Here is a 66,663-nt window from a genome sequence, read left to right as displayed (position 1 = left end):
GTAATAAAGAGCAGAGGACTCAAGACACCTACTGTGATTTCGAATTCTTCGGTGACTCCAGCTGCACATCTTACTTTAGTAACTGCTCCATCATACATGTCCATAATTATCCGCACATAGGTTTCCGGAACTCCTTGTTGTCTGAGGGCCACCCATATCAGATCTCGTGGTTGTCGATCGAATGCTTTTTCAAAATCAACCAATACCACATGCAAATCCTCCAAGGAATCTCGATGTTTTTCCATAATGATTCTGATACTCTGGATTGCATCTGTGGTTGATTTACCCGCAACAAACCCGCACTGGTCATCAGATAGCCTTATTATTTTTCGCAGTCGGCTACCCAAGACTCGCTCAACGATCTTCATGGTGTGTGACATCAGCTTAATCGAACGGTAATTATCACAGCTTCGAGTATCACCCTTCCCTTTGTATATTGGAAGAAGGTAACTTTCCCTCCATTGATTAGGCATTCGATCACCTCGTATAAGCTTGGAAACAAGAACCATGAGCCATCTAGACCCGATGTCTCCCATCTTTTTCCAAAACTCTGAGGGTATTTCGTCTGGCCCAACAGCTTTTCCCTTTTTGGAGTATTTTACAGCCTCACTAACTTCTTCGACTGTGACATCGGATACTTCGCTTAAGTTAGGTGAAGCCATTGGAAAGTGTAGCCTTGGAAATTGTTCATTTAGAAGTTCGTCACAATACTGTCGCCACCTGTGGAGGATTTCGTCGTTTTCCACAAGTAGTTGGCCCTGAGCATTGTTAATAAACTTTGGCGAACAGATCTCCTGAGCATTTCTTCTTCTTTGAGCGGCTATTTTGAAGATGGTTGCGCCCTTATTCACGTTTTGTCGTAGCTTTTGAATAGCACCAGCAGTCGGGGTAGAAATTACATCTAGCTCCCGACACAGGTCTTCCGTATTCTTAGCTTGAATTTGGGCACATATCTTCTTCGCTTCTTTCTTGCAGTTTCTGTATTCCACTTCGAGGCGCGACTTTTGCTCTGTATTATTAGAGGGGCACTTCGACCAAGCTTTGAAAGCCATTTTCTTTTCACTTACAACTGCTTTAGCTTCATCATTCCACCACCATGTTTCTTTGCCTTGTTGGTTGTGTCCTGTGGAGCAAAGATATTAGCTTAAAAGTAAAATATCCCAAAAATTGCATTTTTGTGAATAACTCCGCTAAAAAGAATGATCAGGTGGTGAGAAATTGGGGTTAGGCCTTTCAAATGTATCCCTATCGATCCATGAAATAAAAACTGACAGTGCCTCTGTGCGCAAGGTTAGGCCCTTCTTTCCGACGCTTTGACTGGAGTAAGCTTATTTTTTTTTAATAAAGGGGTGCGCGCAACCCCTAAACATCATCGAAAAATTCTGAAAAAATTAGGGTAGCATTATTTTGTGTCGAGAAAACAAGTTATCGGTAAAGCAAATCAAAATAATGAAAAATAATTTTTTGGTCCACCCTAATGTATATTGAGTGGCCGAGCTTTATTATAGATTTTTATTCGAGTAGTAGGTACAAGGTACATATTCAGCACTCTAATATCAAACGATTTTACAAAAAAACCTTATTAGTACAGGTAAAATAGTACATAAAATCAATAAACAAAAAAAAAATTGTTACACTCATGAAACTTGGCAAAAAGTTTGCTTTTGGGATAAGAACCAAGTACAAAAAAAGTCTATAAAAAAAAGTTGGGTGGAAGGGTGTTTTTTCGCGGACAAGAGGGAGGGGTGGAAGGTCAAAAATATACTCAAAAAAATTGTTTGTCGAATATCATCATATGACACATGTTTTCAATATTCATATTGATGCTGAATCTAATGACATAAAAATAAAGTCAGTACGATTGCTCTAAAAGAAGTTATAGCCGATTGAAAACAAGGGTGCTTTTTTTTTGACTTCAACAGGTAAAATATAACCGAAACCCATGTGAAAAACATGCTACACTGATAAAATTCGGGATGAAGGTTTTAGATAAAACAGGGACAAAGGATTCATAAAGCTCTTAAAATTATTTTTGGTGAAAGGTTGTGTTTTTTTGATGGGTTAAGTTGAGTGTGAGAAAGGTATCATAACAGCTGACTTAAATTTTATTAATTTTTAAAACTTGGTGAAAAAGTTTTGGTTGGTATAAGAATTAAGAATCTATAAAATTTACAAAAATTTTTTGAGTTATACCAATGAAAATTGGTGAAATTTGGTGAAAACGTTGAATTTGGGATAGAAAGGAAGAATAAAGAGTTTTTATAAAACAAAAATTAGGTGAAAGGGTGTTTTTTTTTCGAAGAGACAGTAAAATCTGTAATTGGTCCCAATAAGCCAATGATTCATTTTATTTTTGGTTGTGATGACAAATTAAACGTTTATACTTAAGTTCCTAGACGTTTTAAACGAATAATTGGCTTTTTGGGACCAATTAAAGATTTTAATGTCTCTTCGAAGAAAACACCCTTTCACATAAATTTTTTTTATGAAAACTCTTTATTCTTGCTTTCTATCCCAAATTCAATGTTTTCACCAAATTTCATAAAGGTGTCCCATCATTTTTGTTTCCATTCAAAAAAACATGATATTTTTATAGACGATTTTTTCACATTATTTATCATCTTCCTCATATCATGCTTGATTTGTATCTTAAGAATTTTTACGAATTCTAAACTTGACCTATAAAAACCTTTATCGCAAATAATATCAAATTAAGGTGTTTTAAGCCGGCACTTGATTGATGTATGAAGTATGATGTTATTGCCTAAATGCTGAGTTGAAAGCGATGAAAACTTCAACTGTAATGTAAAATTTATAAAAAGTGAACCTTAATTAACCGTTTAAGGTTTATATTTGAACTCTCCATTAAATTGAATAACGTTTTTTTTTTGAATAATATATATTTAAAGATAACATGGCCAAAATTTTTTTACAGGGCCTCATTAAAGTTTGGTGTAGAAAAAACGGTCTTTCGCTTAATTCAGTTAAATAACAGAAAAAGGCAACTTTAACGTCTCTATTAATTAATTAAATGAGTCCAAATTCAGTTGAATGCTTCGATACCTGCTCGCTATAGAATTCATTTACTGTAGAAAAAAGTTATTACCTTGTGTCAATAAATTAATTTGATAGTCACCAAATAACAGTCCCTCTGTTGTGTAAAGTGTAAGTACAAAAACAAAATAATAGTAGCAGTGAAACTTCACACTTCTTAATGAATTAAACAAAAAATCTGAATAACCTCAGGTTATTAATCCGACGGATGCCTGCATTTACTTTTTTTTTTCAAATAAAACAAAACCAGCATGATGTTCAATAAGATTAGGCACATTTGTTATTCCATCCTAGTTTCCGATTTGATAACATCTTCTCACTTAAAATACAAATCGATATAAAAAATAAAAACAATTGAAATAGTCATGTAAAGTCGGCATAATAAAGTTAACGCCTCTTTTGTCATCGCGTTTAATAGCGCCAGTAAAAATCAGTAGGTATAAATTATCAATTAACGACACCGTTAGGCAAAATAATAAACCAAAAACTAAACGGAAACGTGGGTGGAATGCACACATTTGATCATATCCAGATAGGTAAGGTATCCTTTGCCTGCGCCTACTGCATAATTGCATGCCTCCAATAAAGTACTAAAGCCTACACGCATCTGTTTAGTCATTAGTGTCATGTTCCTCCATAAAAAAAAAACAAAAATAAAATAAAACAACGACCTACTGGAAAAAGGCTTAAAGGTAATTAAAATCAATGAAACATTGAATCGATAGGTCCGTATAAGTATTAAAATGCTGTGGGAAAATCAACCATAAATATAAATTTATGTAAGCCGATAGAATCAGCGAAGCGTTCTCCCATAATCCTATTAGTCACAGGCTACATTCGCCTTAAATCCTCTTTATATCAGAATTCATCAAAATCTCCTCAGCAAGTCGGTCTGTATGCAAGTTTTACTCAGTCAAACTGCAACAAATTACCATTATCCTTGCTATAAATCGCCTCCCATATAAAAAAAGATATCGGAAAAAAAATGCAACACAACAAATCTAGCACCGTAAATCTTTTTTGAAATTTGTTTCATTAAAATTGCTTGCAGAGTTCCCCTTCCTAGTCATAAAAGGTCCAACTTAAAGGGCCTATCGAAAGACCTCACATATAGGACATAAAAGGTGTGAATGATATAGGTAGAGATAGAGGGATAAATTTAACACTAAACTAAGTACCCGTGCGCCGCACCCATAAGACACATGCATACACCCTATGACAGAAGATTCAGTGAATTATGGTCGTAATGTGAAATTCACATAAATTTCTGTACACAGGGCTAGGGGGCGTGCATTGCGTCCTTGTAAATTGCGAACTTATTTTTTTTTTTCTTCATAAAGACTTTGGTAGTTTTTGGTGACCATTTGGTGTTATTTTTTAAGGTATTAAAAATTGCTAAAAAAAACCGATGTTTTATAGATGCTCGGATCGATCTTAATGTCTCTGAAGGAGCATTTTACAAACAACGAAATTCTCAAATTGTGGGGCGTTCGCCACAGCTCTGTAAACTTGAATGAGTACCGAATAATCAATATAAAGCCGAATAATCAATATCGAAAGTTTTCAACCATTTTCAATATCAGAGCGGTTTTGATATGTTGATAAACTCATCTCTTACTTTTTGGGGGTATTTTTGGGTGGGTTTTTATTTTTATCAATTTTTTTGCAGCGTTAAAAAAATCTCAAACTTATAGAACAAAAAATTGGTACTTTAAAATGATTTTTGATCGAATAACGGGAAAAACAAGTTTTTTGTTCCAAGGTTTTTGACCGTTTTTAACCGTTTTTTTATTTTTATCTTTTTTTCTTCAACAGATAAATGAATGAAGTTTACAGACATGGGCCATTTAAATATGAGCTGAAATAATAGGCTTCCAGATGGAATATTTGGGTTGGGGTCAAAATTCTTTTGTCAAAATTCTGCTTTTTAAAATTCTGTTTCTCAAAATTCTGCTTTTCAAAATTCTGCTTTTCAAAATTCTGCTTTTCATAATGCTGTTTTACAAAATTCTGTCAAAAATTAAAAAAGGGTTGGAAGAAATAGACCAGTGCCAATCCGGTTTTCAGAGGGCAAAAGTTGAAAAAATTATTAGCAGCATAAGGATGGTGGAAAAATTTAGGATAAATGGTATATGAAAGGGGAAAAATAAATTGCCCACAAAAAAATTGGGGGAAAGGGGGTGGGTGGGCGAAAAAGTGGGGTGGGTGTCAAAAATCATGGTTTTTTGCGATTTCTGTCAAAACTAGACGTCCTATCGAAAAAAGTCAAATACAAAAGTTGTAGGTTGTATAAATGTCTACAACTTTTACTCAAACAATTTTTTCTATAATTTCAAAAATATTGGAAAAAATGCAAAAATACGATTTTTTGATTTTTTATTTTTATCTTTTACAAAAATGGTTGGATTTTAACAAAACTTGATTAAAAACTACTTTGTTATGTTTTCTATCTATTAAAAATGTTTTTTGAGCAAAAAGTGAATTTTTGGATTTTTGACGAATTTAATTTGAAAAAATAGCCTATTTTTCAATCAAAAAAGTTACCGAAAAAATTTTTGATTTTCGAAAATTTTGGAATGCAATTATTTAGCTTAAAACCGTTTTTTAAAGGTTGTGTGGCAAAACTATACTTTTGTTTTAGAAAATATTGAGAAAAATTGAAAAAGACAAAAAAAACGATTTTTAAGATTGATTTTTCCGTAAATGACAGTAATATTGGCGAGAAATAATTTTCCATAGAAACCAAATTATACTTTTCTAATATATAGATTTAAAAATATTGAGAAAAGGCAACATCATTTCTATAATTAGTTTTCAACGGTATTCTCGAATAGATGTGAGTTATAAGAAAAATGAGGTGTATTTTGGTATACTAAACGCATATTCTATGAAAAGCAGAATTAGCAGAATAAAATAAAGGCTGGCAGAATTTTGAAAAGCAGAATTTTGAAAGACAGAATAGAAAAAAAGCAGAAATTTGACCCGCTCCCGGTATATTTATTACAGGTTGTAATATAAAAAAAATCGATTTTTGGGTGATAGAAGAAATGATTGTTTTTAATTAATTATTTTAATAATTTTTACGCATTGTAAAAATTTAAAAATGGTTTTATTTTTAGAAGAAATATTTGGCTTTTTAATTTTAATGGTACCTATAATTTTTTTTTGTAAGCTTTTCAAATAAAATAAATAATAAAATGAGAAAAGAAAAAAGGTAATTTTGTTCAGCTTTTTTTTGTTAATTATGTTTGTTTGAAATAAATAAACGCTTCAATTGACTCATTTTAAACAAAAGCACACAACCTGTTTTCTTTTTCGACGTTATCACGTAAAATTATCGTTCATACACGGCTTTACAGACAACCACTTTTTTCGAAAAAAAAAGGAGAAATGGTCACCATAATAATGTCATGGCGAGTATCTCAACTATGAAGTTCATTAATCTTAGCATAATGTCCTTTCTCGGATGATGGATGTTCATGTGTAACTGAATCTGTTTGAGCAAATAATTTAATTGTTTTAATTGCAGTAACGAAATCCAGGGGAAGCAAAGTATAAATTAAAGTTGATAGTATGTGTTTCGATTATTACACTGGTTAACAAGGGTTCTGTTGCCGGAACAAAAATATACTTTTCTGAAGGTTTTTGGTGTGCTGAACTCGAATCCGAAGTCAAAAAAATTCTAGCAGCTCCCGTTTTTGAGATATTACCGTTAGAAAATGCAAAAAAACGTTTTTTTGAGTTTTTCGGACCTTATTCTATTGTATAAGGAAAATTGTTTGAGCATATTTAGTAACGGTTTCTATAAGAACTATTTCCCATCTTTCGATACCTGTTTAAATCTTTTCAATATCTTATGTATTGCCCGAGATATCTTAAACTGAAGTCAGTGGGTTTGGCTTCATATATCATAAAGAAGATAATGACATTATAAAATTTTTAAAAATATCAAACAACTGAGGATATCTCGGGAAGTAAAAAAGATATCGGAGAGATTTAAACAGATTTAAAAAGGTGGTAAATAGTTCTTATAAAAACCGTTACTAAATATGCTCAAACAATTTTCCTTATATAAAAGAATAAGGTCCGAAGTGCTGCACTTTCTAACGGTAATATCTCAAAAACGGGAGCTGCTAGAATTTTTTTGACTTCCGATTCAAGTTCAGCACACCGAAAACCTTCAGAAAAGTATATTTTTGTTCACGCAACAAAAAAAAAGTTTAATTTTGTAAACCAGTGTTATTAATGAGTCTATTACTTAAATACTTACCTAAATACTTGAAAGCATAAATTTAAATGAAAAAGAAAAATTTTAAATAAATGAAGTTCTTCGAAGCGTTTACTTAACCACACAAAGTCTAAACTTAAAAGAATTTTCTGCATCGTTTCATTCATAGAGTTTTCAACATACAAAGATAAGATAGAACTTCAAATATTTGCTTTTGCACTTTGGCAAAAAATTCTAAACATATTCCTGCTTGCTGATTCCAAAACATAAAATTTATAGGCATGCGCTAATGATATGTTTCTGAAATCACCAGAAATACTTTGCTAATAGCATTCGTAAGTACAACAAACAAAAAACCGGCTTCACTTGCTAGTACAAAAGTGGAATCGCATAATTGCATCTAAATTCCTGGCCACTTTAGAAAATTATCTGGGAAACTAGAACTTGCCACCAATTAATTAATGAGTCTTCTCGTCTTCGCTGCAAATGCACCAGACAAATTCAATTAACTAAATTACTTCACAATCAAGTCTTGAGATTTAAAACTCACTGGCAACAGCGTTTGAATATTAACCTCCGGGCTAAGCTAAGCTGTTGTTGATTGTCCCGGTCCGGCACAGAGTATCAGTGGGCGGATAAGGAATTGAAATGGAATTTTGGAATGACTAAGAATTATACGAAAAAAAACTCCATGAAAAGTGTCTCTGCGATGTTGTGTGACTCTAATTATCATTGCAAAGTCAGTATAATATTCTATAGTCTTGATGTTGATGCACTCTCAAAGAAGCGTGCCAGTGATCCATCTATAAATTGCTGTTTAAGATTGAAATCTTTTTTATTGGATTAAAAGAAAAGAAAAATGCATAAAACATAAGAAAAAAATAAAATAATAATAATAATTGACCATTGCATCCTACAGTTGAATTCATAATGCCAATAATTCCTTATCAGGATGGAAGCATCAATTTTCATAATTGGCATTGCTGCATGAGCCCTCTCTCTGCGTACATACAGTAGCTTCAATACTAGGTTTAGTTTAGTCATCTTGAGCGCAGCATTCTCATGTATACTTTCATACTCTGGATTGACGAGCGATTGCGATGCACCGCGCAATTTCAAGTGAATTTTAATTGCGACCACATGCGTTTCCGTCCAGATTCGCATACAAAAATCCCTGGCATATGGACCATCATTTCCTTTGTTTCGTCAGCCATCATGAAGATTCGATAAAAAAACTTCCTGCATTCGAAGAAAACAAAGCGAAGATTCAACTGAGATTTATCATGCGTTGTGCTATGTCCGCAGAGGTTGCGAGGTAGGTAAGGTACTTTAGTTGTAAATGAACGAAAAAAAACAAACACATAGTTTGACGGACTAGTAGAGGGCAATGTACACTTAAACAAATATTTTTTCTTTAATTCTAATAGTTTATTTTAAAAACGCCCGGTTTTGAATATAAAACAAAAGTCTTTGCCAAATGCCAACCCGTGAAAAAAGATTCGCTTACAACGACAAAACGTTATTCGATATGGATAAGCTTAAACCGACCAATTTCGGCTTTACTGGCCAATCCAAACTTACCATTTGTAACAGAAATGTAGAAAAACAAACAATAATCAAAAATGGATTAAGTCTTATAGCGCCTTTTTATAAATATAAGAATGAAAATATATCCCTGAACGATTTGGGCTTTGAAACGTTCCAAACTGCTAAGAAGCAGCTGAGCAACACTGCTATAGGACTTACTTTCAAGTTCAAACTTGGCTTGGAGAAAACTTTCAGCTACGCATTGGGGATGGAAGAAACATTTCAATGGTATAATGCCCAACGGCGTATACAAGGGGGGGGGGGGGTCAAGAACTCAGAACTTAAAAAAGAGTTTGTTATGTGATACTGAAATCTCTTGAGTAAGATTATTTTCAAAATGTTGAAGTTTTAGAACATGAACGAAAATTAAAAGTAAAAAAAATTTTGGTATTCAAACAAACTATTTTACCATATTATTTTGGGGATGTGGTCATATTTTTAGCGAACGCTATGCTGGATAAGGATTATTTTGATTCGTTCGATAATATTAGTTGAGCTGTGCTGTAGAGTTTTGTATGGAAACAAAATCCAGATACGTACCTATTATATTCAAAGCTTTTTAAAAGAAATTGAATCTGGTAGGTACACAAAAATAATATCTTAAGGGCAAGACACTGCTTACCAGCAAATAAAAGAAGCAGCCATTTCTTCTATTTTTTTTATATGATGAAGTGAATAAAATATGTTTTAAATAGGGAAGCTTTCTGTGGCCTTGCTGTGTGGAGGTCAATTCTGTTGATAAAATTCGTCATCGGCAAAATGTTAAAGAAGGATATCATTTCTCAAATCTTTTTAGTTTTTTGCAATGTTCCAGTTCAATACATTCGTCTGATAAAATTTGGTGAATTTTGTTTGCTTACAGAATAAAACAGTATTTTGTACATACTAAATTTGCTAGATCTGTTGCATTTTTTGAAACAACTATGGATTTGTTAATCATCAATGGCCAGCCAATTATAGAAGCAATGTAAGCAACCTTATCTAAGGCAATTTAAATATTATTATTAAATATCACTTAGGGCTAATTTTTTGAATAGTTAGATAAACCTAAGTTAGAGCTTATTCCTAGGAATAAAAGTTTTTTTTTTATAGTGACATTTATTCTTCTGATAGTCTATCTGACGATTGAAAAAGCAGGGCTTAATCTAATAAATACAACTGAATGTTTTTACTTGCGATATAGGTACTATATATCAAGTTATGCATTCGTACAAAAAAAAAAGTTGAGATAACATTTTTCCATGACATTACGATGGTAGACAATGCCAAAAAAGTGGGTCCCGGAAGTCCGTCTGTCTGTCTGTCTGTATAAGGAGCTACAGCCTAAACGGATGGACCGATTAATGCCAAACTTGGTATGTAGCGTTATTTAGCGACTCTCCAGAGGGGTTTTTGGAATTAATTTTTTTGGACCAAAAATAACGGTACTTGTCATATACCGATTTAAGTAAAATTGAAATATCTCAAAAACGGCTCTAACGATTTTGTTTAAAAAATTCAAATGTTAGTTTTGAGCTAAGGTCTATCTTCTAATGAAAAAAATTTTTTTTGAAAATCATTATTAACGGTACCTGCCATAGAACCGTTTTTTTTCAAATCCGATTATCTCCGAAACTGCTTATTCGATTTCAACCAAACTTTTTGTGAAGAAGCATTTATATAATTTAAATATAAGCCAAAAATAAGATTTTGAAAAAAATATTTTTGGATTTTTAAAAAAATTTTGAAAATTTTTTTTTTTTAAATCAAATTTTCGAAAACGGGACATTGAATTTTTTTGAAATTTTGTTTTTAGATGTTGATTAGTGATTTCTAAAGAATGGCATACCAATTTTATTTTAAAACTTTTTTTCCAAAAAATTATTTATGAAAAATTAGTTTTTTAAAAAACGGCTCTAACGATTTTTAAAATTTTTTTTCTAAAAATGCATCTTAATATATCAATCAAAACTGCATACTTGTTTTGGAGGGCAACTTAATTTCAGATTTTATTTTTTTTTTTTAAACGAATTTTATTTTTTTTTTTCCAAATTTCTATATAAAAAGTCTTAAAAATTTAAGCAGCTTTAACTCTAAGAGCAAGTTCGTGCGACCCAGTCGTGCATTTTATTAATATTGTAAAATATTGTAAAGACGAATCCCAAAATATCGCCAAAATGATTCTTTTTGTCTTTACTATTTTAATAGAGGTATTTTAAATTCCCAATCAATTTTAAAACAAAATTTAAAAAAAAAATATATTTTCAAATGCAATTTTTTTTACAAAACTTTGCGATGCGTTTGCTGGAGGTTACGAAGACTTTTAATTCAAAAGTTAAAAACTGTTATTAAGTAAAAACGATTTTTATTTTAACTTTCTGGGCTAGCGGAAAACAATGAACAGTTGTTTTAAGGCAAATTATTCAATCGAAGTACTCGTACAGTACATTTTATTTTTAGGAAAGGATAGCCTCAATTGGTCAAAATTAAAGCCTAGTACGCTGCTGATAAGAAACGAAAAATCCCATACAAAAATGAAACAACGAAATGGTAACCCGAAAATTTCGTTCAACTTTTCGTTCTGTAGTACGCTGTTCGGCACAACGAAATTGAAAGTCTAAACTTCTTTTTCGCACACAAACAATTGCCGGGGACATTCATTGTGTGTGGAAAAATGACATTTTGAGTTTTTTTGTTTGTTTTTGTTGTTCATTTTGTCATTGCATGTCTTTCTGCGATGCGTGTTTGCTTTTTTTTCATTTATGTTTTGCAATGTTTGAGTATTTTTCGGTCCAGTTTTCGCAAGCATTTCGTTGTCCTCGTGGAGACCGACGAAAAATTTCGTTTCACATCAGCAGCGTTCTAGGCTTTAAGGCTTAACGCTAAACTTAAACGAATCTCATAACGTTTTTGTTTGGTTACTTTTAGAACTACATTCGGAACTTTTCGATTCGAAATGCAAGACGCACAAATTTTAATGTTTAATAATTCAAAAAGCCCATTTTCAGGTTTATGCCTGCTATCAAAACTTTTGAAAAAAAAAAAAAAAAAAAAAATTGGCATGACCCCCCCCAAGAAGCAAACCTGTATACGCCCCTGATAATGCCTTTACTAACAGAAAAAGAATTGTTTCCAGAAAGTTTGTTGAAATCTATCTACCGCAGCTGTGAAACTGTTTATGAAAGTAAAATATGTGGATGTGGATCATTTATTAATTAATTATGTGTTAATTCTACTTTAACATTTTCAGAACTTAGTTTTTTATGTTTTTAAATCAAGTTTGTTTTTGAGATTATATCAAATATTGTTTTTTTTTAAATAATTTTCATTTCTATTAAATTCGTTTATATTGTTCAATTCATTTCTCAATGAATATTTTCATTCTGAATAAAATAAGATTTATTTAATATTCAATCGATTAAAAACAATAACTCGGAATTACAATTTTTGCAAGAAGCAAGCGATTCGGATGAGGAAAGAAGCGACAACAAATAATGAAAATGAAGGTAAAAATAGGCAAACAAATTAAAACAAAAAAAAAATTTAAAACAAAATTAAATTAAAAAAATAGAAATCAAAAACAAAAAAATATATTGGGATAAGTTTGAGGAAATACTTAAAAAAAACATAATCGTAAGCACAGTTTTTAACTAGAGATTCTAGAATGTGTTTTTCTATTACAGATTTAAGACGAAATGTAAATTTAACAAACATATTCAACGTCTATCTGGATTCTGGAACGTGTATGATGCTAATGCTGCAGCGCGAAAACCAAGAGGAATTTAAAGTTATACCTAGAGCAATATTTGAAGTTCAAAGGTTCTTAAAAGAACTTCCATTACTGAGAACTGATCACCCTCTTAGATGGTCCTAGAATAGACAAAATTACTCGTTCTTAAGCCAGCTGGTGAGCTAGCAAGAAAATATCTATGTTCTATAGCGTCCTCCGTTCCATGTGAAGGATTATTTTCGAAGGCTGGAGTCGTATTGAACGAAAGGATGATAAGACTTAAAACGACTAGAGTGGAACAAATTTTGTTCTTGAACCACATTACAAAAATTTGTAAGGAAACAACATGAATAGAATAGGCAAGATTAGATAATATAAGACATGAGAATAGATAAGATTTTTTCTAAAAGCTTGCCAAATATAGGTAAGTACTTTTAAAAAGTAAAAAGATTTGATTTAATGATTTCTAAATTCAATTTAGCTCAAAAAACGACCGCATTTTTTTCTTAAAGCTTTGCCAAATATCTTAAAAAGATAAGTAATTTTAAAAAGTAAAAAACATTCGATATAATTTTTTCTTACTTCAATTTAGCTAAAAAAAAAAAACCAACAAGTAGATGATTTTACTAGAAACATATCAACATCCTGTGAAGGTTTTGTGTGCATCTCATTTGTTCAGTTGCAGTCCTGAAAAGAAAATTAAACAAAAATAAAAGCATAAAAATAAAACGGAGTTCTCCAGAAACAACATCTTTTCAAAAAAAGCGACCTGTCTGGTTTCGTGCAGACTCCGTTGCTGGATGGACTATCCATTATTTTTAGCACTTCGACAAATTTGTTTGTAAAAGACCTCCATTTTGTTAAGCAAACGTCATCTGAAATTATTAGGTATTTAAAATAAAATAAAATACTAGTTCTTCGCCATCAAATTAATTTATTTTTTTTAGGAAGAAAAATGATAATGATTATATTTGACTCAGTCTCAGCACAAACTTTATTAAATTGCCTTCAACTGATGGTTATTTCATAAAGTTCTTCAATGTTCGATTCCAAGTTCCCATTTCCATATTGTAACTTCATTTGGGTCTTTTAAACAATTTTGAGTCTTAGGCCTATTTGCTCATACGGATCATAAATATGAATCATAGCTAGGTTGGACATAGTTTTTATGTCTTACTTAGTTTATTCCATGTTGCTACAAATTATTATAGTTGCAATGATTTACTTTCATGATAGAAATTGCTGAGAACTTTAAATTTAAAAATCAAATCAATAGAAACTTTTATTCACTTGTATTGTTTTTGGGCAAATTAGGCAGTTAAAAATCAAGAAATTTGTTAAATTTTAAAGTTTGTGTCTAATATTGCTCAAGAAAAGTGTATTTGAGCCAAAAATATGTTTAATTTGTAAAACAAATTTATTCGTGTGTGTGTGTAAATGTGCTTGTGTGTCAAAGTGTAATAAGTGTATAAGGAATATGACAGCAAAATTGTGAAAACTCACACAAAAAACTGTGCATAGTAAACTGTACCATCTATGGATGGTAGGGTAACGTACCCAGTGACCGACACCCTTAAGGGATAATTTGTGTTTGAAAATTCATAACTTTCCGTACACTGCTTCAATTTTAGTTATTTAAATGGTTAATTTAACTATAAGAAATGGTTTTTAAGTATAATGAAAGCATAAATAATTTAGTAATTCCTTAAAAATATCAAAATTAAAAATGTAATACCTTACCGGTTTTTTAGTTACCGACACCATTTTTTCAGTAGTGGACACCCGATTTTTTTAGTAATATACACCCATATCTAAGCTGCATTTACACTCTTGGTTTTATCGCCGGTGTGTAAGATGTCCGTTTTTGAATTAGAACCAAACAACAAGACGGTTTTACTACTGACATTCTCTCGTTGTACGGTGTTAGTTCAAGAAGGAACATCGTACACCGGCGATAAAACTGAGAGTGTAAATGCAGCTAAGCATTCAACTACATTTAATGCACTTTGCAGATCGTCGTCTTTGTTTTGCTTCTGTTTTGGACTTTTTAAATAATAGCCTGAAATTTCGACGCCGAAAAACACTCAAGTACTTGAAAATACTGTTTAAACCAAGCTTACAGTTCAACGCATAACAAAACTTAATTTTCAATACCTGGGGTCGAATCACGGTAGAAGAAAAAGGTAGGAACAGATAGCGTTCATACGTTAACAACCGTGTGCCTTGATTCGACTCCTGTTCTCTGTTCTACTTTAGGTGGGCTATTCTGGTTCTGTAAAAAGTTTGATGAAAATAGTTTTCATCCATTCTGATTCAGTGGAAACATGGAAATTAAAGTCAAAATTCTATCACATGAAAATAATTTTCTCATCGAAATATTTTCTGTGAAAAGAACAATACGTACCTGCCATGATAACAAAAAAAAAAAAAATAGGAGCTCGAGCCCACATAAAAAGATTAGCAGTCGAGCAATACAAACAACCGTTGAACTGCGTACCTATATCAAGACACAAATTTTGATGGAAAAAGGAAATATGTACATCCTTAGCGTAACAAGAAGATTAAAAGTTGCCATAGAATACGTCAAAAATTATATTTTTACGATCATACGTTAACGTTTGACTATTGCCGTATCTATTTAATCAGTATAAAAATGTAGGGACAGGTAGCTTAAAAGCAAAAATGGAATGATAAAATGAAAGTCGAATGAAAACTCCGATGGTGAAAATTTAATCATTTAATTTTTTCACAGAACCAGAATAAGGACCCAGACAAAACGTAACATGCCTTAAAATTAAAAAAAAAATTTAGGAACACAAAGAAGATTTGACCTCAAACTTGAAGGTGGAAGTTTTCTTTGTAAATTAAAAGCTAGTGTGTGTGAACTTAAGGGAAATAAAAATAGGCAAAAAAGTGCTAAGTTTTTAGCGTGTGCATGAAAATGATTGTCAAACAATACACACACCTTGCATAAATCGAATGAATCGTTTTCAGATTCCTTTAACACTTTTTTAAAGTAATTTTACACAGTCGAAAGGAAACCCACTTTATAAACTTATTTAAAAGCGCTACGCGATGCTTTGAATCTTTTGTTTTTTTACACGGTGAACTGTAAACTAGGCCTTAGGAGCAAACAAAAAGTGGTTTGAAAATAATTGGGCCTATTCGGCGAGATCTTTTATACTGCTATTCTGCAGAAAAAGAACGGTGTCCATAAATAATATCATCAAACGTGTCTAATTGCGCCAGTTATGGACACCAGTGTCGGTCACTGAGTTTCGTTGAACATTGGGCACGTTCAAACAGTTAACATAAAGCTATCGGACAGCTTTTTGTTGTTGTAAACAGTGTTAAAAATTAGCAAAGAAACGAACCATTTTCTGTCAAAAAATAATCTGAAGGTATCCGAGAATTTTTGGTATACCTCAGGTATTCGAGTCGTCAGCTGATAAATATTTGGCAATTTTTAATTTTGATTTCTATTCGCGCGATTATTCAGCTTGAATATAAAATAAATTTGCAAGAATTAAAGTTAAATCGATTGTGCAAGTACTATGCAACAATAAAAAAACGCGAATTTGCTCAAAAGAAACAATTTCCTCTTTGCAATACTTTCATATTTTTTTTGGCAAGCTATCTGGATAGCTTTTCGTTCAAAGAGATATTCCAGATACGGGTATCCCAGATGGCCTATCCGATAGCTGTTTGAACGTGCCCATTATATTCTAGTTATGAACACCCCACGTAAAATTAAATTATGTTATTATTTTTGTAAAAACTTAAATTGAAATAGATCTACAAAGCAATTCTCTAACAAAATATTCAATTTTAATTTTTGTACCATATACAGATATATTGTTTAAACAATGATTTGTACTTACGTCTTTCTTAAGAATTTCTCAAGTTTCATGCACTTCACAGAGGTTCGAAATTTGCCCCTTTTATTACAACAAAACCAATCACTACCAACTATGAAGTGTAAAAATTTTTTTTAAGGAGAATGTTTCTTTTTTTGACAAAATAAAAGGGCTAAGTAGAAAATAACAACTTATGTTCTACTATTTCTTCCCCCTAATTTATGTTGAACTTTGGGATTTAGGATGAAGTTTGAATTCGTGCAAAGCAATATGTGGAACATAGGGATTTATGTTATACTTAAATTCTTAAGTATCGTATTAGCAAATGGGCCTTAAATATGTCTCTCAGCATATTCTTCAAAACTATATTAAAATGAGACACTCCTTCCTAAAAATTTTCATCCAAAAGTAATTTTACCAGCTTTTATAAAAGTGACATAATAAATTACATAATAAATTGCTCAGGAAGCTAGTCTCCGACCAAATCTTTTCCTTCCCAAACCTATTGAAAAATATCCTGCATGTTTTTTGTCTCATAACATCGGGTGATTCCGGAATGCGCCGAACGGTATTGTCCTTTCAACTTCCATCAAATAGTTCAGCCTTAAATTTTTATAAAACTCATGTGCTAGTATTTAATTTATAATAAAAATTTGTATTAGCTCGCCACACAGTGTCACCTGTCACATGAAAAAAGCTCGAGGATTACCTCATGTGCTTACCTCATTGTTTATGCCTACCACATTTACACCACTGTCGTATCCTTCGGCTCGATAGTTGTGTATACTCAGAAAATTTTTTCCAGCTCTTTTAATATTGCTACTGCTAGATATTCGCCTCAGTCTAAGACAAAGTTAAAAATATTATGAAATGTTCTTGTATTTTTCCGGTTGATGCATTCCAAAATATTAATTCGATAGACATTATTTGTTCAACTCGAATAGCATCTCTTATACAATCAAGTATAAGACCCTATAGATTCTATAACATTTTTGGACATCAAATTATCCAACTAATTTTGAATATCTTAACTATGATAATGTTTTCTTTTTGTTATCGTTGATGCGTTACATGTGGCTACGTAACGTTAGATTTTATCTAGACAACAATTAAAATACGAATACATAGATCTGAGAAGTTATCAAAATTTCCATCAAGGTATATCTTGAGGGATTCTCTGTGATCTCTTAATGCCAGATTGTGAGAGGTTAAGACATTAATATTATCAACTTATCTTTCAAACAAATTAGGCCACTGATTTGAATTCACAAAATAGCTTTTCCTTCCCCTGTACTATTGTTTCTGCAGAATGATTTTTTTGAGGAACTTCAATACAACAGATTACTATGGAGGTAAATTTAAAATTTAGGCCCCCTTAATTCTTGTGTTTATATTATTTAGACCAGGCTTTACGTATTAATAAAGTTAGCTTTAAATATAAACTACTTTAGCATGTTCATACCGCATTAATTTGTCTTCGACGGTGAATACTTTCGAAAGCTACATATATCGGCTTCTAAAAGCTTCAAATTTCTCGTCGATTGTATCGAATGCAAAGTAACTGAAATATTTTTTAAAATTTGACACAGCTTCTTCATAAATCGAAAAATTTTCGGCAATGAACCATCAGTAGGGAAAAGATTTTTAGCATTAAGTCGACCATTTTTCCTCGATTCAGCAGACAATAGAAGACGAAGTAGTGTTAAAATTTTATTTATGTTAGTTATATCCAGGACCAGGCCTTCCCGCCAATTTATAATAAGAAAAAAAAAATAAAAAATCGTGAACTATGAACAATATTTAATTGTAATTCAATAATGAGAACATTATAGAGAAAACAGTTTCTTTTCTGTCTTTAATAAATTAAGTTGAGTACTCAAGTATTTATAAAGTTTATATATCTAGAATCTAGATACATTGTAGTATATTAACTTTGGTCCCTGCAGAAATTATTTTTAATTTTTGGCTATCTGGCTATTAATTTTTTTTTTTTTCAGTGTAAAATAACATCATATTTGGCATACGATCTTGATTGTTTCTTGACAAAGATTTAAAAAGCTGATTTAAGGCTTCCAATCTAAATCTACGATGAAAAAAAACACATTTTTTAAATCCTTGTAAATATTGACAATGATGAGTATACTCCATATATGTACGCATAAACGCATGTACGACAATGTCTGTGATCAGTTTTATTTATAGATATACATTTATTTATGGTCTGATCAATAAATTACAAAAGACGTTTTATTTTGTTATAGGTAAATCCTTTTCTATTTTTATAGGTGGTCCGGCATCGCGCTATTATGTTTTTTGCCCTTGAGATCTTTTGATAAATCTGTGTTTTTTTTCACTCTTCCATACGTAGTTATTTATGTTTTGCACACTTTTTTTTATTGTAAAAGGCTGAAACGGAAACCTAACTACACGGCTCACCATTGAAGTGCAAGTGTAAGGTGTAACACTAATTACATTTTATAATATTAGTAAAATCTTTCTGAAGAAAATGGGTGTTTATCACGTCTCACCTCACACATTTAACGCAATCCAATTGATTATAACGTTGATAACCCACGGTAAATCTTCGTGGATGTTGATTCCACTGTTGCACATGTAAGTTATTTATTATTCGCACAATCTGTACTCCAGTCAAAGCGTCGGAAAAAAGGGCCTAACCTTGTGCACAGAGGCACTGTCAGTTTTTATTTCATGGATCGATAGGGGTATATTTAAAAGGCTTAACCCCAATTTCTCACCACCTGATCATTTTTTTAGCGGAGTTATTCACAAAAATGCATTTTTTGGGATTTTACTTCCAAGCTAATATCTTTGCTTCAGTATGTCGTAGACCAAAAAATGAACATACATTCTCTTCCTTATAATATTTTCTATCGTTGTATGTAATTTCATTGTATTAAAGTGAGTTACAACAAAATGGCAGCCAGTTTACAGAAAAAATCAACTCTTTATCACCAAAGATGACCGAGCAATTAATAAATGAACGCACGAAAAACCGGTGCAAAAACACCCAAAAATATCGTTTTTTGGAAATAACTCGGCTTCAGAATGCCCTACGACAAAAAATAAAGCTATTAATTGTTCGTTACAACATTTTCTATCGATTTAGTGTACATTATTTTTATTGAAACAAATAAAAAATAAGTAATATTAAGTCAAAGACGTTTTTTTCTTTATCAGAGTAGGACTTTCAGTTCTTCGGATGGTATTTGAAGATGATGCTGGTGTTTGCATTTCAACAGCTGTTTCTATTTCTAGATTCAAAACTGTCCCGCTGTGGTGAAAATTGAGTCTAATAAAAGAAAAAAAAAAAACAATTATGTCAACGACAACGACAAAAATAATCAATAAAACTTACAGCTTCTTCAACATTTCCAGCTTCAATACTAATTGTATATTTGTGTTGCTTAAGATAGGTTTGCTCCAAAATCCCAAAGAGGTCATCTTCTATCTTTTCTATGTACAAAAGGAGCAACACAACGAGCTGCGCATGCCGCGCCAGTTTTGCTGTTGTTCTTGTTGCCGATTGCTGCTTTGTAAGCACGAATGGCTACTTTTGTCGTGATTGCGTCCTTGAAAACAAAATATTTTTATTTTCTGATGTGCTAGACTTGGTTTGACCTGGCACCTGGCAGCAAAAAATAGCTTCATTCGTCCAAATAAAGTTGAAAATAAAATCTGGGTTTCGTTATTCATCCGCAGAATCCATATACAAAACTGCAGACACAGTTCTTGGTCACCAGAATCAGGAGTAGGTGTTGTACCTTCATGTAATGATACGGATAAAAAGTGTTGCGGTTCAACGTCCGGCCAGTGAGCTTTTCCTTATCGCTAGAGTACAAGCTGCTCGAGCCAAGATCATCATGAAAGAATCGGAAAGCCCTTTCCTCCATCCGAATGTTCGCTGGCAGCATATAGCATGTTTTGTCCTCTATCTTGTTGATATGGTTGGAGCGCTCTTTCTGTGTCGACACGTTTTAAAGGCTGTAAAACTCGTGCCAGTAATGGGTAAAGTGAAATAGTGCCCTACAAAATAAAAATAAGGCCGCAATGCGTCAGGCAACTAAGCTCTCACGACTCTTGTGACCTTATTCATTATTACTCAGCGATGTGTTCTAAGTTAAAATTAGGTACATACATATAAACTATCCAAGATACCATCAACTCTAATCCGAAATTGATTGAAAATCAATTGAAAGATTGAACTTTTGGGTTAACAATGAAACCATTCCCTTCCAGCTTCTCCAATTCTTTTGCTGTACCAGTCTAAATGAAGCGTCAGACTCACGTTTTACCAATTTTCCATTAACGCCTCTAACCTATTCCCATCCATTAACTTGTTAACAATCTTTGCTACTGCTGTTTCACAGTGATTCAAAACAAAAAATTTACCACTTCCATTCCAGTAGCTGTCTAAGCAATCATTTTTATACCTCACAACAACATGACTATCCATATCTTTTGTCCAAGTTATTCCATACACTATCTGCGTCTGTGATCAGTAGTTAATTTTACTTTCAGCGCAACCATGTGGTGCATAAACAAAAAGTCTTAACCATCAAGTTGTTTCCAAAGGCTTAAACTTCCTGCAGAGTTATGCTTGATGTATCACTAAGACGATGTATATCTAAGACAAATCTTGTAACCTCAGAGTCACAGGCAGGATACAGAGACGAGAAAAAGAATACAATCAGCTTATGATTGCAATGAAAAAGCATAAAAGTGCATACTGCATGGTACCGATATCGGTTGAAGAATTGATCGCTATCTCTTATTTGAAGAAATAAAAGTTTAGAAGCGCCTGTGAAAATCATGTTGGAAGAAGAATATGTAGGTATGTTTTATTATGCCGAAATTCATATTGATTTATTTTAACACATTGTAGTTTTTACAATATTCACAAATTGCTTAGATAATATTTTTATAATCTCTCCTTCTAACTTAAAATTCTTATCTAAATGAAAATACTTCGTATATCTTTATTTAAAGTTAAAAGATAAAAACAGCCATCATTATATTGGTAACCAGCACCTTTTATACGAATGCTCATAAATATTCTTATGACCTAGGTTTGAAAGCCATAAAAACATTATTACACTACGCTCGTCAAAAATGACTTGATTGAGGCGTTTTTATTCGAAAATAAATAATAGCATAATTTTGTAAGAGATTCCGTGTTGGTGGTCTGTGATAAAACAGTTTGACACAATCTAATGAATTGACTTTAAATGCGATATAAGATACATACTTAGTAAAAGTAATATGTAGGCATCAATAAAAGAATTCCAAGTGGGAAGCTGTTATTTGGTGAACATTCAAAGAAACCTTTAGTTCGTGTGCAGATTGGTTCAAACATTTTATAGTGCAGTAAAAAAAAATGTAGTTAAATTTGATATCAATTAATGGTATTCTAATATGGTAATATGATAAAAGGTATATAAAGTAGAAAGTTCATTCAAACTTAAATAAAAAAAAGCTTAGGTTATCCAAACCAGACAAAAGATTCAACATGGTTGGGCAAGTCTGACTGCAAAGCTTTCATTAATGAAAAATGACAAATGTCAGGTTTTTCATTAATGTAAAACGCAAATATTTGCAGCTCAAATGTAAAGATAAAAAGCCCAAGGCGAGAACATGAAAAAGAATTTGCCGAAGGAAAAAAAAGTGTTGTATGGAACTTTGTTTTACGGAGCATCAGACAATTGATGAACATTTTGTTTTAATTTCCTTTAGCCCGGAGGACATAAAAACAAAATTTTAACACCTTCTAACAACAATTATATGTTTTTAAACTGGGCTTTAGGTCAATGAAAACAAATATATTTTTGTCACGACATTTCGTTTTCGTTCATGTCTATGAACTAGGCCAGTCATTATGTCGGAAAAAACGGCTTAGAAATGCAAAATGACCGAGAAAACTAAATTTTAGATATGTTGTAGAGGATGCTTAAAAAAGCTTAACTTGAAGTTTTCGACCAAGATTTCCTATGAGCTTTTTCCGCCATTTTGAAAAAAGGATAAAATTGGTTTTTTGACAATAACTCGGCTATCTGAGGAGATGCGAAAATTTTACAAGGAGCTTTTTTGTAGCTTTTAACGAGTTCTACAATTCATGCATACACATTTTTTATGTATCACGAATCGTTTTCGAGATATCGATTAAAAAAGTCAAAAATTTAGGACATGCCATTTGTTTTTTGACATAATCTATTTTTGGGTGATGAATATCGAAAAAATTATTAACATAAAATTTGTAGACCACATTCAGACATACAATTTCGTATTTTATATTTTTTTTTTTGGACAAAAATTACGACTTCCAGCCGGCCGCAAAGTCGTTTAGTCCGCTCCCACCGCCAAGCAAGCCGCCCGTTCGGTTGTAAAAAAAACAATCATTCATGTTTTTTTTAATGTTTATATCATTATATCAGTAACACATACATACAAATGTATGTATTTATTTAACAAATAATGAGAAGAAGATGGTTATGGTTTTTTGTTACCCCAATTTTATTAACCCAAATTTTGTAAATACAGTATACCGGCTTTTTGTGTTGATTGTGCGTTTTGTAATTTGCTTCAATCTCTATATTATTTAGTTCATCAAAATTGCAATTAGATCAGTGCCAATAATTTTTTAAAATAAAAAAATTAGGGTGGTTGGAAAATTTAGGATAAATGGTATATGAAAGCGGAAAAATAAATTGCAGACATTCCTTAAAACTTTATGATGAAATAATTTTTGCAAGTTTTATCGGCTGATTTAAATGAAGATCATCCAAGAAACAATGATATTGACGAAAAAGAAATACCATCTGGGTCACAATCTAGGTGCAATGTGAAATTACTTGAATTTATTATGGATCAAAATAAAGAAGATGAGAAGTATTAGAAAGGCAAAATCTTGAGATTGAAGAAAGAAAGTTGGAACGCCTTAAGGACATTGATGATTTGCTTCATGTCTTGCTTCATGTCATGTCTAAACAAAAATGCTCAGAAGGACATATTAAACTGTGAAGAATTCAAAACACTGAAAAGAAAACTAAACACACTTATGTGTGTGGTGGAGCCAATACACTTAAGTGTGTGGTGGACCCAATACCAAAAATATATTAGTTTTAATATCCAAAAATCCTTTTCGCGCCCCAACTTCTCGGAATATCTATATCTCGGAATTTAAAAAAAAAAAATGAAAAAACTTTTTTTTGATGCCAAAAGCGGGGACTCTAACCTACATTTGGGCACAACTCCTATCCCTGTAGGTCCACGCGTTCTCAAACCGGAAGAACTTAAAAGTAAAAAAAAAAATAGGCACGATTCTGAAAAAATAGGCATGATGTGGTGGTTTAACATGGAAGGCGATTTTTTAAAAATCTGACAATGTGCAAAGCGGTTTAGCTTCCAGGAGCGTTCAAAGATTCGGGGATTTTTCGAAAAAAAAATTTACCCCAACTTTCAAACACGATTTTCTCGGAATTTTGAAAAAAATCCAAAAACCAGATTATACCACTATCGGTTAGCTGAGAATATAAGCTTTCATATGGAACCACTCCAATGTCTCTAGGTCAAAGCGTTCAGCTCCCAGAAGCTTTTTCGCGCCCCCAACTTCCAACGCCTATATCTCGGAATTTTTTTTATGATAAAAAAAAGAAATATTTTACTAAAAAAATAGAAATATATTTACTATTAAAAAAACCAAGAAAAAAGATGACGAAGAATTATCTGTTTTATTTATAAAAATATCCATGTCTTAAAATAATTTCAAATTTCATTATACTTTCCAAATAAAAATCAATGTAACCTCTCACCCATCACAGCTCAGCTCACTTTACCTTAGCTCACCCAACAGCTCAGCTCAGATCACCTACAGCTCAGCTCACCCAACAGCTCAGCTCACCGACAGCTCAGCTCAATCATCAGCTCAGCTCACTTTCAGCTCAGCTCACTTTCAGCTCAGCTCAAATGAACTTAACACCATATGGATGAATACAGCCCTATATACTTATCTTGTGGTTTCAAAGGAAACAATGTACTTGATAAATGGTAAACTGATAAACTGTTTTATTAATAACAATGGTACGAAGATGGTAAATATTGCACTTCCTCGTCACCTGTGACTTTACTCTCTCATAGTTCTTACATATGTGGTGCAAAACCATCCGAAATGAATAAAGCCAGTATTGTTTCGAAAAAGTCTGAGAATCCTTTTTCAAATCCTTTGGGTCAAGTCCTCTCCATTCTTGGATTCGTTTCATGGAATGTATCCTTCTATATTGTATTGATGTTAAGGTTTGGCAAGTCAAAGAAAAAGAAAGCTTAGACAAATTCAAAATCAGGAAAAAACTTATACAAGATAGATTAAAAAAGGAAACTGGCTTACTCACTCGCAACTCAATAATCTGCAAATACAAACGATGGCAAAACATCAAGGCGATTTTACCGAAACGAAATCAAAACAGCTGAGATAACAGACATTGATATAGAGCTTATACAAAAATTCCACATTATTTTGGAAGCTTTAGTGTCTGGCTGTCCTATTATTTTTGTATGCGTTTGACAAATGTCCAACCGGAACTAGGATTTTGTAACATATGAGAAGTGTGGATGGTATTACATGCCAGTGAAATTTCACAAAGTTTTTTGTCTTTGCAAGAAGGTGGCTGCTTCTTCCATTCTTCCAATTGGACACGATCATAGATCGTATTTATTTAAGTACATTTGTTGCATCAATTTATTTTGCATCATTCACAAAATTTTAACCTCCAACCTTAAACAGTTATTAGCTAAGTAATCCAACGATCGCCACTCCAAACTCCAACTACTACACTAAATTAAAATTCCATTTATCATTTCAAATATCATCAGATCTATCCCCCAAAAAAGTTCAAACCGAAAGACCAAGTGCATAAATACAATTTTTCTCAAAAAGGCCAAAGTTAAAAAGCAATTTGCCATAGAGCTTCCGAATAAACCACCAAACCCCAGACACAAATATAGCCATCTAACTGTCAGTATGTTTTATGTAATTGCTAATTAGCAACACGCTTCCTTCGTTAGCTGCAAGTTCGAAGTCTTCACAAAGTTGCTTGTGGCCAAGACAATCACGTTCTTTGAATCAAGTTTCGCTTAAGATTGAAATCCTAGAGTCGAGAGAGCCTCTAAGCTAAGTGAATGAGTGGGACTACGTCAGGAAGAGGAGACATATTTTAAAGCGTGAATTATTCACTGAGTTAGCGAAACATTACAACTTGGCATTGGCTGTAAATCATAACGTGGGTTAGTTATGGTCGAAAGCTACATTGGAGAATATATGTACTAGTTGGTAATCGCCTTTGCATGTTTGCTGCACACAAACTGAATCTCTGAGTCGTGCTTGTACTATGGCTAAGTGAAGAACGAACATCAATTTTAAGTGGCAAGGAGGAATAGCTCTTTGGGAGACTTGGACATGAAAATTTACATGTTGTGAAAATATGAAGTGCCTGGATTTTTAGATTGTGGATGTGGATCTTCTTTGGCTTAGCATTTTATTCAAATCAAGTTTTTTTTCATAATATAATGTAGGTACACTGTAGTGTTTATTCAAAAAGGAACAACTCGTTCTTGGGTTTCATAAATTGTCAAAAAAAATGTAGGTACCTACATCTTATTTTCAAATTTTATCGTTACTCTTACAGGTAACAGTCTTATTTAATAGAATTCATTAAACACATGAATATTTATGCAGTGCGTGGAGGGTTTTAAGGCTCAAAGTAAATTGGTGAAAATTTACCTTTATAAAATAATTTCTTATAAATTATAGCTATGCAATGCTTATGTCAAAAAAGTACCAAAATGGGGAAATCTATTCAACTTAGCCGTCATCAATTTTATAAGTTCAAATGATAAATCTGCCACTTGGACAAAACACCATAAACTATAACCTGCATTCGGACAAAAACAACATCACTTGTAAAAACGTAATCGGAGTTCAAAAATTGGATGAAATGTCCGAACTGATGAAAACAAATAGTTTTTCCATTTTTAACTGATTCCCTGATTTTCCCCGTTTTTTTCATGTGGTAATCTCCTGGCTTCAAAAAGTATTTTATGACAACACTGTAAATTAAGACATCATAAATGCCGGTTTCGGCTTCGCGTCATTCTATTAACAATATCGAGTGAATATCCCATTTAAATACATTTATGTCGATTTGAACAATATAACATTAATACCGCTTATTTGTTTGTTAAACTGTTCCCATGGTATAATATGCCTAAACTGTGCATAAGCTTTAATTTTCTATCCTTAACCCTCTACTGCATGAATTAATATTAGCGGACGAAAAAATTAAAAAATGCATTACATGGGTTCTTTGGGTTGTTTCAAAACGGTTTTCATTAAAAAAATTTGTTTAAATTAATTTGTTTAAAAAATTTGTTTATAAGCCAAATTTGGCTTCGTATGCATTAAGGGGTAAGAAATCTTACAAATTTTATTTATTCAGATTATGTAAAAAATACAATTTAAAACATCAAAAAATAAGTATTTATCATTTAAAAACAAAATAAAGTAAAAAAATACATTGTATTACAAAAGGTTACGAATTAATTCAAATTTGGCTCATTTTAAGACATGGAACCGAGAAAAGCAATTTGTTTTCGTCCGTTTTAAACATTTCTTCTGGTTCACATTCTTTCCACTGTCGAAGTTAGTCTTGCTTCAACATTTTCACCCACCTCCAGATCTTACAAAAACTATAAAGTAATAAAATTATTGAAAAATATTATTGGTGAGCCCCCCTTCCCCTAAAATTTTAAAGGTTACGCCGCTGGAAATGGGATTAACATGAGAAAAATGTCTCTAAAGGCGAAGGGGCTCCATTTCTGAAGCAAAACATAATTTCCAAGCAAAATAACAATGTAAAGAAACAAAATTTTCCAACAAAAAAATTTAACAAATTGTGTAGATTTACAACCCCTTAATGCATACGAAGCCAAATATGGCTTCCGTACTTTTTGACCTCCCAAGACCAGGCCAATAATTTTTTTTCAACAAAAATTGGTTCATAGCATACACAATTAGACAATCGATCAAAAATAAATTTTTAATTCCACTTTACTTTCCAAACAAACGCAGTAATTAACACTTAAATTATGAATATATTCTACATTTTCGATTTCAATGCACACGACTGATCGACTCACCTGTGATCATAAAATACACCTTTATTTTGTGTCGGACACACGAAAAAACTATCTCTATGGGTTTTCAGAAACTTAAAGAAGAGGATTGTATTTAATCTTTACCATTTTTTTGTGACAGAGAAGAGAAAAGTGCATACAAACAGACAAAACCATATTTGGCTTCGTATGCAATAGAGGGTTAAATTTCGGTCTAGAAGCACAAGAATCCCATATTGTCATCTGTAATTAAACGACATCTTGTTTTCTGTAATTATACAAAATAGTTATTTTTAACTATTTTTTTTTGGCATGTGGCTATTATAAAAGTCATTTTTTACTATTTTGTAATTATGTTCTGTTCTGTTCAGAAATAGTTATTCGCCAAATTTCACTGAATTCTATAAAATGACTAGGTATGCATGCAAACAGTTACAAAATAACTATTTTTTTCCCTGAGTGTAGAGAAGGCCAAAAAAGTGGGTCCCGGAAGTCTGTCTGTTTTTCTGCCAGTCTGTCTGTCTGTAAACTAAGCTACAGCCTAAACGGATGGACCGGTTCATGTCAAACTTGGTATGTAGCGTTATTTGGACACTCTCCAGAGGCGTTTTTGGAAGTAAGTTTAATTTCTCAAAAACGGCTCCAACGATTTTGTTAAAAAAAAATCAAATGTACTTTCTAAGACAAGGTCTATCTTTTAATGAAAAAAAGCTTTTTTTGAAAATCATAATTAAGGGTACCTGCCATTTTTTAAAAAAGCATTTATATTATTTAAATATAAGCCAAAAATAAAATTTCAAAAAAGTAGTTTTTGAATTTTTAAAAAAAGTTTGAAATTTTTTTTTTTTTTTTGAAAAATCAAATTTTCGAAAACCGGACATTGATTTTTTTTTTAAATTTTGGTTTAAGATGTAGATTAGTGATTTCTTCAAAATGGCATACCAATTTAATTTCAAAACTTTTTTTCCAAAAAATTATTTATAAAAGATTAGTATTTTTAAAAACGGCTCCAAAGGTTTTGTAATTTTTTTATTTTTTTTTTCTAAAAATGCGTCTTAATAAAACAAAAGAAATAGCATACTACTTGTTTTTTAGGGCAATTTGATTTAAGATGTTGTTTTATTCCTTTTAAAAACGATTTTGATGTGTTTTTTCAAATTTTTTCTTTTTATATAATTACATTTACTAAATTTCTATATGAAAACTCCTAAAAAATTCTAGCAACATGAACCCTAAGAGCAAGTTCATGCATTTTATTTACTTGGAAAAAGTAATAGATTTATTAGTGATTGATCATCTTGGATTAAAAATTGTACTAAATTATGAAATTTACATAATGTTCGACTATAATTTGATAATTTCAATTTAATAAACTTTAATTTCAGACATTTTTCACTTAAATACTGTTAAAATTGTTATTTATTAAAAAATTGGTGAAAAAGAAATGAAATATTTCATGTTGTATCAAGAAATGTGGTTCAAATATTTTAATTTTAAAGATTGAATATAACATTTGTTATGATCAAAAATTAATTTCTAAAGTAATAATCACTTTTCTGTTTTTAAAATTAAATTATTTCAATAAATTGCCTTACCTAAAAATTCGCCAGTCATGAGTGCTGCCCCTCCAGTGGCAAACAATGTCATTGATGCGGGATGCTTCGCACACTTCTTGGGTATTCATCGAGTAGTACTCTTTTCTATTTATATTAGTACTGCCCTGATGGGCCACCTACTTTTGGAATCTTTATAAGGGTTATCAACCACCTTGAGAGAACTTGTTCATAGTTCAAGTTGGTCCGAAAAAAGTTGTCATTTTTATGAAAATAGGTCTTTTTGAAGCTAATGCTCTTGGCACTCGCTTACAAACTTATCAAAGCGTGGTTTGGTTAAATCCGTTGATGTCTGCTCCATCGTCTTATTTATAAAAACAAAATTATAAAAGGTATGGATTTCGTTTGTGATTTAGTAGCTACGTGGACATGTCAAAGTGCGATTCTGATTGCAAGTTCATTTTGGATACTGGTTGCAATGGTCGCAGATGATTTTCCTTAATCCTCACTTTGCTTGTAGATTTTTGTATAGCAAGCAAAAATAATGACTCCTCAGTCCTCACTTCTAAATCTATTAACAGTCGTCTGAATACTATTTTATCCTCAGTTAAATAGCACTAAATTCCCCATTTAAAATGATTGCTTTATAATCATTAATTGCAAAGGTGCCACAACAATCCATCGTATTAGATCACGTACGATCAAATTTGCAATAGGCCATAAATTCACTTAATGTTAATCAAATGAAAATAATCACGTCTTAAGTGGTGTTGAGCCTTCTTGTTTTCATTGAAACCTGTGGAAAAAAATTACAATAAAACTTTATTAACACAGATACAATCACAGGAGGCATATAAAACTCGTTTCTACACAGTTTGTAATAGATAGTTTGAAATTCACCCCATACTCTCTGAAATTTTTTCCATAGAGTTCACGAGTAGTCACTTTATAGGACAATCTTTACTCTTCTTGGAATTGCAATGGCGCCCAATGAAGCTTAATAAAAAAACACAAAAAGTGCAATGTGTGGCCGATCAGATAATATTCCCACACCGGACATGGAATTTTATTGCTGATAATTAAGAAATATACATATTTCTTGTCGTTTAATTTGAGACCATAGAGTCAAATGGGCTTCATACAGCTGGTTGACTTAAACATGGTGTCGCATAAACACTTGGACGTTCAGTTTATGTCTTAAAAAGTATTATATTGTCTCCTGGACGAGGAAAAATGTTGTAGAATGCAAAAAAGGTGTTGTGTTAAAAAAAAAAATGTCTGATGTTTATGGCACAAGATCTAAAGTCGACGCTTGCTCGAAATTTGCTAAACAATTGTCAAAACAAGAAGATTTATGGTATAATCCATAATAGAGTACGTTCCATTATTATAGGACTTGGCGTCTAAGAGGTCGCCTGAAAACGCTCAAGTGATTAAATTAAGCATACTCAAATACGCTCTTCCAACAACAACATCTTATAAATGTAAATAATGAAATATATCTATAAAACGAAGAAAACGGCCGCACTGTGCGCCGTGCTTAACCGTAGACAAAACATTTTGTGGTTTAAAATGTGTCCCTTTCCTTTCACCATCGGAGTAAAACAAGTGGAATTTGCTTTCATCACTGAAAAGCACACTTTTAAACTTGGTCAACGACTAGTTTAGATGTTTTTTTTTTTTTAGATTTAAACTTCTTAAAGAAATTTTGCTCAAAACAAACCTTTTTCGACGATGCTTAGGAGTAAGGATTGGCTTTTTAGCTGGTTGATATGAAAGAAGGCCGGTGTCTTTAAGACGTCTTCTAATCATACTCGGGCATATTGGTAGATTTAACTCCTCACATATTGTCTTTTGAGATCGCAAAAGGATCTTTTAGCACATTGAGAATTGATGCTTTTAACTTCGAGAATCAAAATCTGCAAAAAATCCGGTTAGTTTTTCACAAGCATGTTATGGAGTAAAATTACAATTTATTATTTTTTTTTTTAATTATTTTAAGCATCAGAGAATTTTTGGGTCAAAATCATGGAGGTGGGAAATTTCGATGACCGAATTCTTAAAAAATCAACTTTGTTTTATGATAAAAATTTCATGCTCAAATGTTCGCTTTAGGCTTTAGCCATAATTTGTGGGTTCATGAACGGGCAGAGCACAAAAATGTATATTTTTCAATTTACCGCAAAACCCCAAAAATTAGTACTAGAAAAACGTTCTCGGAAATGATGGTAATCTCTTCAAAACGACTTTAGGGGTCTTGAAATAGTATCAATTTGAATGATATACTATTATATTAAGGTAGTAGGTCATAAATAAATGAAATATAACTTTATTTCTTGGGACAGAAACCGATTTCTACAAAAAAATGCTTTTATGCACGTCCGAAACAATCAGGCCATAAGTAATTTTTTCTAAAAATTGGGCAAAAATACCCAAAAAATCCAAAATTATGAGTGTTAGACTACATTATTTATTCAGATTCTAAGAGCGTTCCCGGAAATGACGTTCCCAGAAATGACGTTTTGACCTTAATTTATTTTTATTTTTTATGTCACAAAGTTAAACGAAATAGTTTATTGCAATGGCCTCGATTTTAATATCACCAAAAAATTAAAATTTCAATCTAACTATACCCCAAAACAAACGTTCCCGGAATGACGGTGAATTGATGTACGCTACTTAAAAATGAAACTAAAACTAGCTTCTTACATATATTTTATATATTTATCCATAAAAATAAGCGTGGAATGATCAAAATCAACTTTAAAAACTGCTTGCAGCACAATTTGTAAGTTAGATGATTAAAGTATTGATACATTAAGAAATGTTGCTTTTATGCGTCATTTTTCTTGGGACAACTTTTATTAATGTATAAAAAAAAAAAACTTAATTTTTTTGTAAGAGATGTATCAATTTATAAAAAGTATTGTTTATATGTAGTATTTAGAAAAGAAAATCTTAAAAATAATTGACTTTAATGTGTTTTTAAGTCATTTGAATATCAGTTTTTGAGTTATGGACATGTCCGGGAACGCTGTTTTTGGGTATATAAAATGGAATAAAAAAGAAATTTAAACTTTTCTATCCGAAACAAATATTTTCGTATATGCGTGTCTACTATTTTAATTGGTAAATGAGAAAAAAACTTTAAATAAATGTTATTTTGATTTAAAAAAATGCCTGGACATAAAATTTTCCACCTCCATGATTTTGACCCTTTTACACTTCTTGGCTTAATAGTACGCAGCTGAAGCGAAACGAAAAATGTTTAGGGCTCCAAAGTCAACAGCGAACATTTTAACGAAAAAAAATAAAAATACAAAAAAAAATCAAGAAAAAATATTAGAAAAAAAAGTTATAAAACAAAACAAATTTAATTTCGTTTAAGATTTCGTTATCGAATTTTTGTATGGAAAATTTCGTTTCGCTTCAGCTGCTTTATCATAAAATCTTTTTTAAATTTTCTTCATTGAAAGAAAAGATGTGTTGATTTTTTTGCCCTGCGAACAACATGGTTTGGTTAACAATAAGTTTTCTTACCTCAGTATCAAACTATTTTTCAAAAACATCGATTTCGCTAAGTCCAAACAAATCTGAAGTACAGTTTTGGATTCTACTCAGATAATTCTAGGTTCGTTCCAACTCTGTTTTGAAAACTTTCATTTCATGGCAAACTTTTAAATGTCCATCAAGTGGATTAATTTTACAATTCATTTCAGTTCAATTATTATTTTACTGCACTTTAAAAAGTACAATGGGAAGAAGGGGTTAAACGAGGACTCATCGCTCCATAAAATTTTATTAAAAAACTGCTAGTGTCGGTCGTGCAACGGCCACTGAAGAATCTTTCTTTATTTAATCCAACAAGATCTTATCAATAGATACATCCTTGGGGAATTCCCTTAAGATTGTTTATAATACTTTTCCTATAAGTAGACATAATTTTTTGGTGTTAACTCTTAAAAGCGATCCGAATTAGATAAGAGTCAAAGTCAACCGCTTGTTTCACTTCCACTGCCATGAAATCGTATATAGTGGCCATCTGGATGTTTCATGAATCATTTAAGTCCCAAAAGCTCACGAAATTAAAACAAATTACACCTCTTAACATAAAACTAAATACCAAACGAGACCAAAATGTTTAATTAAACAAAATAGAAGTACCTACGTACATACCAACTCTATAAGGAAACCATTCGAATATTGAAACTTTGCAAACGTCCTTCTTAAAGCATTCGGAAACTTTTTGTAGCTTGTAGATGTTTCTATGGAAAGCGATATTTCTTGAAATCGAACTGTTGCAAAACACGAACGTTGAGCCTAAAAATAGTTAATCGTGCCAGCTGCTGGTTGTAAACATTAATTGCGTACTGAATTAAAGTTCATCTTGATAGAAACAACTACATCGTCAATTTGATGCAGGTTGTGAACCGAAAACACCTTTAGCACCATGTGGAGAAATACAAGTTGGTTTTGCAGTTCCAAAAGGTTATACGATTAACCATACTTCCAAGTTAAATATAAAAAAAAATGGTTAATTTGTGTGCACATTTAAAGCAGGCACAACAACTTCTACTACCATGGTTTTAGGCCACCACCACAAGATAAGGAAACTAAAACTCAAAGCTTTAGTATACTGAGCATGCCCCCTAACAATCCTCTGTCAAATGGACAGAAGTGTTAATCGGTCACTATCACTGCCACTTGCCAGTTGCCACTATGCCACTACCAATCACGTTGGATGGGAAGCCGTGGCTTGGCTGGCCAATCTGACTTTGTCTTTCAACCCGAAGCGAATTAAGATTAATAGAATCCACAGGTGGTAATGGATGCAAGAGGAATGAAAAAAAATGAAATGATTTTTTTCTCGTGGTGCCGCCAGTTCATTCATACAAAACATTATTTGTGGTATTAATGGAATCCCGGTTTATTTTCAAGCCGCATATTTTGTGGCTTGGCAAACAACTACTTGCTTGCGGTTTGGAAAGGAAATTTAAACAATGTTATGCAGAAATAATGTAATCAGATGAATTGTATTTTTTTCTTTAATTAAGTGCAATAACATAGGTATAGAGAAATTTAGCTGTTGAGCAGCCAACCAAATTTCTAAACGAATTTTGAACCGTATTGAATTTTTTAAGGAAGATCAGAGTTTGACTATCCATAGAAAAAAAAGTTCTGAAACAATAAAAATAAGTGACCTCATTCATTGTAATCGAAAGCTTCTATTCAAAAATAAAAAAAATTATTTGTTTATGCTTTGGGAATTTACTCATTTATCCATCAGACCGCCCTTGAACGGAAGTGCTACCAACATTAACCAGGGGGCCAATTCTGGTTCTGTGAACACGTGAATCGAAAAAAAACTTTTCATTTTCGCTTTCACACATTCTTTTCACTTTTTCGATTCATTTGAAACGAAAAAGCGATTCTCGTCCAGCGACTGAAAACAACGTGCTGAATTCAAAAACTTTCACTGTGGTGAATTTTTTTTCTACTGGGATTGTGATTTTGAATTCTTTCAAATGTCAAAACGAAAAATAATATTTTTAAATTGTTTTATTGTTTCAATTTGCATTTATTAAAATTGTCTTCAATTTATGTTAGAACTCTAATTCAAACAAATCGGAGGAATACGCAAAGGTTTGATACATAACGATGTAAATTGGTGCTGTAATACCATACAAATAGATTTTCTCTTCTAGAAATAACATAAGATTAATCAGAAGAAATTTAAGAAAAAACAAAAATCCTTCCGAAATGATAACGGAGGAACATTTCATACAGCTATACCACTTTCCAAAACGTTTATGCAGAATTTTAATAGATGAAATAATCCCATTTCTTGAATCATCATCAAGAATACATGCACTTCCAGCGCACACTGAAGTACTTTGTTCATTGCTTTTTAGCGCAAGGACCCTTCCAACGAGCTGTGGTTCAAGATTACTTATCTTCATTATCCCAAACATCAGTTTCTTCATGCATTGCATAGGTTGCAATTCCATTGAATTGCATTGCAAACCGACACGTAAAATTCCCAAGAGCCGAACAGTTTTTGGAGATCAAAAGGTAGTTTTTCAGCATCGCAGATTTCCCGGGTGTTAAATTGTTAATCGACGGTACGCGCATGAAAATTGCAACACCAAGAAAAGAAATAGAACACGTTTATTACTGCAAAAAAGGGGACATTCGAAAAATGTGCAAATCATAATGTGGTGCAGATCATTTGATTTTTAGTGGTAATGCACTTCTCACGATTCCTATATTTGGAGATGTTCCATAACAAAAACCACCTTGGAAACGTTATATTCTTCAGGATGAATTTCAAGAGGAAACGGAAATGTATATAAGGGGAAATTTTAGTAATGAGTGCAATGTTTTAGGAGAAGGATGAAATATTCGAGAGCAAATTGTAAGAAATAATTTCCCTAGATAAAAATTTAAAAAAAAGTTAAATAAAAATATCAAATTTAAACAAAAATGTATTCTTTTATTGCATTCAACAAATTGGCCAAAGTGTTTTGGAGGTTTTCTAAGGCTATATAATAGGGTGCTTCTTAAAAATCAATTTTCGAAATTTTAATGGGACACCCTTTCATTTTGTTCTTTCTGCCTTAAATATAAATTGGGTAAAATTTGGTCCAGTTTAAACACGTTCTAGGGGTCGCTACCACAATTCAAAGTTTTGAAAAATACACCAAATTTTGTTTTTTTTTTCTCAGAAAATTTTAAAATTTTTAATCAGAATTTAGTACTTTATATTATATTTTTAGCTGTTTTGAAAGAAATTTTGATAAAAATACAGTGGAATAAAAATGACGTTTAATTTTGAATATTTTTGAATTTTACATTTATTTTGTGTTATTCTGTAGAATAGCTAACTGAATGATTTTTCTAAATTGAAAAATTCATATTTTTATCTGATTGTTTTTGAGCCTAATATCTTTATTCGTCAGACAGTTAACTGACTGTTTATTAGAAGATTGAAAAATCGGGTCTTAAGCGTATTTTGTATTGTAACAAAAAATTTTTTGTTGAAATTGATCTTTTTTTTTTACTTAAATCTTTAGTGAATGGTAGCGACCCCTTAATTTTAATATTAAAATCGGAAAAAAAAATATCATATTCTACGCTTATATGGTAGAACATAATGCATTCAAAAATCGAAAAAAAAAAATTTCGACCATATAAGAAGCACCCTACTATATAACCTTCCTTTTCTCTAGCTTTAACCGTTTTTCTTTCATCTCTAAATTTTTTACTTCAAGTTCTATTATCTTATCTTTTGATAAAAAAAAGGATTCTTGCTTTTGACTTTGGGGTGGGGCCAAAATTCTGCTTTAAAAATTCTGCTTTTCAAAATTCTGTTTTTCAAAATTCTGCTTTTCATAATTCTGCTTTTCAAAATTCTGCAAAAAATTAAAAAAGGGTTTGTAAAATGTTAAAAAGCGCGCGCTTTTTAACATTTTCCAAACCCTTTTTTAATTTATTGCAGAATTCTGTAAAATCATCTTTTTGAAAATTTGTCATTTTTTAAATGCGTATTAGGTAATTTTTGTTTTATGAATGAATAAATTTGAAAATTTTAAGAAAAGGTTTAATATAAAACATTTCCGAAAATAATTAAAAATTTATTAATTTATCAAATAAAGATGAATGTTCAAAAATTTGAATAAGAAAAGGAATATTTTGTATCATACAACATCGGTTCCAATTAGTTTACATATTTTATTTGAAAGAAAGTCAGTACATAATGGAATTCAAAAAATATTTGGGACACTTAAATAAAAAAAATTAGGAGAGTACCAATGTTGAATTACATTAATGAGGTGTATTTTTCTTTAGCCAGTGCATATGCTATAAAAAAAAAAAACAGAATTGGCAGAATTTTTTTGTTCAAATATAATGCTGGCAGAATTTTGAAAAGCAGAATTTTAAAAAGCAGAATTTTGAAACAGAGTAGAAAAAAAGCTGAATTTTGAAAAACAGAATTTTCGCTAAAAAGTCAGAATTTTGAAAAGCAGAATTTTGAAGCCAGAATTTTGACCCGATCTCTTTGACTTTTTGTTACGCTCTTGCCTCTACTTTTTTTTCAAAAAATTATCCATTTAATATGTTTCAAAGTTTCGACTTAAACATTCACAATTGAATAATTTAGTGAAATACAAATATTCATATATGAATAATTTTGATGTTTGTTTTCATTTTTTTCACAGAACGAGAATCAAATTTATGATTGAAAAAGTGAAATGCTTTTCGTTTCACTTATTCACAGAAACAGAATTGGCCCCCAGGATGGCAGGATGTGTTCATGATGCCATGATTCTGAAGGATTCCTACCTGAGCATTAGTATTTACCATTTTTGTAACAGAAATCGCTTCAATAGTGTTTATTTTTCAGCAGGATAGAGCTGCTATTCATTGCTTTAACAATACTAGATGGTTATAATAACCACGTTAGATTGGCTCCCTTTTCAAAGGGAAGAAAAATGTTTACAATCCACTTCCACTTGTAGTGGTTTACAGTGCATTTTAAATTCCAGTTACACTACCAACTGTGGACTTATTAAAGTACGAATAGATATGTTTGAATTTTGAAATATGCAAAGTATGCCAAATATGGGAACAAAATCAAACATTAAATTACCAAAATACCTAATTAACGTAATTTATTGATATACAACGTAAACCTAAAGATTAAGATCCAAATTTTCTTTCAATATGTTTTCTATTAAGAGTTTTCATATATGCAATTTCATTCATAACTTCACAAAAAAAAAAAACAAATATATGTATGTATACAAATACTTGTTCATATCATAACGATTAACTTTTATTATCCAGTAAATTTAAATGTGTCATCTTTGCAAGAAGAAAACGTAAGAATAAGATGCTAAGATTGAGATAAAGATGTGAGTCTGCACTCCACCTTTAAGCACGAAGAAGTCAAGCTGCAGTTGTTGTTGCTGATGTATTCTAATGGAAGCTCGAAGTTATGACAACTTCATCATCGTGTCTCAAGCACATGCACATCTCAAGTCTATGTAAGCCGACATGGGGCTAAGGCCCCCATAAAATCACGAAGCGAACACAAATTATGCAAATGCATCTGCACACCTGGAAACTGCTACAAGCCATCTTCGGCCATCGCCAAGCGCATCAAGCAGCAGCGTGAGCGCTTCGTTATTAAAGTGTGCATTAGATTGTATTAGCCCCGAGCTAATCTTCCCGAGCTCAGTCATTAATAATATTATTGAAAAAATCAATTAATTTGTTTTCACCACCAAAGCAATAGTAAAAGAGCCGTGCATGCGCAATAGACTATGCGTCTGTCTATGTCTACCGGTATTTCTAATGGTCAAGCAAAATAGAGTCATTTGTAAACGTTTTGGAGGAGGAAATATTTTATAAATGTGGCTGAATGGTTATACAAAAAACACTCCTGTTTTAAGTGATAACCTACTTTGATAAGATGAACATAAATTGCTTCTATACGAGCTTTAAAAGAGCTCACATTTAAATAAAGTTAAATGCTCGAGTAGGTCCAATGCGGCACGGAGTATAGAAGTTGCTGAAAATGTATACATATTATTATATTTGTACTCAACTACTTTAACAATTTTTAAAATGTTTTCGTGCTCAAGCTGACATATTTAATTATAATTGTAAATACGAATCCATGAAAAAATAAAAGTTAAGTCCTCTGACAAAATAATTTTTAGCTAATGGATCTGGAAAACTTCGACCCACTATATCATGAAAGCACTCTGCAAGCCTACCAAGCTCAAGTAATCTGTTATTTTCGGAAGAGTTTGATTATTCACGATACCAAATCGGTAAGTTTTGTAAAAAATATAGTTTATATAAAAATCTTTCAGTGCTGAAAAATAAATTTTTGTGAGGTTTGCTGAACACGAATCATCCTACTTCAAAGACCTCGCAGAGATATTTGACGTTTGACCTCTCATTATCATCAAAAAGTTAGCTACCTAGACATCATTTCAGATACACAATGTTTCTGATTAATTTCGGTCTCAGACTTCAATGTACCTATCCAAACAGCTACTAAACTGTGCTGGTATACATTCAGTTTAACATTTTATAGCGAATTTATGTCATACAAACAGATTATTACGTATGGTACTTGGAGACAGGGGCGGACTGGGAGTCAAAGGGCCTTCCGGGACTTTTAGGAAAAGGGCCACAAAATACTTACATAATTATTTGCTTACTCGAAATATTTTAAAATAAAAGTTGATATGCAGGAATTGTTGTTTTATATACAGTGGTCGAAAAATAATTAGAAACAATTTTTTTTTTTTCAAAATGTATGTATGTTCTTAATATAAATAAAAAACATTAGAAATATTTTTTAACAGAGACATTTGAAGAGCTTGATGTTTTATTAACGATCTCGTCTTTATTGCACCTTCTTTTTCTAAAATATAAGGGGTTGGTCTGTCAGGAATATTTGTTAAGGACGTTTTATCTATTTTTTCGGAACATGTGGCATTTTACAAGGACTGCAACCACATTAACCGACTTATAGAAGTTAGTCGGTGATAATCCTTTTTATTAATTGTACCTTTTTATTAATTGACCAAGTTTGGAAAATGTAAATGCTAAAAATCATTTATTTTTTCAAATAAAAGCATTTATTTTTAAAAGTTTTCGTGAATTTATCCAGTGCTTTTGTTTGTCATGTTAAAGCTTCACAAGAAAAAGTTTTTTGAGTAATGAACCCTTTAAAATTTCAAAACTTTTAATTACATGTTACAAAAAAAAAAAAATAATATTTTTAACAGTTACTAACAGTACCTTTTACTGAACCGGTAAATTAGGTACTTCGACAAATTAATTAAATTTTATATCATTTTTTAAATTGATATTAAAATTCTTATAAAATTAAATTAAAAATATTTTTGTGAGTTATCAGGTACATAAAAAGCTTTGATATTCTAAGCAATTTTATCTATGCATTCTATTACGATTTTATAATGTTTTTTGTCCCGGGTTTTGCTCCCAGAAATATGGTCACCGTAATTATACCACAACTCGTGTTTGCTAAAAATTTGTTAAATATTTTGTATACACATCGTGTCCCAAAAGTAATGGATCAAACGAAATATGCTGATAGAATGCAATCTTTTGTGAATGCAGTCATTGCCATTCAGTTACACAATTCCAACAAAAGATTGCATTCATTGACTTACACTTGAGACTTAGACTTCAAATTTTGCAATCATTTTCATTTTCCATGAAATGATTGCAATCTTTTTTTTTCCCCAATCAATTGACTGCATTCAAATGATTGCAGTCTTTTGGGACTGCATGCAGTCTTTGCATTCTTTTTGCAATCTTTCCATTCCTTGGCAGTCTTTGCATTCCTTGGCAGTCTTTTGCATTCATTTGCATTCCTTGGCAGTCTTTTGCATTCTTTTGAATTCTTTTGAATTCTTTTGCATTCTTTTGCATTCTTTTTGCATTCTTTTGAATTCTTTTGCATTCTTTTGCATTCTTTTGAATTCTTTTGCATTCTTTTGCATTCTTTTGAATTCTTTTGCATTCTTTTGCATTCTTTTTGCATTCTTTTGCCACACCCACACCAAACGTATGGATTTCACAAAAATTTTAACATTTTTTTAGTTCAAGGATGAATTTGATAGTTTTAAGAACTAAGTTCAACTATAGTATCATTGTCTGTGCAGGAGTAATAGTACAGTCAAATACAGTGAAAAAGGGGTATGCCTCGGAATGAATTCTAATAATAATATTTTTTTTGCTTAATATCTTCGTTTTGGCATTCTATAACTTACCTCAAAAATCTCATGTTCGGAGGTCGTGATTTTTAAGGCCAAACCACAATGGTATTATATAAACATATGATACATGATTTCAGAGATATGTTTTTGTTATGATTGTTAATGATTAATGGATATAAAAGCCTTCATGCAAAATTTGGTTACTCTACCATAATTTTTAAAGGTTTTTTGGTAGTAAGTTTGCAAGTGTTTTGATAATATAGGTTGAAAGATGAAAAAGAGTTAAAACTTTTTTTTAGAGACGTCAGATTTCCTGGATTTTAGTTTTTTTTTCATCATTGAATAATACCATTGTCTATTATTGCTTATTTCCAAAATCTTAATTTTGTGGTTTGGCCTTAAAAATCACGACCTCCGAACATGAGATTTTTGAGGTAAGTTATAGAATGCCAAAACGAAGATATTAAGCAAAAAAAATATTATTATTAGAATTCATTCCGAGGCATACCCCTTTTTCACTGTATTTGACTGTACTATTACTCCTGGACAGACAATGATACTATAGTTCATCCTTGAACTAAAAAAATGTTAAAATTTTTGTGAAATCCATACGTTTGGTGTGGGTGTGGCAAAAGAATGCAAAAAGAATGCAAAAGAATGCAAAAGAATGCAAAAGAATGCAAAAGAATGCAAAAGAATGCAAAAGAATTCAAAAGAATGCAAAAGAATGCAAAAGAATTCAAACGAATTAAAAAAGAATGCAAAAGACTGCAAAAGAATGCAAATGAATGCAAAAGACTGCCAAGGAATGCAAATGAATGCAAAAGACTGCCAAGGAATGCAAAGACTGCCAAGGAATGGAAAGATTGCAAAAAGAATGCAAATACTGCATGCAGTCCCAAAAGACTGCAATCATTTGAATGCAGTCAATTGATTGAGAAAAAAAAAAGATTGCAATCATTTCATGGAAAATGATTGGTGATTGCAAAATTTGAAGTCTAAGTCTCAAATGTAAGTCAATGAATGCAATCTTTTGATTGAAGTCATTAAAGATTGCATTCAAAAAAGATTGCAATCTTTTACAACTCTGATAGGCAGATAGGCTAACTTTAGGACTCTCAGAATTTGGTAACTTGTTCATCTCAAATTCTTACGGTTTTCGATTTAATGCAGTTTTTGCGAAATTTCGAAAAGTCCCGACTTTGCAACTGTATTTTGCTCCCTCCGCTCATAATAGATTTTTGTTTTTTACAATTCTTTCACTAAAACATTTCTTAATAAAAAGAAATAATTAATAAATCAAAATATTTTTTGCTGCAATAATACAGTAAAATAAGGAGAAAAAAGGGGTAAATCTCGGAATGAATGTTAGTTGAAATTTTTTTTGCTCAATATCTTCCTTTTGCCATTCTATAACATATCTCAAAAGTCTAGAAAAATCTCATGTCCGCTTGTCGCGATTTCAAGGTCAAATCGCGAAATGGAGATTTTCAAAATTAGCACAAATAGGCTATGGTAGTATATACACATATGATACATGATTTCAAGGTATTTTTTAATGCTGATTCCAAAAAATCTAAAATTAAGACAATCTGACGTCTCTGGAAAAAGTTATACCTGTTTTTCATCTGTCAACTCATATTATTATAACAGTTGCAAACTTACTGCCGAAAAACCCTTAAAAGTTATGGTAGATGAACCAAATTTTGCATGAAGATTTTAGAATCCATCATTATTAAAAATCAAAACAATCCCTTACAAAAAATATATATACCTACGAAATAATGGTATTTTTTGATGGAGGGGCAAATTTTAGGATATGCACTAAAGAAGATTCTTGTTCATCTTAGGAATAAGTGCAAATAGGCTAATTTTTACATTTTAATCTTTGTTTGGATATTTTTTAACTATCCTCAAAAATCTAAAAAAAATCTCATGTCCGCAAGTCCTAATTTTCCTGGTTTGAAAATAAGGTGCAGATTTTAAAAAATTGGAAAACTACACTTCATATATTTGTGTCAGATCAACATGAATAAGGTGAATTACTTTTCAGGGATGGTCAGGTTGACTTGTTTGTGAGTTTTGTTGGAATTAGGGTTAAAAAATACCTTTAAATCATGTCGCTTATGTTGGTATACATATAAAAATTTAAACTTTTCTTATTAATTTTTTAAAATCTGCACCTTATTTTCAAACCAAGAAAATTAGGACTTGCGGACATGAGATTTTTTTAGATTTTTGAGGGTAGTTAGAGAATATCCAAACAAAGATTAAAATGAAAAAAATTAGCCTATTTGCACTTATTCCTAAGATGAACAAGAATCTTCTTTAGTGCATATCCTAAAATTTGCCCCTCCATCAAAAAATACCATTATTTCGTAGGTATATATATTTTTTGTAAGGGATTGTTTTGATTTTTAATAATGATGGATTCTAAAATCTTCATGCAAAATTTGGTTCATCTACCATAACTTTTAAGGGTTTTTCGGCAGTAAGTTTGCAACTGTTATAATAATATGAGTTGACAGATGAAAAACAGGTATAACTTGAAATCATGTATCATATGTGTATATACTACCATAGCCTATTTTTGCTAATTTTGAAAATCTCCATTTCGCGATATGTCCTTGAAATCGCGACAAGCGGACATGAGATTTTTCTAGACTTTTGAGATACGTTATAGAATGGCAAAAGGAAGATATTGAGCAAAAAAAATTTCTACTAACATTCATTCCGAGGTTAAACCCTTATTTAACTGGATTACAAATCAATTAAGAGTTCAATATTTTTTAAAAACTCAATTTGTTACTTTTATTTCATATTTTGTCACCTAAATCTCTAATTAGGGGAGATTAGGTACTGTTGAAGCAAAGGACGGTTGAAACAATACAAGTAGCTCGAGAATCGTTAGTGATACAGTATGACTTATAGGGAATCGAATGTATTTGAAATTTCAATTGTTTGCCAAAAGAGCTTTTTTTTTGGAAAATGACAGGAACTATGTGATCGAAGAGCTACCTTACGGAAAGGATATAAAATATTGTTTCAGTGTATTTGTTTTTAAAACATTGTGAAAATCGAAAGCTTGGTCTTGTTCAAGCTTTTTGAACCGAATACTTTTTTAAAATGAAAGAGAGATATACAAACAAGCTACTAGGGGGAAGAAGAAAAAACATCGTGTTTACTTTTTTGTACTTTTTTGACTTTGTGTTTTGATGTAGTTCAGGCTTAACACAACAAATAAAGTATCTTGGCACCACTGTTTTTATCGAGAGAAAGTAAAATCTGGATAATTATCTGGATTTTTCAAAAATCTATACAGATAAAGTTTTTGTTGTTTTTTGCCTCGAAAGATTCATATAGGGCCCCCAAACAGAATTCGGTAGGCCTCCAAAGATCCATAGGAGGCCTTCATTGACTTAAAGGCCATAAAGATAATTCTGTGGGCCTCGAAAGATCCATATGGGGCCCCCTGAAAATCCATAGGGGGCCCACAAACAGAATTCGGTAGGCCCCTTAAGATCCATAGGAGGCCTTCATTGACTTAAACGCCATAAACATGATTCTGTGGGCTTCGAAAGATCCATATGGGGCCCCCTGAAAATCCATAGGGGGCCCACAAACAGAATTCGGTAGGCCCCTAAAGATCCATAGGAGGCCTTCATTGACTTAAACGCCATAAACATGATTCTGTGGGCTTCGAAAGATCCATATGGGGCCCCCTGAAAATCCATAGGGGGCCCACAAACAGAATTCGGTAGGCCCCTAAAGATCCATAGGAGGCCTTCATTGACTTAAACGCCATAAACATGATTCTGTGGGCTTCGAAAGATCCATATGGGGCCCCCTGAAAATCCATAGGGGCAGTGGCGTATTGAGGGGGGGGCTCAGGGGGCTCAAGCCCCCCCCAAGCCTTCAAGATCATGCTATTATTTACCTGATTTCATCATAATGAACATGATTTACTGAAACTTTTACGTAAATCTTAAAGATTTAGAGGCAGCTCAGATGCTCGAGCCCCCTCCAAAATCTGAAAAGGATGTTTATGTTTGTTTGAGTAAGAGCCTCAGCTGACGTTGAGGGTTGGCGTAATTTTTTTTCGGATTTTAGTTCGATTTGGAATGCTTCAGATCATTTTTTTTTTTTTGGTATTTTGACGTCGAATTACATCACCGTTAAATTTTGCAAAACTTCTTATGCAAAATGCAATCTCAAAACGCCGTCTTTTAAAGATATTATAAATAGAAATTTTTGATATCTCAAAATCTTAGTGGCCAACATAACTAATGGTTTCTCTTAGCAAATTCCATTTTGCGCTTTTGATTTGGATTAAAAAAGCAACATATTATGATCCTGAACTTTGCAGACAATTTGTCTGCTGAGGTTTGGACAGCCACCAAAGTCGCAAAACTGGTCTGATTTTGAAAAATTAAACGGCATTCGCTTCGTTAAATAAAAATCTAGGGGCGATATTTTTTAGTTTTTTTTTATTTGTCTTAACAAAAAAGTTATGGCCAAAAAACGCAAAACCCACCAAAAAATTAATTTCAAAATTTTTGGACTTTCGTCACCACTGTAATAATGGACACATTTTTATAAAATAAACGCCATTCGCTTCGTTAAATAAAAATCTAGGGGCGATATTTTTTAGTTTTTTTTTATTTGTCTTAACAAAAAAGTTATGGCCAAAAAACGAAAAAAAACAAAAAATTGAAAATGAAAATGAAGATAAAAATATAAGCAATCCTAATATTTATAGATCCCTAATATTTTCTAAATATTTAATGGAAAATCTGATTCCCTATATTCCTTTATGGACACTTGTGTTAGGAAATCTAGAAAACCACAAAACAAATAGTTCTGTTGAAAACTATTTTAAAATTATAAAAATGGAAAACGAAAAAAGTTTGAAAGTTGGTCGTTTTATCCATATAAATTATGAAAGAATAGATCCTCGTTCAAACAGCTTAATCTTCCCAAACCCAAAGTTAACTTAAAAAAAAAAACAAGAGGAAATTAAATGAACCTGATAACTTAGACTCCGAAGAAAGTTGGAATCGTGATAAGGTCAAGCACCAAAGAGTGCCATATATGCTAAAAAAGAAAAAATTGGAAAACTAGTTGAAGTAAACGAAAAAACAATTAATCTCAGTTTCAATGAAAACGAAACCATAAGTAATAATAACTATTACAACACACCAAACCCACCACGACAGTATTTTATTGGATATACAATTAATTTTTTGGTGGATTTTGCGTTTTTTGGCCATAACTTTTTTGTTAAGACAAATAAAAAAACACTAAAAAATATCGCCCCTAGATTTTTATTTAACGAAGCGAATGGCGTTTATTTTATAAAAATGTGTCCATTATTACAGTGGTGACGAAAGTCCAAAAATTTTTAAATTAATTTTTTGGTGGGTTTTGCGTTTTTTGGCCATAACTTTTTTGTTAAGACAAATAAAAAAAAACTAAAAAATATCGCCCCTAGATTTTTATTTAACGAAGCGAATGGCGTTTATTTTATAAAAATGTGTCCATTATTACAGTGGTGACGAAAGTCCAAAAATTTTTAAATTAATTTTTTGGTGGGTTTTGCGTTTTTTGGCCATAACTTTTTTGTTAAGACAAATAAAAAAAAACTAAAAAATATCGCCCCTAGATTTTTATTTAACGAAGCGAATGGCGTTTATTTTATAAAAATGTGTCCATTATTACAGTGGTGACGAAAGTCCAAAAATTTTTAAATTAATTTTTTGGTGGGTTTTGCGTTTTTTGGCCATAACTTTTTTGTTAAGACAAATAAAAAAAAACTAAAAAATATCGCCCCTAGATTTTTATTTAACGAAGCGAATGGCGTTTATTTTATAAAAATGTGTCCATTATTACAGTGGTGACGAAAGTCCAAAAATTTTTAAATTAATTTTTTGGTGGGTTTTGCGTTTTTTGGCCATAACTTTTTTGTTAAGACAAATAAAAAAAAACTAAAAAATATCGCCCCTAGATTTTTATTTAACGAAGCGAATGGCGTTTATTTTATAAAAATGTGTCCATTATTACAGTGGTGACGAAAGTCCAAAAATTTTGAAATTAATTTTTTGGTGGGTTTTGCGTTTTTTGGCCATAACTTTTTTGTTAAGACAAATAAAAAAAAACTAAAAAATATCGCCCCTAGATTTTTATTTAACGAAGCGAATGCCGTTTAATTTTTCAAAATCAGACCAGTTTTGCGACTTTGGTGGCTGTCCAAACCTCAGCAGACAAATTGTCTGCAAAGTTCAGGATCATAACATATTACGAAAAAATAATATGTATTTTGGATTAAACATCAACAAGAACTTCATTGAAAATTAATATTTGAGACTTTCACATTCTGCATTTAACTTTTTGGGCATTCACTTGCCGAAAGTGAAATTAGGTGTTCTGCATTTTTTCACTCATTTAGATTTTCTCATCGAATTCAGTTTACTTTGAATTTAGTGCATTTTTCAATGAATTTGCAATTTTTGGACAAAATATTATCAAAACTATGGATAAAATTGCATCCATGTCCAAAGCAGTAGTAATTTCACTTTTTTTGACAGTTTGAAGCAATTTTAAAGTTTTCGAAATCGATCGAAATGAAAAATATGATATTTAATTTCACGTGAAATTGAAAAGTGATTTCAATTCACTTTCGGTCAAATTGCGGAACAAGAGCATTTATATCGAAAATAATAATGAGACTATAGCTCAATAACTATAAACGTGATAGCAATAAATCTGTTAACAGTTTTGAATTCAGTACATGACAAAGTTCGAACGAAATAAAGTGTTTTTTTTTTATGGATGACTGAACTCGTTGCTCATTGTGTAAAATGTTTGCAGAATAACAACTTTGAAAAAACACTACTTTTATTATGAAAGGAGGAGACAGAGTACGAAGCTGTCGAGTAGTAGCAGTAAAATGCTACTTTACCACTTTCAGTACCGCACCACAGCTCTTCACTTTCGATCAAAGATGGATAAAAAAGAGAAACAAATTTTTTCGTACATTTTCCCTCTAAAAAAATTTTGAAAAATTTTCTAGCCCCCCCCAAATTTTTTTCTGGATACGCCACTGCATAGGGGGCCCAAAAACAGAATTCGGTAGGAACCTAAAGATCCATAGGAGGCCTTCATTGACTTAAACGCCATAAACATGATTCTGTGGGCTTCGAAAGATCCATATGGGGCCCCCTGAAAATCCATAGGGGGCCCACAAACAGAATTCGGTAGGCCCCTAAAGATCCATAGGAGGCCTTCATTGACTTAAACGCCATAAACATGATTCTGTGGGCTTCGAAAGATCCATATGGGGTCCCCTGAAAATCCATAGGGGGCCCACAAACAGAATTCGGTAGGCCCCTAAAGATCCATAGGAGGCCTTCATTGAATTAAACGCCATAAACATGATTCTGTGGGCCTCGAAAGATCCATATGGGGCCCCCTGAAAATCCATAGGGGGCCCACAAACAGAATTAGGTAGGCCTCTAAAGATCCATAGGAGGCCTTCATTGACTTAATGGCCACAAAGATAATTCTGTGGGCCTCGAAAGATCCATATGGGGCCCCCTGAAAATCCATAGGGGACCCACAAACAGAATTCGGTAGGCCCCTAAAGATCCATAGGAGGCCTTCATTGACTTAAACGCCATAAACATTATTCTGTGGGCTTCGAAAGATCCATATGGGGCCCCCTGAAAATCCATAGGGGGCCCACAAACAGAATTCGGTAGGCCCATTAAGATCCATAGGAGGCCTTCATTGACTTAAACGCCATAAACATGATTCTGTGGACTTCGAAAGATCCATATGGGGCCCCCTGGAAATCCATAGGGGGCCCACAAACAGAATTCGGTAGGCCCCTTAAGATCTATAGGAGGCCTTCATTGACTTAAACGCCATAAATATGATTCTGTGGGCTTCGAAAGATCCATATGGGGCCCCCTGAAAATCCATAGGGGGCCCACAAACAGAATTCGGTAGGCCCCTAAAGATCCATAGGAGGCCTTCATTGACTTAAACGCCATAAACATGATTCTGTGCTCTGTGGGCCACGAAAGATCCATATGGGGCCCCCTGAAAATCCATAGGGGGCCCACAAACAGAATTCGGTAGGCCCCTAAAGATCCATAGGAGGCCTTCATTGACTTAATGGCCACAAAGATAATTCTGTGGGCCTCGAAAGATCCATATGGGGCCTCCTGAAAATCCATAGGGGACCCACAAACAGAATTCGGTAGGCCCCTAAAGATCCATAGGAGGCCTTCATTGAATTAAACGCCATAAACATGATTCTGTGGGCCTCGAAAGATCCATATGGGGCCCCCTGAAAATCCATAGGGGGCCCACAAACAGAATTAGGTAGGCCTCTAAAGATCCATAGGAGGCCTTCATTGACTTAATGGCCACAAAGATAATTCTGTGGGCCTCGAAAGATCCATATGGGGCCCCCTGAAAATCCATAGGGGACCCACAAACAGAATTCGGTAGGCCCCTAAAGATCCATAGGAGGCCTTCATTGACTTAAACGCCATAAACATTATTCTGTGGGCTTCGAAAGATCCATATGGGGCCCCCTGAAAATCCATAGGGGGCCCACAAACAGAATTCGGTAGGCCCATTAAGATCCATAGGAGGCCTTCATTGACTTAAACGCCATAAACATGATTCTGTGGACTTCGAAAGATCCATATGGGGCCCCCTGGAAATCCATAGGGGGCCCACAAACAGAATTCGGTAGGCCCCTTAAGATCTATAGGAGGCCTTCATTGACTTAAACGCCATAAATATGATTCTGTGGGCTTCGAAAGATCCATATGGGGCCCCCTGAAAATCCATAGGGGGCCCACAAACAGAATTCGGTAGGCCCCTAAAGATCCATAGGAGGCCTTCATTGACTTAAACGCCATAAACATGATTCTGTGCTCTGTGGGCCTCGAAAGATCCATATGGGGCCCCCTGAAAATCCATAGGGGGCCCACAAACAGAATTCGGTAGGCCCCTAAAGATCCATAGGAGGCCTTCATTGACTTAATGGCCACAAAGATAATTCTGTGGGCCTCGAAAGATCCATATGGGGCCTCCTGAAAATCCATAGGGGACCCACAAACAGAATTCGGTAGGCCCCTAAAGATCCATAGGAGGCCTTCATTGACTTAAACGCCATAAACATGATTCAGTGGGCCTCGAAATATCCATATGGGGCTCTTTGAAAATCCATAGGGGTGGCACAAACAGAATTCGGTAGGCCCATTAAGATCCATAGGAGGCCTACGTTGACTTAAATGCCGCAAACATAATTCTGTGGGCCTCGAAACATACATAGGGGGCTCACAAACATAATTCTATTGGTCTCGAAAGATCCATAAGGGGCACAATAGATTTATACTGACTAAAAAGGCCAGAAACCGACTTGAAGCATGACGTGAGTGAATTTAAAAATTGAATTTCAAGTGCTTTTAAGAAATGTTTTCTTGCCCGAGGGCCTACCGGGAAAAATCCAGAATGCCCGGTGGGCCAGTCCGCCCCTGCTTGGAGATTCAGTGTATCCTTGCTGAAATATGTAGCTCGAAAAGATCCTTCAGGCCCAGGGACAATGGACACCAAAGTGTTTTAAGTGAAAGTTAAGTTCTGAATTTTTAGTTTGTTATTCTTAGTAGTATTTAAAACTTCTCTACGATTTCTCTTAAGTTTTGGCTGGTTTTGCAGCTGGTGGCTGCAATGTGGTCCCATTTCAATTTCGTTAAGTTATAGCCATAGGAACTATTAGAAAAACCATAAAACCCAGTTTTGATCCATGGAAGTCGGTTTTGTTTTTTGATAAAAAAGATTACACTGTGCTACAAAATAAAAAAAAAAAATACAACCGAGAAATAACATAGTGTAGGCTGTTCGTATGGTCGAATAATGCATAAAAATATTTTTGTTATATTTTTGGAACCCTCCATTTTTTTTTTATTTACAAAAAACCATTTTTACAGACTTTGCGATGTAATCTATCAATATTTCAGTCATTTTTCTAACACCTCTCAATATGTTATATGTTTTTGGAAAGAGGATTTTCATTCAAATGCAAATTCAATTCATAGTTATAGCCGTGTTTTATTGGTACTCAGTATTTTACTGAGTAAACTTTTTTTGCTGTAAACAACAAAAAAAGATTACTTTTATTTATTTTTTATAATCCTATATTGTTGAAGGGTCAAAAATTTATATTTCTATACAAAAAATTTCTCTGTAAACCAACAAATAAAAAACTTTTTTTTATCCTTAGCAATCATTTGTTGTTGTTTACCGTGTAAAATTTTACTGAGCTAAGTACTGAGTTACCAATAAAACACGGCTTATATAAAAAATTAGTTGTGTATTCATTCTCAAGTCACATCGATATTCAAAAAACGTGTTCCCGATTTAAGAAAAAGTACTGTAGTAAATAAATAAAAAACTAGTTAATTACAATTCAATTAAAAAGTTAATAACTTTTTATTATTCTAGTTAATTACATATATAACTTTGAATTAAATATAAATTTTAAATATACATACTACGCTTATTTGTGAATAAAAATGTATGTTTTTTAATTTTTTGACATTAAACGGGTAAAAAGCGATTTTTGAAAAAGTCTGAAAAAATGACTTTTTTTTAACAAGCTAAATCTCTAAAATTATAACAATTAAAAATCTGAAAAATGTTCACATGATAGCTACACTTATTAAATTTGAGTCTGTAAAGTTTTAAATTTTTTGAACGAATGGTTTGGCTGGAATTTAAAATTGATCGAACAAGGTCCAAGAAACCCCATGTTATTCCCATGAGAAACTTCAACCGCTTGGCGACACGGGTTAGAATTAAGTTAGAGACTTGAAACTTGGGGAATATTTTTTTTGTTTATTTCCAACCATATAAGATCCTAGGAGCATAGAAATTCTTATTATTTTAAAATAACGAACACCCTATTGTGCACCTTGCAATTCACATCATGAAAAGCCACATTTTCTATTTACGAAAAAATAGCATAGATTCCGCAGTTTTGGTCAAATTCAATAAAAAAAATACGCCAATTTGTGCCTAAATGTATATTCTTTCAGAATATAACCTTACTTTATTTTTTTGTTTGTTTTATTTTGCAAAAAAAATTGGGTAAAGTTGAAAAAATTGGGAAAAAAACAATAGACTTATATACATCATTCAAAAGGTCTGGAAATCTTCTTTCCAAAAACATATAACATATTGAGAGTTGTTAAAAAAATGACTGAAATATTGATAGATTACATAGCAAGGTCTGTAAAAATGGTTTTTTGTAAATAAAAAAAAAATGGAGGGTTCCAAAAATATAACAAAAATATTTTTATGCATTATTCGACCATACGAACAGCCTACACTATGTTATTTCTCGGGTGTATTTTCAGTGTCGCACCGTGTTATTTATTTCATACGCCATTTTTTTGCAAATTAATTACCAGTTCCGAGTTTCATAAAAACTCAAATTCTTACTTTTATTTCAGAGCAATAAGACCAAAAAATTTGTATTGTGTCTTGTGTGACTCTGGTTTATTATTTTTAAAACTTGTCCCGGTATTGCATTTTTCAAAAAAGTATAAGTTTTAAAAGTTGAAGTTGGATAAAAAAAATATTACAGTTTGAACTCAACAAAACAGGGTTTTTCGAAACAAAAAAACCCTTGTATTCATCATAACTTTTTTGTTATAATTTAGGTCGAATAAATTACTTTGGCAAAAATGTAGAACTTTAAATTATCTACATTTTATAAATTTACAATTTTTTTTGTACAATGCACGGTTCTTGCACTATAGCTCATAGGACTCGAGTTAGGCTCATAGGGTATGAAAATTGTATTTTTGCTCCCAACACTACAAAAGCAAATCTTAGGAGGGGAAAGGGTGATTATCTATTGTTTTGGTTTACCATGAACCCCAAAAAGTGCAAATTAAACCCAAGTGTTATTATTTCCAAAGTTTTTGTCTAAAGACAAAACAGCAGTTTCGAGATCTGTTCTCTTTTTTTGATAATAGCCCTGTTCCTTTGGGAGGTGGCAAAGTACTATTAGTAGTTTACTAGCGATTTTCAATGGAACGCACTTTAAACGAATTCAATACAAATCGTATTCGTATCTACTCGGGAAGAAGAGCATTGAGTAGATGATAGTATTAGATTAACCAAAACATCTACTAGTAGTAAACTACCACCTCCAATGGAACAGGGCTAATCTAGTGGACATAGATAATATCTTTATTCACATATTATGTTTCAATAAGAGATTTACTTTTGTATCCAAAATGCGAAACAGTCCTTCCCCTGGTTTTCTTTGCGCTTTACAAGTAAACAACAGTAAACAAGTATACTGTAAGTAGACAGTAAGTAAGTATACTGTTAAAAAATCTTTAATGCTACGTCTCGTTTCTCCAAACTGGATTGAATAATAGAAAAACTAAAAACCTAAAAGTGTAACCAAGTAAAAACAAAAGGCATATTCACAACTCTATTTCGTATACAAATAAGAGTAGTGGTAAAAAATAATTTATCAAATAAAATTGACCGGCAAGAACCACATTATTAATCTTTGACCTCTTCTGAACTCAAATCCATTGGTGAAACTCCGTCCTCATATTTTGCATACTCAACTACCTCTAGCGCCTGCAGTCCTGCACTATCCATAAATTAAATACATAGGTATATGCAGGGCCGTCTTTAACTATCCTGAGGCCCTTGGGCACTCAACAATTTGGGGGCCGATTTTAATGAAAATTTTTACATAAAAAGGTTTATACTGATATTAAAATTAAGATAACTTAAAAAAAAATATTTTTGGATTTAAAAAAAAATAATAATTTTTTTTTAAAGTTAACTATTTAATGAATTTTATGTGTCAATCTTTTAATACGAAAGCAATTCGCAATTCAAATTAAAAAAAAGTTTGGGGGTGCCAACCATTGTACCATGGTGTTTTCCATTGAACCAAAACATTGATGTACCGTCGACGAGCCGGCAATAGTTTTTCTTAAACGTTTTCCAACGTCAAAAGTATTGATGTTTTTTTTGCCGACGAATTGATTCTATTTTCGTCTTTTAATACGAATCTACACATATTTTTACACTGATTTTAACACATACTACAAATTTGACAGTTTTGCAAACTTCAAACGAAATTATTATTTAAGGATAAAGATAATGGAAGAGAATTCGTTGTTTTTATTAATAAATAACACGGTGTAACACTCAAAAAATACGCGGGCGGAGACCTATCAGGTTTTGTAGAGCTAGTCGCACTGAATACGAAACGGTATTTGAAAATCCCCTAACACCCCCAAAATCTGAAGTTACGGGCAAAAAACGGTTTTTTAGACCTTCATCCATTGAAAAAATTCTAGCTTCGACAATTTTTTACCCATTTTCGATTTTTTTACAGTTTCTGATAGAAGATAAATGTACCTTTTTAACAATATATAAAACATTTAACTCGGTTGAACCACTTAGAATTTATAAGCTGTCAAAGTTCAAAAATTCAATTTTTTTTGTCATTTGCCCAACTTCGGCATCAAGTTATAGTACATGTTTTCAAAACAACATGCTATTTAAAAAATATATTCTAAGACTATATCTATTTCCCAATTAATCGAGGTATTTTTTATGAAAATCACTTCAAAAATGGCTTAGAAAAAAATTTTTTTCGATTTCAACCCAGATACAGAAATTCGAACTTTTAGGTATAGAACAAAAATGTTGTTTCGGCACGTAGTAGGATAACTTGGGCGCCAGGATTTGATAACGGGTTTTTGTAGAGGAGCTCAATACAAACATTTTTTTCTTTGGGAGGGGGGTCTATCTCTCCCCGTTTAGGTGGGAGGGGCATTTTTCTAAAAAAAAAATTATCAAAATAAAAAAAATTATTAAAAAACAACGGCAACACTTGCAGTAATAAATGATACCATTTCCGAAAGGCAAAATTGTACATTTGATTCTAATTTTTAAATCAATATAATATAACCAATGGTTTTTGAAATAATCGATTTCAGAGTTAAAAATAGGCGAAAAAAAAATTTTTTAAACTCATTTTATACTATTTTTGTCCAGACTGTGAATTTTAGTAAAAAACTTACTCACACAGAAAACTGCCTCAAATGATTCCTTATCGAACCGTGAAAACTATATGTTTCTATGTCTTCTAGTTTTTGAGAAAATTGAAAAATAAAAACAAAAAATATTTTGAAAAAAGAAAAATCTGATAAAAATCTGGAGTATTTTGGGGGTGTTAGGGGATTTTCAAATACCGTTTCGTATTCAGTGCGACTAGCTCTACAAAACCTGATAGGTCTCCGCCTGCGTATATTTTAAAACCTCATTTTTGTAACACCGTGTAATAAATAATCTTACCTACAGTGGAAAAAAAAGATATTTTTCTTGTTTTTTTGAAAATATTATTGTCTTATTTTTTGGAAAATTGAATTTGGGTTTGGTCATTTGGATTTAAAATTTTGTCCGCATACAACGCCACATAATTTGCCCGACAAAAATGTTTTGAGAATAAATGAGTGAGAGAAATTTTCGTTCCTTAGGGGCCCCCTTGAGAATGGGGGCCCTGGGCACGTGCCCCGTGTGCCCTTATGGTAAAGACGGCATTGGGTATAGGTAAATAACTTATGAACAAAATTAAAGAAAAGGCTTCTGGCTTCCCTTTCTGGTAAAACGAGAAGTTATTTAATTCATAAAACCAAAACAATATATAAAAATAACAATAATATAGCCTCAAACTATTTTAGGAAAAAAATTATTCTTAACTACTCAGACTCTCTCATAAGGAAGACATAATATCTAGGTACATGCTTAGATACATTTCGTTTCCAATAACATTTTGCCAAAATATCTTTGTTTATCAACTGAAAATAAGGTCCTATTTCCTATAGCAACTACCTTCTTTTTATACAAATTTTATCTCTAATCAATAATATCCATAAGCTTTCATTTTATTTCAAAGAATCATCAGTTCATGTTGGAATCAAGTTGAAATGGCAGATAGTATTGAATTTATGAAGAGAACTGACAACCGTCATCTTCAAACTCATATTCGATTTAAGGTTAGCAAAAATTAATAAAACTTACCCAATCACAAGAAATCATATTTCACAATAATTTAGATTAAAGAAGCTCTCCGGGAAAGGGACCGTGATTTAGCTCGAAGAAAAGAAAGGTTATTTAAGTTGAAATAAATCCAATTTATTTGCAATAACTCCCGTTTTTTTTTTTTTTATTTGAAAAAGCTTGAAAATTATGCTTTCAATGGAAGAACTTCAACAAGAAGAAGAATTAGCTAATCTTTTTAGATCTCGAGTACTAGAGAATGCACAAAAACGTTTGGATTGGATTTCAACAGCTAAATTCGAAAGAACTGAAGCCGAAAATGAGTTTTTAAAACTCAAACAAATTCAACGTGAATTGTAAGTAAAAATATTAGATATAAGCTATTCTATTAACTTAACAATATTACAATTTTGTTAGAATAAATTGTGAAGAAATGCGCCCCAAGGAAAGTAAAAAGATTACACAAGAAACCAAACGAGCACAATTATTACAAATTGCAGAAAAGAAAGCCATTCAAATGAAAGAAAAAGAAATCGATAAGATTTGGTTTGAAGCTCTGATGTGTTTGGAACGAGAAAAAGAAAAACAACAACAATATGAAAATCAATTGAGAAAAATAATTGCAAATAAAACTGTTGATGTCTTAAATAATCAGTTAGATGAAATTAAACAAATGAAAGAGATGGAAAACGAGGAGAAAAAGAAGGAAGATTTGAGGTGAAATAAGTTGCAAAAATATGAAAAAATTTTATGATTTAAGAATTTTTTTTAATAGAATTGAACGAGAAAACCATGCAGATGTACTCCAAATTCAATTTGAAGAGAGACACAAGCTTAGTAATAAATTTATGGAGGGTTCAGCGCAAAAGGTAATATATTAATATGAACCCAGCTTAAAAGTTAAATGTTTCATATCTCCGGCTTGGTCTATCTTTTGGCTGAATGTCCTATTACATTATTACCCTCCTCCTGATTATTAAAATTCCCTCTTGCTGGACATAAATAATTCTTAGATTTGGCCAAAGAAAAATACGCAGTAGATCACTAAAAATATGCAGTAGATTAAAAAAATTTGGAGTAGATTTTATTTATTTTATTTTACATGGGTTATGTTTCTTTTTTCATAGTCCAATCTTCAAGACATGAAATCGGAAAAATTAGCTCGAGCCCAGCAGATCAAGCGCTCAGAAGATGAAATAATTGAAATAAATAAGATTCAACAACAAAAAGAAGAAGACCAAGCTCAAATTGATAGGGTTTGTAAAAATAACACAAAGAATGTTGCGCTTGTCTCAAAACCCTTTTTTTTAGAATTTGGATAGACAATCTCAAGCAAGATATCTTCAGTATGTCAAGGACAAGAAATCGGAAATGAATTGCAGAAACAAAATGCTGGACACTGTAAGATCATGACTTCTAAAAACTAAGACTCAAATGTGACGACACAATTTAATTTTCTTTCAGGCTTTGGTTGCCCATGGTAGACGAATGCAACAAGGAGCCATAAATAAGATACCCTACCAGAAATCTGTTCGCTAAAAAATTTAGTTTTTTCTCACTTTTAATAGCATAAATTGAATAAAAAAAATTATTGATCTGCCCACATATGGCATGTACAAACTTATGTTGACTTTATTTTAATTAACTATAATCGATTTTTGCTCATTTGATAAAAAAAAAGGACAACATCTGATAAAAGTCTAGTTTGATAAATATTCGTACCAAAGCAATTAATTAAACTTATCAGCGCCAGGAATCATTTTGGTCGCCATTTGGTGTTTTTTTCGAGTTAAATTTAAATAATTACATGCGATAATGCATTTAAGCACTCACCTAACTCATTGACAGTATACTTTCAAGCCGCGTTTCGTTGTCACAAAATATCTAAGCCAAACCAATCTTAATGTCTGTTTGCATGACGAGCTTAACTTGTTAACACGTGTCTTGTATATGCTTATTGCTTATTTATGTGGTTTAATCTGACTAACGAATTAAATTATGTTTGTTTATATGCAATGACTTGAGATGACAAGATTGATTTCATCAAATTGAGCATGGTTTGAGGTGTTTTTGACAGGAGATTATATAAATTTAAATCAAAACGAGTTGAATGAAGAGTTTTTTTTTTGCTTCAAAACGAATTTGTAGTTGCTCCCATCGGCTAGGGTTGCCAGATATATTTTGACGAAACTAGTAATTGAGATGTAAAATCCCGCACTTTTCCGGACAAATAAGGACACAAAAAAGAGTACAAATCTAGGACAAAAGGAATGCGTATTTTTATAAAAACAAAAAAAAAGCGGAACAATCTTTTCAAAATTTAACTAAAAATCACATTTTTAACCCTTGTTTCCGTAGCATTTTTTTCTTATTTTTTTCACAAAAAAAAAAATAAAACTAAAAATTTTAGCTAATATTACAAGAATTGGAATGTACATAGTTACAGTAAAAAAAATTTAAAATTCCATTAAAATCCAATTGTTCAAAATTTTAAACGATTAAGAGCCAATTTTTCCATCTTCTAATAAACAGTCAGTTAACTGTTCGACGAATAAAGTTATTAGGCTCATAAACAATCAGATAAAAACATTGAATTTTTCAATCAAGAATAATTTATTCTACAGAATAACAAAAAAAAATTGTCAAATTCAAAAATATTTTTATTCATGATTATTTTGTTTTCTTGTGTTCTACTGTATTTTATTCAAAATTCTTTCAAAACAGCTTTGACAACTGACACAATATTTTTGTTGAGATTATATTATATTAATAATTTGTATTCGTCTCTGAAAGAAGCAGATAGTTTTATTCTAAGGAATAAGCTATATCTGCTTGTTGAAAAATTGATTTTTTCTCTATCCTTAGGAATAAGTACTAAATGACTGTTTAACTGACTATTGAAAAATTGGCCCTTAGTTAAATGCTAATAGCATTTTTAGTTAGTTACTATTTACTTAAGAAATGGTCTTTTTGACTTAGCAACTTACTTAAGCGGCCCTATATTTTTCTTAATCTTTTAAAATTTTGCACCTTGAGTCTTACAATAAGGTACCTACTGTAATAAATAATAAAATTTAAATAAATTATTAAAATAAATTTTTGTTGGTCAGAGAATTTACTAACCAGTACCTCATACGCACATTTTTGAGTTTTGATTATATTGGAACAGAACACAAAAAAGAATTGAGCAGATAATAGACCAAAATAAAAACGCCTCGCTTTTAATGTACTCTATTCGTTTTTTGAATAAGAAATTAATTAAGAGTAGCATACAAAAAGTGAGATTTTTAAAGGCTTCAAAAGAGTACAATCCCGGACAATTGATAGAAACTATCCCGGACGTCCCCCACACAGCCAAAAACGAGTACATGTCCGGTAAAACCCGGACGCATGGCAACCCTACCATCGGCTGATGCTCTCACTGAAAGACTCGTATCAGACTGATAATTTTTTGGCCTTGAAATAATATTTAAGGTGCTATTCACAAAAATAATATTTGGGGGCCCCTGTGACATTGCTGCACCGTCATCCAGTTTTATTAAAAATGTTTTCACTAACCTTGTATTTTTGCAGCAAGTTCTTCCACTGTTAGTTACACTGGTTGCCACCTTTTTTTGCCACCCAATTTGACTGATATGACTCTGAAAAAAAAGGTTGTAAAGCCGGTTTACGGACGATGATTTTACGTGATAACTTCGTAAGAAAACAGGTTGTGTGCTTTTAAAATTGAGCAATTTGAAGGGTTTATTTATTTCAAACAATCATAATTTACAAGAAAAAGCTAAAAAAAATACCTTTTTTCTTTTCTCATTATATTAATTTTTTTTATTTTAAAAGCTCACAAAAAAAATTATACCATTAAAAAGCCAAATATTTCTGTTAAATAATTAAACCATTTTTAAATTATTACAATGAGCAAAAAGTATTAAAATAATTTATTTATAACAATCATTTTCATCAAAAAAAGCTAAGAAAACATGTAAATTTTTTTTTAACAATCTATTAAAATTTTTACACCATCTGAAAGCTTATTGTCTTAGCTAAATATATATATATAGATCAAGTCTATGAGACATCTACAAAAAGAGCTAGAATTTTTTAAACTCGATGAGATTTCATCAAAAAAAGCAAAAAAACATTTATTTTTATGTTCTCATGCTATTAAATGAATTTTTTCCCTAACAACCTATAAACAAATTTATACCATGTTATTGTTTCACCTTTCAAATGACGTATCAATCTCATTTCAAAGATGCCTACAAGAGAAGTTAGAATTTTTTAAAGTCAACCATGTGGAATTTCCAGACTGAGATTACGGTACTTCCTACACTGGTGGCTGTTCATGGCGCAACAGATCTCCATTGGTGGTATGATGTTTTTCGCAAGTTTCTTGATTTAACATTGTGTGGCTTGTAGTTAGTCTAGCGTTATGTGTGATATACCAAAAAAATTCGTTGGATCGTTTTGAAAATATTGATTTTTAGGTAACGAAATTCTTACCTGTGCTAGAATATATGGAGAATTTTTAATAGTTTGTCACTCCCATTTATTTGTCCGGGCAATTTTTCTTGCAGCAAAAGTTTTTTGACTTTGAGAGACTTAGAAAAATTTTCGTTTTGCTTTAGCAACATACTAGGCTTAATGCTTTATCCAAAAAATTAGAAAAATTTTAATTTCCAGCCACTGTTTTCTTGTTTTCCGTACAAAGTATTTTAAATATTGAATACAAAAATAAAATAACTGTAGGGATAAATGCACATGCATGCGCATTTATCCCTACATGTCCCATATAACTTGAGATTTTTTGAACGCTCCAAAAAAAAGCTAATAAATCAAAAACTACCCCTAAAAAAGTAGGTATTTTTCAAAAATTCATATTTCAAAACGCAGAGTGTTGGAAAAAAATCCGTATGAGATCTTTCATCTTTCACCTGGCACCTTTAGAATTGTCAAAAAAAAATTCCCCTACCCATAATCAACATTTTGTCATACACACAACACCTGATCAACGTTCAAACAAAACGTTATAGCGGAGTTCCAGAATTTTTTAGAATTTTTTCTTAAATGCAGTTATCCTTAAATCAGTCTCTTCTATCTATAACAAAAAGAATCAACTCTTTGCGACCACGCGTTTAGATTTTAGCCCAAATTTCAACTTTCCGTTTTACCCCTGTTTACCCTATTAAATGACGAAATTTTTAAAAATCCTTCATTTGGATTAGGCTTTAGATTATTATCTTTCAAATAAGATTTAGGAGATTTTTTTATCTCTAATAGTTTATTTTTAATTTTGAATTTAAATTTTTTGACGCACTGCGAAAGTGCGAGAGTGTAACTCTAGAAAATGGCGTCACTTTTTTGTGGTGGCTGCCATGGTTCATCGATTTATAAGACGTTATCACGTCAAAAAAAACTGCTGTTGTTACAAACATGAGTTTGAGTGTTGTTCAACTCTGGCACCTGAAATATAAATATTGTTAACTTACCATTTGACTGGGAAAATATTAACTTGTACGTAGTTTCGACTCAAGTTTGTATGTGTCATCCAAACTATCGTTTGGATCCATAACTCGAGAGATGTTATTTTAAATAACCGGCGCTTCCGAATTCTTCTTCTTTACTTTTTGCATGACTCGATCTCGACCAACCCTTGTATTTAATTCATAGACATATTTTTTCAATGCATTTATACTTTCGGATTGAGCACTGAGTTCCTAATATTGAAATTACATGGTTGACGTCGTTGATGATGTGATGACGTAGTCAGTGATTGAGCTTAAGTTGTTTTCGCATATGTAATCTGCGTCAGATGATTTGCCCAAACGGAACAAACAGCCTTTCGTTTGAGCTGTTGGGCACAAAGTCCGGGTGGTCCTTCGCAAACTCGGAGACTAATATGTTTGGACTTGGGAAGATGTTGTTTCTAGCTGCTGTTACCAGAAAATTCTCTAGGCTTTTTTTGTTCTTCTGCTCAATAAATAAAAGACCAGGGGCCTATTTCTCCACAACCTGCAAACTAAGTAAAAAGGTAAAAAAGAATAAATAATAAATGATTTTTCCACGATATTCCTCGTTTTGGTCGGGCTAACTTTTAATTTTTGAGTACATTTTGAGAAAATAAATAAAACGTAAATGAAAATTTGTATAACTTATTTAACTTGAGTTTCAATCACCCTATAAATGAATAAATAATGTCTTCTTCTATAAAACAATCTGAATCAGATAATTTCGAAAAAGCTTTTAATTGATTAGGTCGACCCAAAAAACACTCTTTCATCGTTTTCATTTGCAAAAATATTATTCAGTTCTCCATCACAATGCTAACTTTGTGCTTCGCGTTTCTTATCACGTCGTCGTCGTCGTTGACTTTAACTTCCGCAATTAAAATTTCCACTAGTTTAGGTGACATAAGCGGTTCAATATTAACATCGCGCTTAGGTGAAGATTTTTATGCTTTCCGTGGAATTCGCTATGCTCAATCACCAGAAGGTGAATTACGTTTTCAAAATCCCAAGCCAGTCAAACCATGGGCACCTGAAATATTTGATGCCACTAATGATGGTCCGCGATGCCCGCAGCCAATTCAAAGCCAATTAAATTTAACTGAAGAATCTGAAGATTGTTTACGCCTCAATGTCTATACAAAGAATTTAAATGTAATTGAATACAAGCCGGTTATCATTTACATCCATGGCGGCAGATTTATTGAGTTCTCTGGTGAAAGTCAGAAGTTTTCCGGACCACAGATATTAATGGATCGTGATATTGTTTTGGTAACATTCAATTATCGTTTGGGTTCGTTGGGATTTCTTGCCACTGGAACTGCTGATGCCCCAGGAAATGCAGGACTTAAAGATCAAGTTGCTGCCTTTAAGTGGGTTAAAGATCACATACATAATTTTGGTGGTGATTCGAGTTCGATTACATTACTTGGATATGATGCAGGGAGTATTAGTATTGGATTACATTTGGTATCTCCCATGACAAAGGGTTTATTTCATCGAGCTATTGCTATGAGTGGATCAGCTGTGTCGTATTGGAATTATTCTTTTGATCAAATGGATTCAGCCAAGAAACTTGCAACTGCATTGAAATGTCCTACAAATGAATTGGAATTTATGATGAAATGTCTCAAAGAGGTACGTAACTGAGTGGTCATTTAAAATGTTTGTGATTTTATTATGAAAACTTGTTGTAGAGCCCAACAATCAAAAATAGTATTGAAGAATTTGGACAACCGGTTATCGAGAGGGACTTTGGCCAGGAGCGATTTATCGTAGAGGATCCTGTGATTTCATTTCTATCTGGCAAATTTCATACAATTCCACTTATAGTCGGAATGACTAAGGATGAAGTGGAAGACATTGTTAAATGTAAGTTCTTTATCAATAAACTACAACATAAAAATTCTATATTCTTAACAGTTAAACTACAAAACTTTACTGATGCCCAGTTGTCGAATGAAAGATTTTGGAAAGAACCAGCTTTAAGCCTGTTCCGATATGCAAGTACATCAACAAAATCAAAAGAAATAAGTGCGATCTTGAAGAAAGAATATTTTGAACAACATAATAGTACTCTTGAACCGATCAAGCCTCTAGCAAAGGTAAATGGGAATTTTTCCAAAGTTTTCTCCGAAATAAAGCCAATATATTTTTCAGATGATGAGTGATCGAGTTATAGGCTTCCCAGTTCATAGATTTGCACATCTTGCTGCGAGATTTGTTCCAGTTTATTATTATATGTTTTCGTATCAAGGGCGCTATAGCTACCTCAATTATTCAAAAGGTATTTTCAAATTTGTATTTTAACTTTTCATCTTATGTTGGCTATTTCTACAACCTAGGAGCTTTTCATTATGATGATCTTCAATATTTATTTTATAATCCAAATATGGCACCAATGTTTACGACGACTGATCCTGAGAACAAGATCATTGATCGACTTACTGGAATGTGGACAAAATTTGCAGCAACAGGGTTAAGCATTTTTAGCTTTATGTCTGTTTTATATTATTATTTTATTTTTAACAAATTTACAGAGATCCAAACATCAAAAATTTAAACTGGAAACCATTAAATTTGGACAAGGAAAACTATTTGGATATTGGAGATGAACTTATTTTGAGAGAGAAGCTTTTATTAGATCGCTTTGATTTGTGGGACAGATTGTTTCCTGTGGATTAAAAAGAAAAAGAATTTCTTTTATTGGCCATAAGACAGAGTTGCTCCCGATTATTTTAAGAGATTAATTAGTTATTAAATAAACAATTACACCATTTTGGATTTACTCATCAAGTTTCTATCTAACCCAATATTTGCATTTATGTATTTCTAATGGAAATTATGGGTCAATTATAAAAATTGAATGGATTGAGATCTTTAAAATGAGGCTCTCTGAATACCATAAAACTCCTGCTCTGGATAGCAATTTTCATAAATCCTTTAAAACTAATATAGCAACTTAACTTCCATAACATAAAAACATAACAATAAAAACTGTCGCATTTGATCCAGACAAACTAATGGCGATACCAGTACTTCAAAAAAGCGCAAATCAAGAAACAGACGCAAGCTTTTCCGATCCTTCAATACCTTTTTAGTTGCTGACATAACCATCAAACAGAGCAAGAGGAGGGTTCGAATTTGTTGACGTACCAGAATTGATCCTGCTTCTAATACAATGGGGACAAGTACCTACTTAAATCCTTTAAATAAACTGACAGTACTATCCCGACAACTACAAAAAATTCTAAATTTGCAGACCCAAGAAAAATGCAACGAACACGAAGAAAAAATAAATCTTGTATCAATCAATTCAATCCAGTCATTCATATTGCCTTTTAACGAGAATAGTATATGTTCAAAACTCTCTAACGACATGACCGCGTGATAAAATTACAATATTATCTACTTTGGTGAAACAGGTCTCTTGCTTCTACACTGCATGCTTTTTCAGCGCCAGCGTACAGTAATATGGCAATGTACGCAGACATTTCATCCTCTGTTGTTTCATACAGGGATGGAAAATGACATTTTTTAATTGGACTGAAAATCTCATTTGTATTGTACTGAAATGGGTCCAATTGTATTGCAATATATTTTCACACAAAAATTAATATAAAATTCAATCAAAATGTTTTATCTGCAAAGACTCTTAAATTTTCCATATATTATTTTCTGCGGAAAAGAGTAATTTTTATTTATTTTCGGTATAAAATAAATATGTTCACAGAAGATTGCAAAAATCATGGTTTTTAGATAAATTAATAACTATTAACAATTAATAATTAAAATTAGTATTACAAACTTAAAAAATATTCTGTATTTACCACAACTCTATTTGTTTATTCTTACGATTCTCTCTTTTTTGAAAGCTTAGATTCCAAAAGAATTTTTAGAACATAGATTTAAAAATTGTATCGGATTTCGACAAATTGTATTTTTGTACTCGAGCAAACTCATTTGTATCGAATTCGATACAATTGTATCGACTTTTCCATGCCTGGTTTCATACCACCGATGCATTACTTTAGGTTGGTCAGATAACCGATTTGCCTCGTAAACTCTTTTGGCTTTTTTATATCACCCGCAAATATTTCTCCGCTTTTGAGGTGGTTCCTGAGAAAAACTGCTACTACTGCTGGGTCGACTGAATCTGAATCTGAATGTGGGCTTAATATTTACAATGCGTATCAGCAACTTCGCTTCTGAAATCAATTAAGTTCATGATTTCTTTCGGTGTTTTTAGCCAAACTTTGCTTGTACAATATACGTAGGAATTTATCACCGTTAGATCACGGAGGTGACAGAAGAGCCTCATGTACCATTTCCTTCTTTTCATTCGGATTCGGTATTGACCCAAGTATGAGTCCATCAAATCCACTCCGCCCATTTGTCGGTTAGGTGATCTATAACTTAGCGAAGCTTACGGAGCATTTCATGTGCGGGATCGTTTATCGGTCTGTGCTTGTCGTTGCCATTGAAATAAAGAATTCGTCTTATCTTTCCAAACCGGTTGACGCTCATAGTTTCTTTTATGGGTCGTTGTCGTTTTGGAATAAGCTATTTTCGGGCATATTGGATCGAAAATGTGGAAGCATATGGCATTCCGAAATGTACTTGTACATTTCGGTATTCATCCGACCACTTTTTTGGCACAATTGACCTACTTCTTCTCGAGAAAACGAACCTTAAACATAGCAGAACTATTAATTTTATAACTAAGATAGTCATACATAACCGATCCTCCTCCGTGTTTAATGGTAGGAATAGGAACTTGATACTTTAGGTTATATTGTGTCTTGGAGGCCTTCGCACATAGTGAATCGTTAATGCCATCTGATGAGAACAAGTTGAACTTGCTCTCATTGCTCCATAAGACCTTAGCCCCTCGCACTGAAAACCTTATACCACTTTAAAATGTTTTCTGTCGACATCAGAGGGACAGCATGTTACCAATGCTTATCAAAATCAAATCTCCACATAATGAGATTACACATTATAAAAAAAAACAAGTCAGTTTTTACCGTTACGAAAAATACAGTTTACAATAAATAATTTTGAGCTCTCTGTTTGCAATTGTTTTGCTCGCTACTGTTTTTCTTTTA

The 66,663-nt window shown here is 32.1% G+C and overlaps 2 protein-coding genes across 2 annotated transcripts; both read left to right on the top strand.

Annotated features, from left to right (window-relative positions):
* The first annotated feature begins 55,959 nt into the window (after window positions 1–55,959).
* LOC129907167 (trichohyalin-like) lies at window positions 55,960–57,610 on the top strand. Its single transcript, XM_055983254.1, has 8 exons — window positions 55,960–56,050; window positions 56,111–56,163; window positions 56,234–56,410; window positions 56,472–56,771; window positions 56,830–56,923; window positions 57,182–57,310; window positions 57,366–57,455; window positions 57,519–57,610. Exons 1-8 carry the CDS (start codon window positions 55,982–55,984, stop codon window positions 57,591–57,593), a joined length of 987 nt encoding a protein of 328 aa, XP_055839229.1. The 5' UTR covers window positions 55,960–55,981; the 3' UTR covers window positions 57,594–57,610.
* A 4,726-nt stretch (window positions 57,611–62,336) lies between these two features.
* On the top strand, window positions 62,337–64,279 carry LOC129921417 (juvenile hormone esterase-like). The gene is made up of 5 exons (XM_056003228.1): window positions 62,337–63,193; window positions 63,253–63,660; window positions 63,716–63,842; window positions 63,901–64,033; window positions 64,096–64,279. Exons 1-5 carry the CDS (start codon window positions 62,372–62,374, stop codon window positions 64,238–64,240), a joined length of 1,635 nt encoding a protein of 544 aa, XP_055859203.1. The 5' UTR covers window positions 62,337–62,371; the 3' UTR covers window positions 64,241–64,279.
* The last annotated feature ends 2,384 nt before the right edge of the window (window positions 64,280–66,663 follow it).

Source organism: Episyrphus balteatus, chromosome 1 (genome assembly GCF_945859705.1).
Source record: "Episyrphus balteatus chromosome 1, idEpiBalt1.1, whole genome shotgun sequence".
Classification (NCBI taxonomy): domain Eukaryota; kingdom Metazoa; phylum Arthropoda; class Insecta; order Diptera; family Syrphidae; genus Episyrphus; species Episyrphus balteatus.
The sequence above is the reverse complement of the archived record's forward strand: the minus strand, read 5'-3'. Positions and strand labels throughout refer to the sequence as shown.

Coding starts and splice junctions, on each gene's coding strand:
- LOC129907167 (XM_055983254.1), top strand. CDS start 55,982: ATGGCAGATAGTATTGAATTTATGAAGAGAACTGACAACCGTCATCTT. Junction 56,051..56,110: donor AAACTCATATTCGATTTAAG/GTTAGCAAAAAT, acceptor ACAATAATTTAG/ATTAAAGAAGCTCTCCGGGA. Junction 56,164..56,233: donor TTAGCTCGAAGAAAAGAAAG/GTTATTTAAGTT, acceptor TATTTGAAAAAG/CTTGAAAATTATGCTTTCAA.
- LOC129921417 (XM_056003228.1), top strand. CDS start 62,372: ATGCTAACTTTGTGCTTCGCGTTTCTTATCACGTCGTCGTCGTCGTTG. Junction 63,661..63,715: donor CGATCAAGCCTCTAGCAAAG/GTAAATGGGAAT, acceptor TATATTTTTCAG/ATGATGAGTGATCGAGTTAT. Junction 63,843..63,900: donor CTACCTCAATTATTCAAAAG/GTATTTTCAAAT, acceptor TCTACAACCTAG/GAGCTTTTCATTATGATGAT.